Source organism: Muscardinus avellanarius (assembly GCF_963383645.1).
Source record: "Muscardinus avellanarius genome assembly, chromosome: 3".
Lineage (NCBI taxonomy): Eukaryota > Metazoa > Chordata > Mammalia > Rodentia > Gliridae > Muscardinus > Muscardinus avellanarius.
In genome coordinates this window covers 7,501,786-7,567,842 of record NC_137788.1, presented here as the reverse complement: position 1 = coordinate 7,567,842, position 66,057 = coordinate 7,501,786, and the positions used below count along the sequence as shown (strand labels likewise).

General features: G+C 48.1%; 2 protein-coding genes across 2 annotated transcripts; one reads left to right on the top strand and one right to left on the bottom strand.

Annotated features, from left to right (window-relative positions):
• Positions 1–5,224: 5,224 nt before the first annotated feature.
• NMNAT1 (nicotinamide nucleotide adenylyltransferase 1) lies at positions 5,225–11,425 on the bottom strand (the record flags this gene model as incomplete). The annotated part of the gene is made up of 4 exons (XM_080690469.1): positions 5,225–5,625; positions 8,734–8,876; positions 9,949–10,132; positions 11,311–11,425. 4 exons carry the CDS (start codon positions 11,423–11,425, stop codon positions 5,225–5,227), a joined length of 843 nt encoding a protein of 280 aa, XP_080546595.1.
• A 17,561-nt stretch (positions 11,426–28,986) lies between these two features.
• Positions 28,987–36,883, top strand: LZIC (leucine zipper and CTNNBIP1 domain containing; the record flags this gene model as incomplete). The annotated part of the gene is made up of 6 exons (XM_080692672.1): positions 28,987–29,087; positions 32,091–32,226; positions 32,498–32,596; positions 34,078–34,173; positions 34,328–34,409; positions 36,825–36,883. 6 exons carry the CDS (start codon positions 28,987–28,989, stop codon positions 36,881–36,883), a joined length of 573 nt encoding a protein of 190 aa, XP_080548798.1.
• Positions 36,884–66,057: the final 29,174 nt, after the last annotated feature.

The following is a 66,057-nucleotide window of genomic DNA, read 5'->3' as shown; positions in this document are numbered from 1 at the left end:
ACCTGCACACACACAAAATAAGGCTGGGGGTGTAGCTAAGAGGCAGAATGCCCCTGGGTTCCATCCCCAGTGCTGGGGGGGAAAATGAAAAAGAAGGTCTGGTTATATAGCTCAGTGGTAGAAGGCCTCTAAGTTCAATCCCCTGTAGAAAGAAAGATGGAAGGAAGGGAAGAAGAGAAGGAGGGAGGAGAGAGAGAGAGAGAGAGAGAGAGAGAGAGAGAGAGAGAGAGAGAGAGAGAGAGAGAAGGGAGGGGAAAAGACGAGAAGGAATAAACAATGGCATATTATCTTCTCTCTCTTTTCCTTTTCCTTGAGGTCCTAGGGATGGAGCCCAGGGCATTCTATCTCTGGGCTACATCCCAGCCCTATTTGATTTTTTTATTTGGAAACAAGGTCTCACTAAGTTGCTGAAGCTGGCCTCAAACCTGTGATCCTCCTATCTCAGCCTCAAGAGTCCTGGAATTTCCAGTTATGGGTCACCACCCCCGGTTCTATTTTCTTCTCTCGTAAAGGAAGTCCCAGCAGCTGATCATATTTATTTCCCCGTGAGGCTCGTTGTTGTAATTTCCAGCATCCTCAGAGGAAGCTCGGTCCCTGCAGCCACCCAGCTGTGCTATTTTGCTGAGCTATTTTGCTGAGCATTCTCAACCCTGGGACAGACAGCCAGGCAGCAGGCTCTGTGGACAAAGTTCCTGATCCATAAATAGTGTAAGGACAGGATTTGTTCCTAGACAATAGGTGTCCTGGGAATGTCCCCACTGCCCTGGGTGCTGAGATCAACATGGCCAAGCGGGCTGTGGGCAATTAAAACTCGGAAGGCCCCAAGGTCTGAGTGAATCTCCAGCACTGAGGTAAGTTTCTACAGTTCGCCGGGCGCGGTGGCGCACGCTTGTCATCCCCGCGCTTGGGAGGCGGAGACAGGAGGATCGTGCAGGTTCGAAGCCAGCTGCGCTGACTTAAGAGACCCTGTTTCCAAAAAATATATATAAAATAGGTCTGGGAGTGTAGCCCGGAAGTAGAATGGTTACCAGGAACCCCAGTACCACAAAAACAAACAAAAACAAACAAACAAAAAAACCCCAAACTACAGTTCACCCATTTATGAGAACTAGTGCTTTTCCTGAAGAACTGAGTTCATCCACCTCAGGTTCATTATTTTTCAGTCCTGCTTCCATCCTTCAAGCTTTTTTGTTTTTTGTTTTGTTTTGTTTTTGTTTTGTACTGAGAATTGAATCCAGAGGCATTCTACTTCCAAGCTACACCCCCAGCCTGATTTTATTTCTTATTTGGAAACAGAGTCTCACTAGGTTGCTGAGAGCATTAAGTAATTAAGGCTGGCTTTGAACGTGTGATCCTCCTGTTTCAGCCCCTCCAAGTACTAGGATTACAAACTTGCACCACCGCCAACACCACCCTGGATTTAAAATCAGAATTTCAATATAGGATGATCATGGTGGTGCATGATTGTAATTCCAGCATTTGGGAGACTGAGACAAGAGGATCCTGGTGGTTCGAGGACAGCCTCAGCTACTTTAGTGAGGCCCTTTGCAACTCAATAAGACCCTGTCTCAAAATAAAGAATAAAAAAAATAGGCCTGGTGTGTGGCTCAGAGGTAGAATGCCCCTGGGTTCCATCCTCAGTACCACAAACAAAACAAAACAAACAAAAAATCCCCCAAACTGTAAGGAGGTAGTAAGGAGGTAGGCAGATAGGGAAGCGGCCTCTAGAAAAAAAAACCCTTAATTTCCTGAGGGACAACAAATACTAATAACTTCCAAGGTTCAGAGATAAGAACTCTGGGAACCCTTTCCTGTTGGGGAGCTTCTCTCTCTCTTGAAGGTCACGTTAGCTTTGAGAGAAGGTGGAGTGCAATTGAAGGCACTTGGCCCGGGATACACCCCGGTAGTGACCTGAAGGCCTCTGCTGGACATCAAGGCCAACCAGGTTCCCTAGAGGTGACCTGCACTTCCTTTCTGGCAGATTGCGTGGACTCTGGGAGAAAGCAGCTTGCAACTGAAGGGACTTGGCCCGGGCTACACTCGGGTAGTGACCTGAAGGCAGCTGCTGGACACCAGAGCCCCGATAGCCCTTAGGGGTGTTCTGCCACTTCCCCTATTCTTTTTTTTTTGGTGGTACTGGGGTTCCTGGAAGCCCCCTTCTACCTCCAGGCTACACTCCCAGACCTATTATATATATATATATATATATATATATATATATATATATATATAATTTTTTTGGTGGCACAGGGGGTGGAACCCAGAGGCTTTCTACCTCTGGGCTATACTCTCAGACCTACTTTATATTTTATTAGAAACAGGGTCTAAGTTGCTGAGAGCCTCACTGAGTAGCTGAGGCTGGCTTTGAACCTGTGCGATCCTCCTGTCTCAGCCTCCCAAGCGCGGGGATTACAAGCGTGCGCCACCACGCCCAGCTCTATTTTATATTATTGAAACAGGGTCTCTTACGCCAGCGCGGCTGGCTTCGAACCTGCGCGATCCCTCTGTCTCTGCCTCCCAAGCGCGGGGATTACAAGCGTGCGCCACCACGCCCGGCGCCACTTCCCCTATTCTTTTCTGGCAGATCGCATGGACTTTGGGAAAAAGCAGCTTGCAACTGAAGGCACTTGGCCCGGGCTACATTCGGGTAGTGACCTGAAGGCAGCTGCTGGACTTCAGAGTTCCGACAGCCCCTGAGGGGTGTTCGGCCACTTTTCCCTATTCCCTGCTGCTTCCAACAAACCTTTTACTCCCCTTCCTGCGGTCTGCAGGTGTCATTCTTCGCTCACTACAGATGAGAATCCAGTAAGGAAACGCCAAGTCTCTTCTCAAGAAACTCCGTTTCCTCTTAAGGAAACGCCGGGTTTCTTCTCGAGAAACCCCGATCACAGGTTCTAGTTCCAAAATAAAACTTTAAAGCCAGGTGTGGTGGAGCACACATGTAATCCCAGCATTTTGGAGGCTGAGACAGGAGGATGGGGGTTCAAGGCCAGCCTTAGCTACTTAGTGAGGCCCTCTACAACTCAGTGAGACCCTGTTTCAAAATAAAGAACAAAAATTAGGGCTAAGGATATTGCTCAGAGGTAAAATGCCCCTGGGTTCCATCCCCAGTACCGCAAAAAAAACCCAAACCAAAACAAACAAACAAACAAACAAACAAACAGAGTTTTGAATGGACTATTGCTTTTCTTTTTTTTTTTAACTTTTGTTTTGAAACAGGGTATTAGTAGGTTGATGAAAGTCTCACTACTTTTTGAGGTTGTCCAGTGATCATTCTGTCTCAGTCTCCCAAGTACTGGAATTACAAGTGTGCAGCACCACACTGGGCGCTCTCTCTTTCTCTCTCTCTCTCTTTTTTTTTTTGAAGTACTAGGGATGGAACCCAGGGACATTCTACCTCCAAGCTACACCCCCAGCCCTATTTTTTATACTTTTTTTTTTTTTTGGTGGTAGAACCCAGAGGCTTTCTACCTCTGGGCTATACTCCCAGACCTTTTTTTAAAATATTTTATTTGGAAACAGGGTCTCACTAAGTTGCTGAAAGCCTCACTAAGTAGCTGAAGCTGGCTTCAAACCCCTGCGATCCTCCTGTCTCAGCCTCCCAAGCGTGGGGATTACAAGCGTGCGCCACCACGCCCGGATTTTTTTTATTCTTCATTTTGGTGGTACTGGGGTCCCTGGAAACCCTTCTACCTCCGGGCTACACTCCAAGACCTATTTTTTTTTTTATATTTTTATTTGGAAATAGGGTCTCTTAAACCAGCACAGCTGGCTTCGAACCTGCACAATCCTCCTCTCTCTGCTTTATTCTTTATTTTGAAACAGAGTCTCACTGACTTGCAAAGGGCCTCACTAAATAGCTGAGGCTGTCGGTGAACCTCCTGTCTCAGTCTCCCAAATGCTGGGATTACAAGTGTGCATCTTTTTTAAAGGTGAAGGGAAAGCTGGGTGTGGTGGCCCATGCTTGTATTCCCAGTACTTGGGAGGCTAAGACAGGAGGATTACAGGTTCGTGGCCAGCCTTAGCTGCTTAATTAGGTCCCTCGGCAACTTAGTACGACTCTGCTTCAAAATAAAGAACATAAAATAGGGCTGGGGACATACCTCAGAGGTAGAATGCCCCTGGGTTCAATCCCCAGTACTCAAAAAAAAAAAAAAAAAAAAAAAAAATGCGCCCGGCGTGGTGGCGCACGCTTGTAATCCCTGCGCTTGGGAGGTGGAGACAGGAGGATTGCACAGGTTTGAAGCCAGCCTCTCTGGCTTAAGAGACCCTGTTTCCAAATAAAAATATATAAAATAGGTCTGGGAGTATAGCCCAGAGGTAGAAGGGTTTCCAGGAACCCTAGTACCACCACGAAAATTAAAATAAATAAATAAATAAATAAATAATTTCAAGGGATTTGTACTTTTTTTGGTATTGATGACTGAACCTAGGGTTGTTCTACCTTTGAGCTCTATTTTTTTTAAATTTTGAAATAGAGTCTTCCTAAATTACTGGTAGTCTCACTAAGTTGCCAAGGCTCTCTCAAACCTGTGATCCTCCTGTGTCAGCCACCCATGTACTTTAATTGCAGGTGCGTGCCACCATACCTGGCTTGATTTTTACATTCTTAAAAAAATATAAGACTCAGCTGGGTGTGGTGGCACACGCTTGTAATCCCAGCATTTGGGAGGCGGAGCTGGGCTGGGGTGTAGCTTGGAAGTACAATGCCTCTGGGTTCCATCCCCAGTATCACAAAAATAAAATAAAATAAAATGAAATAAAAAACGGAGTCAGGTGTGATGGTACTTGAACTAGATATATTATTTCTTCTTTCTTTCTTTTTTTCTTTCTTTTTTTGGTGGTACTCGGGATGAAACCCAGCAGCCTTCTATTTCTGAGATAAACCTCTAGTTTGCGGTTAGCCTTAGCAACTCAGTGAAGCTCTCAGCAATCTAGTGAGACCCTGTTTCCAAATAAGAAATAAAAGCGGACTGGGAGTGGAGCTTAGAGGTAGAATGTCTCTGGGTTTAGTACCTATATCAAAGGAAAAGAAACCAAACTTACTAAAAACACCTATTTTTGGCAACTCCGATAAGAAGAAAATCGGTCTGACTTTAGTTACCGATTTTCTTCAGACTTGTAAGTTTTCATTCATGAAAAAGGATCCCAATTCCTTTCCAAGGTACTGACACCAGACCGTCTCCGAGTGCGAAGGCGCCGTCCACTCCCCGCCGTAGCTCCGCTAGGACTCGGCCTGCGCGCTGTTTCTCTGCAGAGGCGCCAGCACGGCGCCCGCGTGCCTGTCCTCGCTGTCGTCGCTGTACAGCCCGTGTTCCTCGATGTACTCGTGGACGAGGTCGGGCACCAGGTAGCGGACGCTCTGGCCCCGCCGGAGCGCCCTGCGGATCTTGGTGGACGAGATGTCGTTGGCGATCCACTCGTGCACCAGGTGGATGTTGCCCCGGTGCTTCCACAGCACGTCGGACTCATAGATGAACCTCTGGGCGTCGCTCCCAGCCCGGGCCACGCAGACGAGCCCGTAGTCGGCCACGATGCGCCTGATGTCTTCGCTCTTCCACAAATTGGGCACACCAAAGGACTCCAGCAGATCCGCCCCGCACAGCAGCTTCATCTGCGGCACTCCTGGGGGGAGAAGAGGGCTTCAGGGCGGCTGCTCACAGCCGCTGTGTGGACACGTTTTTCAGGAAGGAGGATTCAGGGTTTGTTTTTTTTTTTATCTTTGGGGTACTGAAGATCAAACCCAGTGGCATTTTACCTCTGAACTACGCCCCCAGCCCTATTTTATTCTTTTTTTTTTTTTTTTTTTGGTTATACTGGGGGTGGAACCCAGAGGCTTTCTACCTCCGGGCTATACTCCCAGACCTGTTTTCTATTTTATTTGGACAGGGTCTCACTAAGTTGCTGAGAGCCTCACTAAGTAGCTGAGGCTGGCTTCGAACCTGTGTGATCCTCCTGTCTCAGCCTCCCAAGTGCGGGGATTACAAGCGTGCGCCACCATGCCCGGCTCCTATTTTATTCTTTATTTTGAAATACGGTCTCGCTACCTTGTGGAGGGCCTCACTAAGTTGCTGAGGCTGGCCGCGAACCTGCAATCCTCCTGTCTCAGTCTCCCAAGTACTGAGATTACAGTGTGTGCCACTGGGCCCTGCAGGTTTTTTTTTTTTTTTTTTTTTTTTTTTCCGGTACTGGGGATTGAACCCAGAGGTGTTCTACCTTGAAGCTATATTTCCCGCCCTACGTACGTGTGTGTGTGTGTGTGTGTGTGTGTGTGTGTGTGTGTGTGTGTTTACTGGGGATTGAACTCAAAGGCTACACCCCCAGCCCTATTTTTTAAGTTTTATTTTGAAACAGGGTCCTGCTAGGTTGATGGGCGTCTCACTACTTGTTGAGGCTATCCTTGAACCTGCAAGCCTCCTGTCTCAGCCTCCCAAATACTAGGATTACAAGCGTGCACCATTATACCTGGTTCCCCTTCCTGTTTTTTGTTATTGTTTTTTGGTACTGAAGGTTAAACCCAGAGGCAGTCTACCTCGGAGCTACTGCCCAAGCTCTACTTTATTTATTTATTTTTGGTATTGGTTATTGAATCTAGAGGCATTCTATTTCTAAGTTCCACCCCATTTCTTTTTTTTTTTTTTTTTTTTTTTTGGTGGTACTGGGGTTCCTGGAAGCCCTTCTACCTCCGGGCTACACTCCCAGACCTATTTTTACATTTTTATTTGGAAACAGGGTCTCCTAAGCCAGCGCACGCGGCTGGCTTCGAACCTGCGCGATCCTCCTGTCTCTGCCTCCCAAGCGTGGGGATGACAAGCGTGTTCCACCACGCCCGGCTTCCACCCCATTTCTTTTATATTTTTAATTTATTTCTTTGTGTGGTGATGGGGATTGAACTCAGGGGCATTCTATCTCTGAGATACATCACCAGCCTATTTATTTATTTATTTATTTAGCAGAACTGGGGATGGAACCCAGGGGCATTCTACCTCTGAGTTACACCCCCAGCCCTATTTTTATTCTTTATTTTGAAACAGGGTCTCACTAGGTTGCAGAGGGCCCCACCAAGTAGCTGAGGCTGTCCCTGAACCCGTGATCCTCCTGTCTCAGATTCCTAAGTACTGGGATTACAGGCATGCACCACCATATTTGGTTTATTTCATTTTATTTTACTTTTTGGTACTGGGAATTGAGGGACATTCTACCTTCAAGATACATCCCTAGTCTATCTTATTTATTTATTTAGCAGTATTGGGACTAGAACCCAGGGCATTCTGCCTCCAAGTTACACCCCTAGCCCTATTTTTTATTCTTTATTTTGAAGCAGGGTCTCACTGAGTTGCAAAGGGCCTCACTAAGTAGCTGAGGTTGTCCTTGAACCGTGATCCTCCTGTCTCAGCCTCCCGAATGCTGGGATTACAGGCATGCACCAAGATGCCCAGCTTATTTTTATTTTGAAACAGAGTCTAGCTAGATTGATGAGAGTCTCATTACTTGCTCAGGCTGCCCTTGAATCCGGATCCTCCTGTCTTAATCACCAAATACTGGGATCATAAGTGTGCACCACCATGTCCATCTGAGGGGTCAGGTTTTTTTTTTTTTTTTTTTTTTTTTTGGTGGTACTGGGGGTAGAACCCAGGGGCTCTTACCTCTGGGCTATTGTCCCAGACCAATATTGTTCCATCCCAGTACCCCCCCTCCAACATACTCACACAGAAATAAACAACCACAAACCTATAAAGGGCATCTTCTGGGCTCCCAACTTGTATGGAGCATGACATGAAAGTACCAGGCAGGTGTGGTGGTGCACTCCCGTAATCCTAGCACTGCGGAGGCTTTGACAGGAGGGTCACGGGTTTTAGACCAGCCGTAGCAACTCAACAAGACCCTCGGCAATTTAGGGAGACTGTTAAAAAAAAGGCCAAGCATGGTAGCGCACACTTGTAATCTCAGTACTTGGGAGTCTGAGACAGGAGGATCACAGGTTCAAAGCCAGCCTCAGTGAGACTCTATTTCAAAATAAAGAATAAAATATAAGCCAGGCGTGGTGGCGCATGACTGTAATCCCAGTATTCAGGAGGCTGAGACCAAAGGATTCCGGTCTGCGGACAGCCTCAGCTACTTACTTAGGCCCTCCACAACTTAGTGAGATCCTACTTCAAAATAAAGAATAAAAAAATAGGGCAGGGGGTGTAACTCAGAGATCAAATGCCCCTGGGTTCTATCCCCAGACCAGCAAAAAAAAAAAAAAAAGAATAAAAAAATAGGGCCGGGAGCCACGCGTGGTAGCGCACACTTGTAATCCTGCATTTGGGGGGTGGGTACTGGGGGATCACGGTTTGCAGACAGCCTCAGCTACTTTGCAAATCAGTGAGACCCCATTTCAAAAAATAAAAAGACTAAAAAATAGGACTAGGGGTGTAGCCCGGAGGTGCAATGCCTTTGGGTTCGATCCCCCGTACCACACACACACAAAAAAAAAAGTAGCTTGGAGGTAGAATGCCCTTGGGTTTCATGCCCAGTATTACAAAACAAACAAACAAACAAACAAACAATGTTGGATGTGTGATGTGTGACTTGGAAATAAAATGCCTCTGGATTCAATCTGCAATACCAAAAGCAAAAACAACAAAACAAAACGAAACCAAAAACAAGAAAGGCCATCCCAAGGGGGTTAGTTGCTCAGTGCTGGAACCTGAGCGGCTCTAGCCTGTGAGTCCTGGGGAACACGGGAACCTTGTGCTCTGGGCTCGAGGGATTTCTTCTGATTGGCCTCCTGCCTTTGCTCCGTCCACTTCCTCTTCCGGCCAGGCCTCTCCAGCACAGGGGAGTTCCGAGGGTGACCACAGGTGCCAGCCTCCAGCTTCTCCTGATGGTGTCTATGAAAGAAACAATAACAGCACGTTCCTCTTCCTCACGGCGCTCTGCTGAGGTACAGTACTTTGGGAGATACTGTCTGACCCCGTGTTAAAGATGGAGAGAGATTAAAAATGCTTTACCCCTGGTACCCACGATGCCACGCAGTCAGAGTGGCCAGTCCGAGGATATGCTGGGAGTGTAACAGATGGTGGTGAGCACCATTTTTTGGTGTGTCTGTGTCACAGTAGCAAGCGTTAACTTTGGGCTGGGCGTGGTGTCGCACACTTGTAATCCCAGCATTTGGGAGGCGGAGACCGGAGGCTCAGGGTTTGTGGACAGCCTCAGCTACCTGGCGAGGCCCTTCACAACTCGGTGAGGCCCTGTTTCAAAAAATATAAAGACTAAAAAATAGGACTGGGGGTGTGTCTCGGTGGTAAAATGCCTCTGGGTTCCATCCCCAGTACCTCAAAAAAAATAAATAAATAAAAAAAAAAATAGTTAACATTGATTATTTATTTATTGGATTAGAGATTGAACTGGTTATTTCATTTTGTTTTATGTATATATGTATGTATGTATGTATGTATGTATGTATGTATGTATTTTGTGGTACTAGGGATTGAACCCAAGGGCATTCTACCCTTATGCTACACCCCCAGTCCTATTATTTATTTATTTAGTTTGTCAGTGGTACTGGGGATGGAACCCAGGGGCATTCTATCTCTGAGCTGCACCCCAAGCCCTATTTTTTTGTTCTTTATTTTGAAATAGGGTCTTGCTAAGATGCAGAGAGCCTCACTAAGTGTCTCAGCCTCCCAAGTACTGGGACTCCAGGCGTTTGCCCCAGTGCCTGGCTAGGTGTAAACATTTCAAGTCACAAAGAGAAGCGTGAGTGCTAAGGAACCCCCACCCTCTGGTGCTGTCTCTGCAGACAGTGGTAACCTTTCAGGGGGATGGCACGGCCTGTGTCTTTCCCGCTCCGGTGCCAGCTTTACAGGTCTGTGCTTTAAGAGGTGGGCAGTACTGAGAGGTGGTGAAAAGGACGGCCTCCCCCTTCCACAGAACTGACAAGGCTGGTTCTGCATCGCTGACCTCAGCACCTTAACGGTCTCCATCCACTCCTTCTGCAGACTCTCCCACGTGTCCACTTCCACCCAGCTTGAACTCTTGGTGGCCAGCTCTGCCATGATAATTCGGTGGTGGGCAGGGATGAGCCCTTTCTTCTTGTATGCATCGCCAACAGGAGAAATTATGCCTTTGATAACTTTATATTTGCCTGGATAAAGAGATAGTTAGGGCATTAGGTATAACAAATTAGTTTTGTTTTGTTTTGTTTTTTTTTGCAGTACTGGGGATGGAACCCAGGGGCATTCTACCTTCAAGCTATACCCCAGCCCTATTTTTTTTTTTTTTTAATTTTGAAACTGGGTCTCACTGAGTTAAAAAGAGCCTCACTAAGTAGCTGAAGCTTTCCATGAACCGTGATTCTTCTGTCTCAGTCTCCCACATGCTGGGATTGTAAGCGTGCATGAAGCAAATTATATTTTATGCACAGGAATTTTTTTTTTAGCCCTGGGGACTGAATTCATGGGCTTGCAATGCTAGGCAAGGGCTCCACCGCTGAACTACATCCCTAGCTCCTAGCCTTTTTTTTTTGGTAATAGGGATTGAACCAGGGGCTCTTTACCACTGAAGTTATATGTTCTTAGCCCTTTTGACTTTTTTTTTTTCCAGTATTGGGGATGAAACCCAGAGGTATTCTACCTCTGAGCTATACCCCCAGCCCGAGTTTTTTTTTGAAATAGGCTCTCACTGAGTTGCAAAGGCCTCTCTAAGTAGTTGAGGCTGTCCACGAACTGCAATCCTCCTGCCTCAGCCTCCTAAATAATAGGATTACAAGGGTGCGCCACCACGCCCAGCTGAACCCAGGGACTTTCTACCTCCAAGCCTCACCCCAACCCTAATTGTCATCTTTTATTTTGAAACAGGGTCTCACTAAGTTGCAGAAGGCCTCACCAAGTAGCTGAGGCTGGTTGATTCTCCTGTTTGAACCTCCCAGGCACTGGGAGTGGAGTACAGGCACACACCACCGTGCCTAGATCTTACCCTCTTTTGGCTAAGTCTCTGTGTGAAGAAATAGGGATCAAGCAGGACGTGGTGGCGCACGCTTGGAATCCCCGCGCTTGGGAGGCTGAGACAGGAGGATCGCACAGGTTCAAAGCCAGCCTCAGCTACTTAGTGAGGCTCTCAGCAACTTAGTGAGACCCTGTTTCCAAATAAAATATAAAAAAGGTCTGGGAGTATAGCCTGGAGGTAGACAGCCCCTGGGTTCCACCCCCAGTACCACCAAAAAAAAAAAAAGAAGAAGAAATAGGGATCGTGTTTGCCCACAGCTGACGTGTTCCTACTAAACGGTGGTTCTCTAGCCTGGGTTGATTTTGTTACTGTTCCTACCTGTTCCGTTCAGGTAGTCCTTGGCCAGCTCAAACAACCGCAGGTGCATGTTGGTGATGGGGTTAAAGGAGCCACAAGCCAGAAGAACCACTTCTGTCTTCTCTGAATTGTCCATGGTTAGAACTTGAAGTTGTTGATTGAAATGCAAAACTCTGCCGATTTCCTTGTCGTCTGCAAAGGAAAAAGAAAATGAATTCAGTTAGAGAACTTTCCAGATCCTTCTCATTCCAAAGAGACAAAGAGACGAGGAGGCTTGGGTGGTTTTGCTGGATGAACTGCAAAACTGACTTCATCTCTCCGCCTCCCGCTGCAGTGTGGATGCGCAGCTCCTCTCACGGAGCAGGACGGAGTCCCCTTCTATGCCGGGCGCGGTGGCGCACACTTGAATCCCCGCGCTTGGGAGGCTGACACAGGAGGATCGCACAGGTTCGAAGCCAGCCTCAGCTACTGAGTGAGGCTCTCAGCAACTTAGTGAGATCCTGGTTCCAAATAAAATATAAAATAGGCCCGGAGATAGGAAGCCTCTGGGTTCCACCCCCAGTACCACCAAAAAAAACCCCAAAACCGAATCCCCTTCTCTGCTCCTTGCGACTTTGCCAGAACGCCTTGGCAGAAGCGCCAGCATGGCAGTTCCAAGCTGAGGGGTTCCAAGGTTTCTTTTTTTAATTCTTTTTTTTGTGTGTGTGGTACTGGGGTTCCTGGCAGCCCTTCTACCTCCGGGCTATACTCCCAGACCTATTTTATATTTTTATTTGGAAACAGGGTCTCCTAAGCCAGCACAGCTGGCTTCGAACGATCCTCCTGTCTCAGCCTCCCAAGTACGGGGATTACAAGCGTGTGCCACCATGCCTGCTCTTTTTTTAATTTTTTTAGTTTGTGTGTGTGTGTGTGGTACTGGAGATTGAACACAAAGGCATTATACCTCTGAGCTATGCCCCACCCTTTTTGTGTGTGTGGTACTGGGGATGGAACTCAGGGGCATTCTACCTCGGAGCTATACCCCCAGCCCTATTTTTTATTCTCTCTCTATATATTTTTGTGTGTATGGCTCTGGGGTGGAACCCAGGGGCATTTGACCTCTAAGCTACACCCCCTGCCCTATTTTTGTATTTTTTATTTTGAAACAGGGTCTCACTAAATTGTGGAGGGCCTCACTATGTAGTTGAGGCTGTCTGCGAATGGTGATCCTCCTGTCTCAGCCTCCCGAATGCTGGGATTATTAGCGTGTGCCACCACGCCTGGCTTTTTATTCTGTTTTTTGAAACAGAGTCTCACTGAATTGCAAAGGGCCTCACTAAGTAGCTGAGGCTGTCTGCAAACCTGGATCCTCCTGTCTCAGCCTTCCAAATGCTGGGATTACAAGTGTGTGCCACCACACCCGGCTATTATTATTTTGAAACAGGGTCTCACTGAGTTGCAAAGGATGTCACTAAGTAGTTGAGGATGGCTGATCCCAGATCCTTCAGTCTCAGCCTCCAAATGCTGGGATTATAAATGGGCACCATGCCAGGCTTTGCCCCACCATTCTTATTTTTCATTTTGAAACAGGGTCTCACGAGGCTGCAGAAGACCTTGCTAAATTGCTAAGGCTGGCTGTGAACCTGCGATCCTCCCGTCTAAGTTTTCCAACTACTGGGATTACAAGTGTGGACCCATACCAGCTTGAGGCTATCTTATTTTTGCTTTTCATTTTTATAGGCTAACTAACTCCTTTTTAATTTTTTTTCTTTCTGTGGTACTGGGGATTGAATTCAGGGGTATTCTACCTCTGAGCTACACCCTGAGTTCTATATGTTATTTAAAAAATTTTTTTTAATGTTTTTTTTTTTTTTTTTTTTTTTCCCCAGTGGTACTGAGGATGAAACCTTTCTACCTCCAGGCTACATTCCCAGACCTATTTTTATGTTTTTTTATTTGGAAACAGGGTCTCTTAAGCCAGTGAGGCTGGCTTTGAACCTGCGTAATCCTACTATTTCTGCCTCCCAAGAGTGGGGATTACAAGCGTGCACCACCATGCCTGGCTATATTTTATCTTTATATTTATTTATTTATTTGGTACTGAAGGTTAAACCCAGGGGTATTTTACCTCTGAACTATATCCTTAAAGTCCTGTTTTTTATTTTTATTTTGAAACAAGGTCTCACTAGGTTGATGAGAATCTCACTACTTGCTGAGGTTGTCTTTGAACCTGTGATCCTCTTGTCCCAGCCTCCCAACTACTAGGATTACAAGCATGTGCTATCACACCCAGTTTATATTTTATTTTGAAATAGGGTCTCACTAGGTTGATGATGGTCTCACTACTTGCTTAGGATTTCCTCGAATCTGTGATCCTCCTGTCTCAGCCTCTCAAGTACTGGGATTGCAGGCATGCGCCACTATACCTGGCTCTTAATTTCCTCCATTTTCTACTGCTATAACAAAACAACAGAGATTGGGAATTTTCTAAATAAGCGTTTCTAGAGGTTCAAGAACATGGCATTAGCAACCTAGTAAGAACCCCCTTGGGTTGCATCACCACAAGGCAAAGAAGCAGAAAAGTACCAGCCATATGCAAAAAGGCCAGCACATGGGGTGGCTCCACTTAATCACAAACGTTTCTCTTGAGAACTAACTCACCCCAAGAGCTTTTATGACCTAATTACCTTCCACTAGGCCCCACCTCTTTTTTTTTTTAATTTCTTGCAGTACTGGGGATTAAACCCAAGGGCATTCTACCTCTGAGCTACACCCCGGTCCTGGGGGTGCAGCTCAGAGGTAGAATGCCCCTGGGTCCCATTCCCAGTACAAAAAGAAAAAAGAAAAAAAGCAGCTGGAAGCCAGTCATGGTGGCAAACACCTATAATCCTAGTACTTGGGAGTCTGAGATAGGAGGATCAAAGTTTTAGGACAGCCTCAGCAAGTAGTAACCTAGCAAGACCCTGCTGTAAAAATAAAAATAGGGCTGGGGGTGTAGCTTGGAGGTAGCATATCCCTGGGTTCAATCCCCAATACCACACACACACAAAAAAAATTATAAAAATCTGAGCATGGTGTTGCACACCTATAATCCCAGTATTTGAGAGGCTGAGACAAGAGGATCACAAGTTTGAAGCCAGCCTCAGCAACTTAGCAGGGCTCTCATAACTTATTGAGAGTCTATTTCAGAAATAAAATAGGGCTGGGGTGCAGCTCACAGGTAGAATGCCCCTGGGTTCAATCTTCAGTATTGAGAAAAAAAATAGTGCTGTATATAGCTTAGAGGTAGAATATCTCTGGATTGAATCCTCAGTACCAAAGAATAATGTGTCATACTCTAGGGTGTTGGTGAAGGCAGTATCTCCAGTACCCTGGGCCTACAGGGAGGTCAGGGTCTGTGCCAGCCCCCGCCTGGCCCAGGCCCACTGTGGAGGGGTTGTCATCTAGGGCCCCTACATGTCAGGCGTCAGGCACTATTCCCCAAGGGAGAGAGAGCAGAGGCTGAGCGCTGAGCGGCCTCCAGGGAGCTGCCTGTGGTCCTGAAACAGACTTCTGAAACACAGCAGAACAAAGAGCTTCAGCCCCTCCTGGTCCAGGGGAAGCGCTCAGGTTTCTGATCCTCTGAAGGGGCTGGGGGTGCACTGGGGGAAGCTGACCTTGAAGCAGAAAGGAAGCTGTCTCTGTCCCTTTTCAGTCATGACCTGTCTCAAATATCCCACTCAGTTGAATTAGTCCCCTGAGAAGGGAGCCAACCTGAGGTCAGGAGAGACTCCAGACCTTCAAAGCCACAGAAGACTGTAATCACAGTGAGTGCCAGCTGCCCTGGCCTGTCCAACCGCGGCAGGTAACGAGACGCAGTTCAGAAGCTCTGGCAGAACTGTCTAGACCCCTCTTGCCTGGCCAGGACCAGTGTCACCAAGAGTCACTTCTGTGTGGTCCATATGGCCATCAACCTGCAATGCTGGTGGCCCAGGATGCATCAGCTCGGGCTGGAAGTGTCCCTCCCCTGTGGTCCCTTCTCTCTGAATCACACAGAATCAAGGTCCTAAAGATCCCCCAGAGCCAAGCGCAGTGGCGCGTAATCCCTCTACTTAGGAGGTTGAGACAGGTGGATCACAGGTTTAAGACTACCCTCAGCAAGCTGGGCGTGGTGGTGCACACTTGTAATCCCAGCATTCGGGAGGCTGAGACCAGAGGACCGCGGTTTGCGGACAGCCTCAGGTACTTAGTGAGGCCCTCAGCAACTCAGTGAGGCCCTGTTTCAAAATATAGAATAAAAAGCTACACCCCGAGCCTATTTTTTATTCTTTTCTTTGAAACAGGGTCTCACTGAGTTTCAAAGGGCCTCACCAAGTAGTTGAGGCTGACCAAGAACCGCGATTTTCCCGTCTCAGCCTCCCAAAAATTGGAACTGCAAGTGTGCGCCACCACGCCTGGCTGGATTTGATTTCATAGTCATTTTCTCACGAGACGAGGGATGTAAAAACCTAACTCCCTGTGTGCCACGGAGCCAGGTGACAGCGTCCGAGCCTGGGATCACCTCTCTGCCCTCCAGGGCTGTGTTCTGCTAAGGTGAGTTCCCAGGCCCGCAGCACAGCTCAGCAGCTCTCCTGGGGAGCCGGCGGGGTGCTTCCTGTGATTCCTGGGCGGCCTCTAACTGCAGCCTGCCCCATGGCTGCCCCTCTTATCAGTGGCAGTCACCAGTTCACCTCTTTGAAAAGTTAAAACGCAATACAGGAAGGACGGCAGATGTGTAGGCAGATGGAGTGGAGCTTTTAATCAACACTCAATTCCAGTAGGAAGCCGTTAAGTGGGAAACGACGAGGGCACCGATGTCCCGATGCCTGGGTTCCCCACTGGTCCCCAGCGCTGAGCATGAGCTAATGTCTGCAGGGCTGAGAACCACATGGGCACAACCAGCCAGATGTGACTTAATATGCTATTTGAGATTCAGTGTTGGGAACTGATTAATCTCAGCCAGTCAGAGCTGGGCGTGGTGGCACACATTTGTAATCCCAGCATTTGGGAGGCTGAGACAGGAGGATCGCAGTTCTCGAACAGCCTTAGCTACTACTTAGTGAGGCCCTTTGCAACTCAGTGAAACCCTGTTTCAAAATAAAGAATAAAAACTAGAGCTGGGGGTGTAACTCAGATGTAGAATGCCCCTGGGTTCCATTCCCAGTATCATAAAAATAAATAATTACAGCTGAGCATGGTACATGTAATCCAAGCATTTGGGAGGTTGAAACAGGAGGATCGTGGTCTATGGACAGCCTCAGTTACTCAGTGAGTCCCTCTGCAACTCAGTGAGACCCTGTTTTAAAATAAAAAACAAGCCGGGCGTGGTGGTGCACGCTTGTAATCCCAGCATTAGGGAGGCTGAGACCGGAGAATCGGAGAATCGTGGTTCGCGGACAGCCTCGAGGGCCTCATACCCTCCGCAACTCAGTGAGACTCTGTTTCAAAATAAATAATAAAAAATTGGGCAGGGGGTATAGCTCAGAGGTCAAATGCCTCTGGGTTCCATCCCCAGACCTGCAAAAATAAATAAATAAATAAAGAATAAAAAATAGGACAGAGGGTGTAGCTTGGAGGTCAAATGCCCCTGGGTTCCATCCCCAGACCCACAATAATAAATAAATAAACAAAATAAAATAAAATAAAAAATAAAAAATAAGGCTGAGGATGTAGCTCGGAGGTTAGAATTCCCCTGGGTTCCATCCCCAGCACTACAAATACATACATACATACATACATATACACATACATAATTACATAAATAAAAATATTAAAAGAAGCCAGGCATGGTGGTGCAAACCTATAATCCCAGTACTTGGGAGGCTGAACCCAAGGATCTCAGGTTCACTGAGCCTCAGCAATATAGTAAGGCTCTTATCAACCTAGCAAGACCATGTTTCAAATCAATAAGCCTGCCGGGCGTGGTGGCGCACGCTTGTAATCCCCGCGCTTGGGAGGCAGAGACAGGAGGATCGCGCAGGTTCGAAGCCAGCCGCGTGCGCTGGCTTAGGAGACCCTGTTTCCAAACAAAAAAATGTAAAAGTAGGTCTGGGAGTGTAGCCCGGAGGTAGAAGGGCTTCCAGGAACCCCAGTACCACCAAAAAAATAAAAAATAAATAAAAAAAAAAACAAATCAATAAGCCTGGCTGGACATGGTGGCGCATGCTTATAATCCTAGCGCTTGGGAGGCTGAGACAGGAGGATCACAAGGTTCAAAGCCAGCCTCAGCTACTTAGTGAGACCCTGTTTCCAAATAAAGTATAAAATAGGTCTAGGAGTATAGCCCGGAGGTAGAAAAGCCCCTGGATTCCACCCCAGTACCACCAAAAATAAATAAATAAATTAATTAATTAATTAATTAAATTTTAAAAAAATTTAAAAAATAGGCCTGGTATGGTAATACCTGAATAGGATTCATGCCTGTAATCCTAGTACTTGGGAGGCAGAGATAGGAGGATCACAGATTGGAGGACAGCTTTTATTGGGAGTCATCTAGGCCTGCACACTGAGAGTACCATCTTGGACCAACTCAAGCCGAGTACACAGGACCAGCAAGGTAGCTGCAAGTAGACGAATCCCAAGGGACCTGATGGAACCGTAGAGTGTGGACTTTGATGATCTATTTTACCTGAAATGTTTAGCTTGCCTGTCCTTAAGCCTAACCTGTGATCCCCACTCCTTAAACCGACTGCCTCTCCCTACACCTGGCCTGTACCCCTCAACTTAACTCATGACCTCTTTGCTGTCTGCTTCGCTTAGACCCTCAATAAGAGAAAGATGCTGGCTGCAGGAGGGCAGGAGTGTGGCCTGGCTCCTCCTCGCTGAGCCCGTTATTAAAATAATTTTGGACTTAGAGTTGCTTTTGCGAGGGACTTCAGCAAGCAGCAGCCCGGCACCCTGGCCATCACAGGCCTCAGCATGTGCTGAGACTCTCATCAGTCTAGCGAGATCCTGTTTCAAAATAAAAGTAAAATACGGCTGGGGGTATGGCTCAGAGATAGAATGCCCTGAGGCTCAATCCCTAGTACCACCAAAAAAGGGGGTACAGGGCTGTAGCTTGGAGGCAGAATTCCCCTGGGCAAATGCAGTGAGATATGGCGGGCGGGGGGGCATTGCAATGTTTTCTACATGGACTACAACAATCTTCTGCACCAATGACAGCCAACTGTTTTCTAAGAGAAAATAGCCAACTGGCCCACGTCGCGTCTTGTCTGCTTACGTCCTGTGTGTATTCAGATTCTGGGGTATTTAAGCAGGGGTTAATTACTCAGGCATTCTTAGTGTCTTTAGGAACTAAAGACAACACCATTTCTCCAGGACGATAACACTACCTACTGGCAAAAAAGGCAAATTCAGTATAAACACGTCCCAACACATTATGACAGGCACAGAACCTTGACAGCTAGACATGACAGTCTTCATCTGCTTCTCTGTTCAGATGGCATCAGCTACAGGAGACGTCACTATACAGACACACTACAGGAGACGTCACTACACAAACACTATCTATCTACACCACAGTTTCTCAGCACCCTCCACGTCTCAACCTAGTGCTAAAAGTTAGGAACTAGAGCTGGGCATGGTGACACACGCCTGTAATCCCTGTACTTGGGAGGCTGAGACAAAAGGATCGTAGGTTCAAGGCCAGCCTTTACAACTTAGTGAGATCCTGTTTCAAAATAAAAAGGCCTGGGGTATATATTAGAGGTAGAATGCCCCTGGGTTCAATTGCCAGTACCCAAAACCAGAAATAAAAGCTAGATGCTGGGCATAGCGGACCCTGCCTATAATCCCAGTACTTGGTAGGCTGAGACAGGAAGATGGCAGGTTCAACTACAGCCTAGTAAGATCCTATTTCAAAATAAAAATAAGCCGGGCGTGGTGCTGCATGCTTGTACTCCCAGAATTCAGGAGGGTAAGAGAGAAGAATCACTGCCGACAGCTTAAGCTACATAGTGAGGACCTTTGCAACTCAGCGAGACCCTGTTTCAAAATAAAGAATAAAATATAGGGAGGCGGGTGTAGCTTGGAGGTAGAATGCCCCTGGGTTCTATCGCTAGTACTGCAAAAATAAAATAAAATAAAATAAAATAAAATAAAATAAAATAAAATAGCCGGGCGTGGTGGCGCACGCTTGTAATCCCAGCATTCGGGAGGCTGAGACCGGAGGATCACAGTTCGCGGACAGCCTCAGCTACTTAGTGAGGCCCTCTGCTTCTTAGTGAGACCTGGTTTCAAAATAAAGAATAAAAAATAGGGCAGGGGGTGTAGCTTGGAGGTCAAATGCCTCTGGGTTCCATCCCCAGACCTGCAAAAATAAATAAATAAATAAATAAATTAATTAATTAAGATAGGCTGGGGGTATAGCTCAGAGGTAGAATGCCTTGGGGTTCAATCTCCTCTCTCTCTCTCTCTCTCTCTCTCTCTCTCTCACACACACACACACACACACACACACACACACACACAGGAATTTGTGCTGAGTGTGGTGGCAGACACCTATAATCCTAGTACTTGGGAGGATGAGACAGGATGGTCACAGGTTAGACCTAGTAAGACTGTTTCCAAGATATACTCCTAGCCCTTTTTTATTTTTTGTTATTTGTTTGATGTTGGTTGAACCCAGGGGCATTTTCCCTCTGAGCTATACCCGCAGCCCTATTTTATTTTGAAACAGGGTCTCACTAAGTTGCAGAGGGCCTATGTTGCTGAGGCTGGCTGTGAACCTACTATCCTCCTGTCTCAGCCTCCCAAGTACTGGGATTACCGGCATGTACCATCACATCCATTTTACTTTTATTTTATTTATTTATTTTTCGATACTGGGGATGGAACCCAGGGGCATTCTACCTCTGAGTTACACTGTGGGGAGCCATTAAGGCTTTCCCCTAAAAGAATATTTCTGACTCAGCTGACTGTCCTTCGCCCAGAGTCAACAAGGTTTGGGGTCATGGAAAGTTCAGAGTAAAAGGTCTGGGAGAAGATCAGGTGGTGATGGCACGAGGGTGCTGATTAACCTACCTGTAATGTATGTGCTTTGGGTTGGTCTTTATTGTATTCTGGTGGTGGTAGCACAAGGATATTGATTGGCCTGTAACTATAAATACCTCTGGAAAAACAAACCCAGCATGGGCACAATAGACAATACTGACCCAGGAGTAGTCATCAGCCAGTAGAGATATCGACCCAGGAGCAGGGATCCGTCAGTAGAGACAGTAGGCTGGCGGCCTCCCCACGTTAGAATAAATTAAATATCCTGAGAATCAAATTCTAAGAGTTGAATTCTTCATCCTCACGCCTCTCTTCAGAACCCATACTTTTGCCGGCTGACTCTGGGATTACACCCCCAGTCCTATTTTTTATTTTGAAACAGGGTCTCACTGAGTTGCAAAGGGCCTAAGTACCTGAAGCTGGCCACGAACCATGATCCTCCTGTCTCAGCCTCCCAAATGCTGAGATTACAAGTGTGTGCCACCACGCCTGGCTCTTATTTTTTATTTTTGAAACGGGGTCATGCTAAATTGCTGAGGGCCTTGCTAAATTGCTGAAACTAGCCTCAAACCTCTAATCCTGTCTTAGCCTGCCAAGTACTGGGATTATAGGTATATGCCACTCACTTGGCTAAATGTTAATTTATTTCAAGACAGACAGGCTTTCTTCCTTTCTTCCATTCCTTCCTTCCAAGAGCCTTGTGCATGCTAGGCACAAGACCCTCTACCACTGAGTTATATTCCCAGCTTCAGCAACTTAATGAGGCCCTCAGCAACTTACTGAGACTGTTTCCAAATAAAAAAATAAAATAGCGCTGGGGCATATCTCAGAGGTAGAGTGTCCCTGAGTTTAATCTCTAGTACCCCCCCAAAAAAATACTGCCAATATGATTTTTGTTGTTTTGTTTTTTGTTTGTGTGTGGTACTGGGGGTTGAACTCAGGGGCTTTTCTACCTCTGGGCTACACTCCCAGACCTATTTTATACTCTATTTGGAAACAGGGTCTCACTAAGTTGCTGAGAGCCTCACTAAGTAGCTGAGGCTGGCTTCGAACCTGTTTGATCCTCCTGCCTCAGCCTCCCAAGCCACCACGCCCAGTTTCTGCCAATATGATTTGATGACAGATGTAGACTATGAAAGAACACAGTCAGCCGGGTGTGGTGGCACGTGCCTGTAATCACAGTATTTGGGAGGCTGAGACAGGAAGAGTACAGCAAATAGTGAGACTCTCATTAATCTAATGAAACCCTGTTTCAAAATAAAAATAAAGCTGGACGTGGTGACGATGGTAATCCCCGTGCTTGGGAGGCTGAGATAGGAGGATCACACAGTTTCGAAGCCAGCCTCAGCTACTTAGTGAGGCTCTCAGCAACATAGTGGACCCTGTTTCCAAATAAAGTATAAAATAGGTCTGGGAGTGTAGCCCTAAGGTAGAAAAGTCCCTGAGTTCCACCCCCAGTACCACAATAAATAAATAAATAAATAAATAAATAAATAAATAAAATAAGGCTGGGGGTATAGCTTGGAGGCAGAATGCCTCTGGGTTTAATCTCCAGTGCCACGTAAAAAAAGCAAGCAAGTAAAGCAGAGTCAAGAATAACTCCACGCTGGGCGCGGTGGCACACGCTTGTAATCCCAGTATTTGGGAGGCCGAGACTGGAGGATCGCAGTTCGCGGACAGCCTCAGCTACTTAGTGAGGCTCTCTGCAACTCAGTGAGACCTGGTTTCAAAATAAGGAATAAAAAATAGGGCTGGGGGTATAGCTCGGAGGTAGAAAGCACCTGGGTTCCATCTGCAGACCCGCCAAAAAAAAAAAAAAAAAAAAAGAATTCTGAAAACTTTTGACCTAAGTAACTAAGAGATTAGTACTCTTCCCAGTACTTGGGAGGGTGAGACGGGAGGATGGAAGCCTTTGGCTCCTGCTACTTCTTGTTACTGAAGTTTCGTTTGCCCCAGTATTTTCCTTCCTTGCATTCTCTGGGCTCTCACCCCAAGTCCAAGATGGGGTGTCCTAAACTCTGTCAGCTGCTAAGTAGCATTTATCTGGTTTCCCAGTTATGATCCCCAGTCCTGAGGTTACTTTCTTCAGTCCTCTGTGACAACCGACCTATCATTCCTCCTTCTCTGCCTCGCATCTGAAGCCTTGGGTTCTGTTTTTGTTTCACGCTTGGAACTCAAACCAATTCTCTTACTCCTGCACTAGGAACACGCTTTCATTATTCATGAACTCTAACAAGAACATCGCCTCTTTTATTTTGTGGTCCTGGGTTTGAACCCAGGGGCACACTACTTCCGAGCTACATCCCCAGCCCTGTTTTACTTATTTATTTTTGGAATCAGAGTCTTGCTGAGTTGCTGAGAACCTCCCCAAGTTGCTGAAGCTGACTTTGAACCTGCAATCCTCCCGTCTCACCCTCCCAAGTACTGGAATTACAGGTGCGCACCACCACACCCAGCTGTAAGAACACCCTTAGCGTGGAACTGCTGAATCAGATCAAGTCACAAAGAAAGAGCAGAAAAATAAAATGTCTATATGGTAAGGCCTTTCCTACACAGCTTCTAAGACTGCACATGCTCAAACTAGCATAAATCTCTGCATAGAATACCAGAAACCAGATGTGGTGGTGCAGGCCTGTAATCCCAGTACTTGGGAGGCAGAGACAGGAGAATTACAGGTTTCAGGAAAGCCTCAGCAAGTAGTGAGACTCTCATTAACCTAATGAGACCCTGTTTCCAAATAAAAAAAATAAACTCAGGCTGGGGTGTCGCTTGAAGGTCGAATGCCTCTGGGTTCAATCTCCAAGACCACAACAAAAGGAAGTTTAGTTTCCAGTTTTGTTTTGTTTGGTACTAACTCTATTTGTCTCTGTGAGTTACACCCAAAATGTTGGCCCTTCCACAACTATTCACCTGTCAAAATTAAAGATAATCATTAACACAAACAAGGACTTTCTTTGAATCTGAAGGTGGGCTAGGAAAATAGTTCCATATCCAAGCTGTAACAGTGAAAGCCGGAATTCTATGATGAGACAACGCTTATGGAAACAATTCATTCTGCAGAGTTGTATGGTAATCCAATTGGAAGTTTGGTCTGATAAGCTGAAATACAGACTTTTCCCGACTACAGCTCTGTGGCAGTATTACTGTAAACTTCGATATCTAGTGAACTGCCTCTTTATGAAGATGAGCTGGGAACACCAGAAAATGGTTTCCACCAATTTCTGGGTCACTTTTGCTTGTGTGTGTGTGTGTGATACTGGGGATGGAACCCAGAGGCACTCTACCTCTGGGCTACACCCTCCGGCCCTATTTTATTTTTTAGTTGGAAAAAGGGTCTCACTAAGTTGCTGACAGCCTCACTAGATTGCTGAGGCTGGGCTGGAACCTGCGATCCTCTTGTCTCAGCCTCCCAAATACTGGGATTACAGCCGTGTGCCACCAGTGCGGGTAATTTTTTTTGTTTTGTTTTGTTTTGGTTTTGGTGGTACTGGGGTTCCTGGAAGCCCTTCTACCTCCGGGCTACACTCCCAGACCTATTTTTACATTTTTTTAAAATTAGGAAACAGGGTCTCCTAAGCCAGCGCGCGCGACTGGCTTCGAACCTGCGCGATCCTCCTGTCTCCGCCTCCCAAGCGCGGGGATGACAAGCGTGCGCCACCACGCCCAGCATTCTGGGTAATTTTTAAACAGATTTGGAAAGAAGAACTTAGGAAGGAAAGAAAATCTTCACAGTGGAGGGCTTCCTCTTCTGTCCCACTCATCCCCGCCAAAGCCAAGGGTGCCTGCCCTCAACACGCCTTTAAAAAGGGAGCCACCCCCCCCCCCAGGGTAAATGCACCTGCACCGAAGATCAGAGGCAAATTTATGGAGTTCCTGTGGTTCCACAGAAAGAAGCTAAGGTCAAGGTCTGAACATGACAACCTTGCCTCAAGGATCGTGACATCGGATCCTGGCGGGCCCACTGTCTGCACTCCTCTTTGCGTGGGACGAGCAGGAGCCTCCTAAAACGCGAAAGCGTGGCTTACCTCGTCCTGGTGGGCACACGGAACCTAATGCTCCTGGGGACAGCAGCCGCCGCCCGGAAGCCAGAGAGAAGAACATCGCGGCCGTCCTCTCATTGGCTGCAGGAATACGGAAGTGCGCGCGCGAGCCGGAAGTGCTCCTCCCTAGCGGTCCGCGGGCCGGGGCCTTCAGGTAGGCGGGGCCCTTGTTGGCAAACTCGGCTCTACGGGCCGGGAGAGGGGCGGAGCAGGGCTCCGGGGCCTGAGGAGGTCGCCCCGGTTCTCATCAGGGGGGCTGAGCAGGGTTTCGGGGCGGCGGGCTCTCTGGCCTGGGCGAGCCCGGCCGCCGCGGGGTCCAGGTACCGGAGCTTCAAGTGTCCTGCGGGGATGAGAGCTGCCCCCCGACCCGGGCCTGAGGGCCGCGGCCCCTAAGCCTTCTCCGTGCGGCGGGCTCAGCACGTTCTCCCGGCTTCGGCAGGAGGCCAGGCACCCGGCCCGCGCCGTCCCCGGCCTCGAGGGCCGCCCGGCGGCGGCTGCTCCGGGGGAAGGTGCCCGGCCGGCCGCGGGCCGAGCGCCGGCGTCGCCAGTCCAACCCCTGGCCACAGCGCGTCCAGCCGACCACACCCGCAGGGGGCTTGGACTTTGAGCCTCTCGTGGTACCGATGAGCAGTCTCGAGTTCCTCAAGTTGTGGACGCTCGGATCTTCAAGCATCGGAGGTTTCATGCAGTTTGAGCCCGGCTCGGCACGGTGAAGAATTCAGTGTGTTAGGAGCTCGGTAAGCGGGAACGAGTATCTGCCACTCCTCCTGACGGCCTTTGAGAGCCTTTTCTGGAGTCTGGGTAGAAATGCACCACCATTACCGGATACTAGATGGTGCCAGCGAGTTAAACCCCTCTGGGATAAGCCTGTAGCGCCAAATTGAGGCTTTTCAAGTGCCCCTGCCTTCTCTGAAATTTATTAAAAAATAGATTTGGCCCTTTGAAATATGTGGAGAGTCTTCTTTACCTAGTGTGTGTTAAGCCCTGGGTTCAGTCCCCAGCACAGTATTAAATAAGTTGAGCCTTTTTATACTTGACCCAAATATCAAAGGTCCGCTCTTTATGAGATGCTGAGAAGGCTAAGAGATAGCAGACTCATTTCCTGCTCTCCGGAATTTTTGGTTTGTGTGTGTGTGTTTTGTTTTGATACTGGGTACTGAGGATTGAACCTACAGGCATTCTACCTCTGAGCTACACCTCCAGCCCTTTTTTATATTTTTAATTTTGAAACAGTGTCTCACCAAGTTGCCAAGGGTCTTGCTCCGTTGTTGATGCTGGGCCCCAACCTGTGATCCTCCTATCTCAGCTACTCAAGTACTGGGATTACAGGCGTGTACCACTTTACCTGGCTCTATTATTAATTATTATTATTATTTTATTGTTATTATTGCGGGTCTGGGGATGGAACCTAGGGGCATTCGACCTCCGAGCTACACTTCCTACCCTATTTTTTATTTATTTATCGTGTGTGTGTGTGGGGGGGTACTGGGGGTGGAACCCAGGGGCTTTCTACCTCCAGGCTATACTCCCAGACCTATTTTTATATTTTATTTGGAAACAGGGTCTCACTGAGTTGCAAACAGCCTCACTAAGTAACTGAGGCTGGTTTTGAACCTGCGCGATCCTCCTGTCTCAGCCTCCCAAGTGCTGGGATTACAAGCGTTGAGCCACCACGCCCGGCTAAATATACTTTTGTAAATAGGAAACTTAAATGCTATAGGTAGGGTAAATAGATATGATGTCAACACCCAAATCGCTATGTTTTCTCTGTACCATTAACAATCCGGAATTACATGGGGTTGGATGTATCTCAGTGGTAGTACTTGCATATAGCATGTGTAAGGGCCTGGGTGTGAACCCCAGCAACAATTTTGTTTTCTTTTTTCCGGTACTGGAGATGGAACCCAGGGGCATTCTATCTCCGAGCTACACCCCCAGTTCTATATATTATTATTATTATTATTATTTTTTGACACAGGGCCTCACTGAATAGCTGAGACTGTCTACGAACTGCAGTCCTCCTGTCTCAGCCTCCCAAATACTAGATGACAGGTGTGCGCCATCATGCCCAGCTCCCCAGCAACAGTTTAAAAAATTAGAATAAAATTTTATCCCACAGGGTATGGTGGTACAGACCTGTAATCCTAGTACTTGGGAGGCTGAGGCAGGAAGAGTACAGGTTAGAGGCCAGCCTCAGCAATCTAGTGACACCCTGTTTCACAATAAAAAATAAGCTGGAGACGTAGCTTAGAGTTAGAATGTCCCTAGGTTCTACTTCCAGGACCATAAAAGGAAAAAAGGAAAAGAAAAATAAAGCCAGGCATGGTGGCGCACGCTTGTAATCCCAGTCCTCAAGAGGTTGAGGCAGAGGGATCCAGGTTCCCGGACAGCCTCAGCTACCTAGTGAGGCCCTTCTCAACTCAGTGAGATCCTATTTCAAAAAAAAATTTTTAAGGCTAAAAATTAGGACCAGTGGTGTAGCTCCGAGGTAGAATGCCCCTGGGTTCCATCCCCAGTACCACAGAAAAAATAAAGAATAAAAACTAGAGGCCGGGCGTGGTGGCGCACGCTTGTAATCCCCGCGCTTGGGAGGCAGAGACAGGAGGATCACGCAGGTTCGAAGCCAGCCGCGGGCGCTGGCTTAGGAGACCCTGTTTCCAAATAAAAATGTAAAAATAGGTCTGGGAGTGTAGCCCGGAGGTAGAAGGGCTTCCAGGAACCCCAGTACCACCAAAAAAATAAATAAATAAATAAAAACTAGATTGGGGAAGTGCTAAAAGTGTGATGTGTGCATGTATTCCTCTGCCATTCTGTACCTCACAGTGATGTATGATTACAGTGCACCAAAAAGTAAAAGAAGAAGAAAAGAAGAAAAATAAGGCTGGGGGTGTAGAATGCTGCTGGGTTAAATCCTCAGTTCTGGGGGGAAAAAAAAGCCAGAACTTTGGGTACAGTGGCAAACACCTGTAATCCCGGTACGTGGGAGGCTAAGACAGTGTAGCTTGGCTTAAAGGTAGAATTATCCTAGATTCAACCCCAGGACCACACATTTATTTTCTGTGTGCGTGGTCCTAGGGGTGGAACCCAGGGGCCTTTTACTTTCAGGCTATACCTCCAGTTGTATTTTATTTTACTTATTTTAATTTTATTTTGTGTGGTACTGGGGATCGAACCCAGGGGCATTCTGAGCTGTGCCTCAGACCTATATTTTATTTATTTATTTTTATTATTTTATTTTTGGTACTGAGGATTGAACCCAGGGACATTCTACCTCTGAGCTACACCACCACCCCCGACTTGATTTTTATTTTGAAACAGGTTCTCACTATGTTGATGAGTCTCACTATTTGCTGAGGCTATCCTTGAACTTGCAATTCTCCTGTCTAGGATTGTACTAGGATTACAGGTTTGCACCACCACACCTAGCTGTTCTTTTTTTATTTTGAAGCAGTCTCTTAAGGTGTTGAGAACCTCACTAAGTGGCCGAGTCTGATTTTGAACCTGTGATCCTCCTTTTTCAGCCTCCTAAGTGCTGGGGTTTCAGGCAAGTGCCATGACAGCTGGCTACAAAAAACTCTGAGAACCCAGGAAGTCTTAAATTGCAAGGGGATAGATTTTTCACATTCATCTCTTTTTTTGGGATGGGTCTGGGGATGAAACCCAGGGACATTCGACCTGCGAGCTACACCTCCTGCCCTGTTTTTTATTCTTTATTTGAAACAGGGTCTCTCTCACTAAGTTTGCGAGGGCCTCACTAAGTAGATGAAGCTGTCCGCGAACCATGATCCTCCAGTCTCAGCCTCCCAAATGCTGGGATTACAAGTGTGCCCACCACGCCCGGCTTCATCTCTTATTTTAATGTAATCTCTGTCAAAATTTTAGGACGGGGGGCCTGCTATCACTGCATTATGCTTCCATCTTTCAGGTACTGTTAGTTACTTTTGTGTGTGTGGTACTGGGTATTGAACCCAGGGACATGCTTCCTCTGAGCTCAACCCCCCCGAGCCTTATTTTATTTTATTTTTTTGGTGGTACTGGGGTTCCTGGAAGCCCTTCTACCTCCGGGCTACACTCCCAGACCTATTTTTACATTTTTATTTGGAAACAGGGTCTCCTAAGCCAGCGCGCGTGGCTGGCTTCGAACCTGCGTGATCCTCCTGTCTCTGCCTCCCAAGCGCGGGGATTATAAGCGTGCGCCACCACGCCTGGCCTATTTTATTTTTTTTAAACTAGGTTGATGAAAGTCTGACTACTTGGCTGAGGCTGTCCTCAAACCTGTGATCCTTCTGTCTCAGTCTCCCAAGTCATGGGATTACAAGTGTGCACCACCATACCTAACTCTGTTCATTTTTTTTTTTTTTTAATTTACAGTACTGGGGATTTAACCCAGGAATATTCTACCTCCGAGCTCTACCCCAGCCCTATTTTCTTTCCTTTACTTTAGAACAGGATCTCACTAAGTTGTGGAGGGCCTAACCAGGTAGCTGAGGCTGGCTGCAAACCCGCGATCCTCCTGTCTCAGCCTCCCAAGTACTGGGATTACAAGCGTGTGCCACCACGCCCAGATAATAATTTTTAATTAAATAACTAATTTTAAACCGCACTGGCATGCGCCTTCACATAACCAAATATACTGAATGTGGATTTCTTGTTCTACATAGAAATGAACATGGCTTCCAGAGGAAAGACAGAAACAAGCAAATTAAAACAGAATCTAGAAGAACAGCTGGACAGACTAATGCAGCAGCTACAGGACCTGGAGGAGTGCAGGTACCATGCCTGTGGTCAGGCTGTGCAGTGGCTTCTCCCTGCAGTGGGAGCCGGCTCCGTGATGCAGGCCCGCGGGAGATCCCGTTTCTCCCATCGTGTTTCTCATGCTGCTTCGTCTGTTACAGCAGAAAACTCAGTGCAGGCTTTGCAGTCATGAAGCATTTGAAGTTATTACTATGTAAATGTGAACTTGGGCAAAATATTTAATCTCTTTGAAATGGAAATAATAACACTAGCCTTGTCTTTAGTATTTAAAATGGTTCTACCTGGAATCAGTTCCTGGTAGGTGTTCTGAGCCTTAGCTGCTCACAGGATCAAGACTGGGCTGGGGATGTATCTCTGTGGTAGGGCGGGTTCAATTCCCTGAGTTCAATTCTCAGTACCAAAAACAAACAAACAAACAAACAAAAAAAACAGAAGAATGTTCGTTTCAGATTTTATCAGCCTTGAAAGATTTTTATAGCCAGGTGTGGTGGTTCACGCTTTAATCCCAGTTCTTGGGAGGCTGAGACAGAAGGATGGTAGGTTCACGGCCAGCCTCAAGAATGTCATGAGACCCTGTTTCAAAATAAAGAATAAGCCGGGCATGGTGGCACATGTTTGTAATCCCAGCATTCAGGAGGTGGAGACAGGAGGATCACAGTTCATGAACAGCCTCAGCTACTACGTAAGTGAGGCCCTTTGCTACTCAGTGAAACCCTGTTTCAAAATAAAGAATTAAAAATAGGACTGGGGGTGTATCTCAGAGGTAGAATGTCCCTGGGTTCCATCCCCAGTACCGCCAGAAAAATAAATCAATAAAAAATAGGGCTTCAGGGCCAGGCGTGGTGGTGCACGCTTGTAATCCCCACGCTTGGGAGGCAGAGACAGGAGGATCGCGCAGGTTTGAAGCCAGCCGCGTGCGCTGGCTTAGGAGACCCTGTTTCCAAATAAAAATGTAAAAATAGGTCTGGGAGTGTAGCCCGGATGTAGAAGGGCTTCCAGGAACCCCAGTACCACCAAAAAAAAAAAAAAAAAATAGGGCTTCAAATGTAGGTTGGAAGGTAGAATGCCTGAGTTCCATCCCTAGTGCCACAGTAGGTGGTTGTTATAAATATCACAAATGAAGGAGAGGACACTAAGCTTGGCCCAGAGTAGGTGCTTAGTAAGTTGGAGCTGTTATTACTTGCAATAAGTATTTAACGAGTGGCTTCCTTGATGAATAAAATAACCTCTTGCTCAGGTGACAAGGACTGTATTCTGTATTGCTGTTGTTTTGCAGAATACAAAGTGTTTTACTACCATTAATAATGATAATAACAGCTTTTCTTATATGTGTGTGTGTCGGGGGTACTGAGGATTGAACCCAAGGACATTCTGCCTCCGAGCTACATACCCAGCACTTTTTTTTTCTTTTCTTTTTTTTTTTTTTTTTTGTGGTACTGGGAGTGGAACCGAGGGGCATTCTACCTCTGAGTGACACCCCCAGCCCTATTTTTTTATTCTTTATTTTGAAACAGGGTCTCACTGAGTTGCAAAGGGCCGAAGTAGCTGAGGCTGGCTTTGAACCTGTGCAATCCTCCTGTCTCAGCCTCCCAAATGCTGGGATTACAAGCATGTGCCACCACGCCCGGCTTCACCCAGCATTTTTAATTTATTTTATTTTACTATTTATTTATTTAATTATTTATTTATTTATTTTTGCAGAACTGGTGATTGAACCCAGGTGCATTCTACCTCCAAACTACACCCCCATCCCTATTTTTTATTTATTTGAAAACAGAGTCTCACTCAATTGTGGAGAGCCTCCCTAAGTAGCTGAGGCTGGCCACAAACCCGCAGTCCTCTTGTCTCAGACTCCTAAGTACTGATTACAAGCGTGCGCCACCACGCTCAGTTTATTTGTTTTGAAACAGTCTCACTAGGTTGCTTAGAGTCTTGCTAAATTGCTGAGGCAGTCCTCGAACCTGTGATCTTCCTGTCCCAGCCTCCTTGTACTGGAATGACTGGCATGAACCACCATACCCAGCAATAATAACAGCAATTCATGAGGTACCTGTTACTGTATATGCCAAGCCTTTCCTTATCTCATTTAATGCCCATCGCCCTCCTATTAGCTAAGTGCTATCATTACTCAAAGCTTTATAGATAAACCGGGCTTGGCTATTATCTTGCCCAAGGTTCTATCATTTACTGCTTAAAGGGAAGTTATTGTGTGGTTTGTTAAATGTGCCTCATTTTGGTAAAAGAAAAATGTTTAAGCCGGGCGTGGTGGTGCACGCTTGTAATCCCCGCGCTTGGGAGGCTGAGACAGGAGGATCGCACAGGTTCCAAGCCAGCCTCAGCTACTTAGTGAGGCTCTCAGCAATTTAGTGAGACCCTGTTTCCAAGTAAAATATAAAAAAGGTTTGGGAGTATAGCCCGGAGGTAGAAAGCCTCTGGGTTCCATCCCCAGTACCAAAAAAAAAAAAAAAAAATTAGAAAAATGTTTAGGGACCGAGGGCATAGCTCAGTGGTAGAATGTTTGCTCTTGGGCCCTGAGTTTGATCCCTAACACAAAAAACAACCCCAATACACACAAAACTAACTTCCAGGAAACTTTAATTACTAAAGTAATTAAATTCTACATGGATAGAAAATGGCCATAGTAAAACCATCTAGACATTTCCACCATTAGCAATTTGGAAATTAGCATTTTCATCTTAGCATTTTGATATTTTTCTTTAACCTTTCTCTAATGAACAAGTCAAAGATTGCTTTTCTTCCTGAGCTGAGCATAGTGCTGCATGCCTGTAATCCCAGTACTTAGGAGGCTGAGATAGGAGGATTGCAGGTTTGAGGACAGCCTCAGCAACTTAGTGGAATGCTGTCTCAAAATAAAAAATAAAAAGGGCTATGGTTATAGTCCAGAGGTAGAATGCTCTGGGTTCAATCCCCAGGAGCGCGCACACACACACACACACGCTTGCTTTTCTCACTTGGCACTCTATGTTTTTCTGCATTCTGGTGTTCACTGTACTCCAGAGAGGAACTCGATACAGATGAGTATGAGGAAACCAAGAAGGAGACTCTGGAGCAGCTCAGTGAATTTAACGACTCCCTAAAGAAGATCATGTCTGGAAACATGACCTTGGTGGATGAGCTGAGTGGAATGCGGCTGGTGAGTGTGACTTACACTTTCTCTTGTAACTTGTTTCAGATACAGAATGTGTGCTTACCGAGGTGGAGCTGCTCTTCCGTGCATAAAACAGCGCAGGCCTCCAGCTCTCCAGCTGGTTACGTATTGGGCTCCAATGACAAACACAGATAGCAAATGAAAACTGATTTGCAGCCGTGTTTGATAAGCAAAGGCCTGCTCATAAAGATCCGTCAGCTGTTGCAGCTCTCATTCACTGGACTGTTGTGCTCGGTTTCTCCTCCCCTGTTTCTAGGCTATTCAGGCAGCCATCAGCCAAGCTTTTAAAACTCCAGAAGTCATTAGATTGTTTGCAAAGAAGCAGCCAGGTCAGCTGCGGACAAGGCTAGCAGAGGTAAGGCTCTTTAAATCGACCCAGTCATTGTGCGCTTTTCTTCCTCGCCTTGTGATAACTTGCAGTTCAAAAATTGGAGGTGGAAGCTGGGCGTGGTGGCGCACGCTTGTAATCCCCGCGCTTGGGAGGCTGAGACGGGGATCGCACGGGTTCGAAGCCAGCCTCAGCTACTTAGTGAGGCTCTCAGCAACTTAGTGAGACCCTGTTTCCAAATAAAATATAAAATAGGTCTGGGAGGATAGCCCGGAGGTAGAAAGCCTCTGGGTTCCACCCCCAGTGCCACCAAAAAAAAAAAAAAAAAAAAAGCCGGGCGTGGTGGCGCACGCTTGTAATCCCCGCGCTTGGGAGGCAGAGACAGGAGGATCGCGCAGGTTCGAAGCCAGCCGCGCGCGCTGGCTTAGGAGACCCTGTTTCCAAATAAAAATATAAAATAGGTCTGGGAGTGTAGCCCGGAGGTAGAAGGGCTTCCAGGAACCCCAGTACCACCAAAAAAAATAAATAAAAAATAAAAATAAATAAAAATAAATAAAAAATAAAAATAAAAAAATTGGAGGTGGAAGCCAGGTGTGGTGGCGCACGCTTGTAATCCCCGCTCTTGGGAGGCTGAGGCAGGAGGATCGCACAGGTTCGAAGCCAGCCTCAGCTACTTAGTGAGGCTCTCAGCAACTTAGTGAGACTGTTTCCAAATAAATTATAGGTCTGGGAGTGTAGTCGAGGTAGAAAAGCCCTTAGGTTCCACCCCCAGTACCACACACACACAAAAATAAAATCGGGCTAAGTGTGTAGCTCAGAGGTAGAATGCCCCTGGGTTCCAACCCCAGTACCGCAGGGAGGGGGGGGATTAGACTGGACTGGGGCTTTTGTTCTGTTTTGTGGTACTAGGGGTGGAACCCGGGGCTTCCTACCTCTGGGCCACGCCCAGCCCTATTTATAACTTACTTGGAAACAGGGTCTCACTGAGCTGCAGAGGGCCTTCTCAGTAGCTGAGGCTGGCCTTGAGCTGCGATCCTTCTTTCTCAGCCTCCCAAACGCGGGGATTACAAACGCGCGCCACCACGCCTGGTTTGTGTGTGTGTGTTGTCCTAGGGACTGAGCGCAGGGGCATTCTCCCTTGAAGCTACACCCCAGCTCTGCTTTATTTTTTATTTGGCAACAGTGTCACTGAGTTACTGGTGCTGCCTTCAAACGTGATCCTCCTGTTTCAGCCTCCCAAGTACTGGGATTACAGGTGTGTACCACCGGGCACCACTTGGAGTTCTTTATAACATTAATCAACTAGAGTTTATTTCTTGTGGTGCTGGGAATGGAACCCAGGGGCATTCTGCTTTGAGCTCTGTCCCGGCCTTTGGAAAGAAGGGCCTCGCCAGTTGCTGAAGCTGGCCACAAACCTGTGTTTTCTTTAAGCAGGTCTGAAAAGCTGGATTTTATGCACGGAACATTTTTTACTTCTATGCCAAATGCTTTGCATTCATCTATTGTAGATGGATAGAGACCTGATGGTAGGAAAGCTGGAAAGAGACCTGTACACCCAGCAGAAAGTGGAGGTTCTCACAGCCCTCAGGAAGCTTGGGGAGAAGGTACTGGCATTTAATTTAATATTGTAGACAAAAGCGCCACACTTAACACATGTTACAGACTTCACCCGTGATCTAGCGTGTAGACCTGTTGACCGTGGTTCCTAGAACCTGCTTGTAACGTTTGAATCTACTCTGCTGGACTTTTTTTGTTTAGCTGACTGCAGATGATGAAGCCTTCTTGTCAGCAAACGCGGGCACCATACTCAGCCAATTTGAGAAGGTCTCTACAGACCTTGGTGAGTATCCTCACATTTTTTTTTTTTTATTATGTGTGTGATGTTAGGAGTTGAACACAAAGATGGTCTACCTCTGAACTAAACCGCCAGCCTAGTTTTGTTTCATTCATTGATTCATTCGTTCATTCGAGGTACTGGGGATTGACCCCAGGCGCATCTACCTCCGAGCTATACCCCCAGCCCTGTTTTTTATTCTTGTTTTGAAACAATCTCACTAAGTTGCAGAAGGCCTGGGTAAGTACCTTAGTCAGTCTGTGAAACTACGGTCCTCTGTCTCAGCCTTCCAAGTACTAGGATTACAAGCGTGTGCCACCATGCCCAGCCTCAGTCCTATTTTTATTTTTTATTTGGAAACACGGTCTTACTGAGTTGCAAAGGGCCTCACTAAGTAGCTGAGGCTGGCTGAGAACCCGGATCCTCCTGTCTCAGCCTCCCAAGTAATGAGATTACAAGTACGCACCACCACACCCAGCTTCTACTTTATTTTTTATTTAGAAACAGGATCTAAGTTGCTGACAATCTCACTAAGTAGCTGAGGCTGGCTTCAGACCTGTAATCCTCCTGTCTCAGCCTCTCAAGTACTGGGATTACAGGTACGTGCCACTATGCCCAGCTGTTAGTTTTTGTTTTAAAACAGGGTCTCACTGGGTTGCTAAGGGCTTCAGTAAGTTGCTGAGGCTGTTCCTGAACCTGTGATCCTCCTGTCTGCGGTTTTCAAATATTGGGATTACAGATATACAACACCATTCCTAGTTCCCGATAATTTTTTTCTATTTTTTGATACAGAGTATTGAACCTCCAAGCTTGGCTCCCAATACTTCTTAAATAGAAATATGTTAATGCACCCAATTTTTCTAAAAAAAAATATATATATATATTATATATTTATATATAAATAAAATATATATGTATAATAAATATATATTATGAAAAATATATAATATATATTTTTTTTAGCTGGGTGTGGTGGTGCACACTTGTAATATCAGCGCTTGGGAGGCTGAGACAGGAGGATCGCACAGGTTCACAGCCAGCCTCAGCTACTTAGTGAGGCTCTCAGCAACTTAATGATCCTGTTTACAAATAAAGGATACAATAGGTCTGGAAGTAAAGCCCGGAGGTAGAAAAGCCCTTGGGTTTCACTTCCAGTACCACCAAAAAAAAAAAAGAAGACCTGAGTGTGGTGACACACCCTTGTAATACTAGTACTTGGGAGGCTGAGACAGGAGGATTGCAGGTTTGTGGCCAGCCTCAGGTACTTAGTGAGACCCTTCGCAACTTTTTTTTTTAGTGAGACACTGTTTCAAAATAAAGAATAAAAAATAAGGCTGGGGTGTAGCTTAGAGTTAGAATGCCCCTCAGGTTAATCCCCAATACGGCAAAAAATAAATGAATTAATTAACAAAATAATTAATTAATTATGGCCGGGCATAGTGGCTCACACTTGTAATCCCAGCATTCAGGAAGCAGAGACCGGAGGATCGGAGTTTGTAGACAGCCTCAGCCACTTAGGCCCTTCACAACTCAGTTAGATCCTATATCAAAAATAAAAAATAAAAAGCTAAAGGCTAGGGGTATAGCTTGAAGGTACAATGCCCCTGGTTTCCATCCCTGGTACCTATAATAATAATAATAATAATATAATAATAATATAATAATAACAATAATAATAAAAGGATGAGGATGTAGTTCAGAGGTCGGGCATGGTGGCACACGCTTGTAATCTCAGCATTCGGAAGGCTGAGACCAGAGGACTGCGATTCACGTACAACCTCAACTACTTAGTGAGGCCCTCTGTAACTTAGTGAGACCTTGTTTCAAAATAAAGAATAAAAAATAGGGCAGGGGATGTAGCTTGGAGTTTGAATGCCCCTAGGTTTCATTCCCAGACCCGCAAAAAAAAAAAAACAAAAAAAAAAAACGTTAAAACAATAAGAAATATTTGTTAAGGCAGACGTGATGGTACATGCGTGTAATCCCAGTATCTGGGAGGCTGAGACAGGAGGATCGTGGTTCGCAGACAGCCTCAGCTACTTAGCGAGGCCCTTTGCAATTCAGTGAGACCCTGTTTCAAAATAAAGAATAAAAAATAGGAAGCCGGGTGTGGTGGCACATGCTTGTAATGCCCGCGCTTGGGAGGCGGAGACAGGAGGATAGCGCAGGTTCGAAGCCAGCCGCGCTGGCGTAAGAGACCCTGTTTCAAAAATATAAAAATAGGTCTGGGAGTGTAGCCCGGAGGTAGAAGGGCTTCCAGGAACTCCAGTACCACCAAAAAAAAAAAAAAAAAAAAAAAAAATAGGGCTGGGGGTATAGCTCGGAGGTAGAATGACCCAGGGTTCCATCTCCGGTACCACACACACATACACACACAAAAAAAAAAGAAATAACTTTTGTGTTATGTGTCTTTCTCTTCAGGCTCTGGAGACAAAGTCCTCGCTCTGGCAAGTTTTGAGGTTGAAAAAGCAAAAAAATGACACTGTGGAAGCTTGTGACATTTTTCATGTTCTTACTGTAAATGGTATTTTTTTCTGAGGATTTAAGTCATTGTAAAGAAATAAGAGATTTCCAAAATGTCTTAATACCTGAGAGCAGGTGACATGGAGCCACTGTGGCCTCTGCTGGTCTCCCCTGTCCGTGTGGCGTCCTGCGCTCCCTTCAGTGATCGGCCTCTCTGGACTCAAGTCAGGATGCGTGTGTTGGGGAGCGGGCAGTGGACTTCCTGTTTTTATTAAGCCTCCTTAGTGTTAAGTGCTCACAGTGCTAAAAAGAGGTGATCTTTCTACGCTTTGATCAAGCAGTTCAGCGGTGTCACTAGATCTCATAGAGTTTTAAGTAATCTTAGAAATCATTTTTGTTTTACAGACTAGGAAACTAACTCAGAAAGGGCCACATGCTTTGCTCAAAGTCACATTATAGAGAGCGGAGATAAAATTCAGCTGTCCTGACTCCCAGTTCATCCCCCGCGAGTCTTCCCTCTTTATTCAGTAGTGTTGTTTTGTTTTGTGGTGCTAGTGATTGAATTCAGAGGCATTACACCTCGGAGCTGTATCCCAGCCCTGTTTAATGTTTTTTGAGACAGAGTCTTGCTTTGTTGCTAAGGTTGGTCTTGAGCCTGTGATCCTGCAGACTCAGCCATCCAAGTACTGGGATTACAGGCGTGTGGTGCCACACCCAGCACTATATGGTACTGTTAAAAAAATAATAAATTGCTAGGTGTAGTGGTGTGTGCCTGCAATCCCAGTATTTGGGAGGCAAAAACAGGAGGATTGCAGGTTGGAGGCCACCCGCAGCAGCTTAGCCCTTAGCAATTTAGCAAAACCCTCTTTTAAAATAAAAATTAAAAAGGGCTGCCGGGCGTGGTGGCCACGCTTGTAATCCCTGCGCTTGGGAGGCGGAGACAGGAGGATCAAGCTGGTTCAGAGCCAGCCTCGCTTGCTTAAGAGACCCTGTTTCCAAATAAAAAAAATATATAAAAATAGGTCTGGGAGTGTAGCCCGGAGGTCGAAGGGCTTCCAGGAACCCCAGTACCACCAAAAAAAAAAAAAAAAAAAAAAAAAAAATTAAAAAGGGCTGGGGGTGTAGCTCAGAGGTAGACTGCCCCTGCTTTCAGTCCTCATTTCCATAAAAATACATAAATAAACTCAACTTGCATTTGTGCAGTTCAGTGTCTGAAAACTCCATGTCCAAACCCCAAGTTAACTGGGTACGGAGGAGCTCGTTGCCAGTCTGAGCACTCTCAGCGTGAATGGGCCCATTGTATCCCTGAATTTCAGACTGGGAACAATGGGAGCCCTGTTGTGTGTCTCCTGAAAACACTTGCCCTCCTGAGCAATAGGAAATGGCAGCCAGGCCCTCCAGGCCTGCGGCCTCTGGCCATGCTCACAGGGCGGGAGCCGGAAGCCACCAGCAGCTCTTCAGTGTTTGGAGACAAAATAAGTCAGGAGGAAGGGCGAGTGTCTCCGGAGCCTGTGTCTGCGTGACCGCGCGTCCACGTGGCCCTGCGCGTCCATGTGCTTATTCCCCAGGCTTCACGTGTTTCTCAGTATTCTCTTCCTTTGCTCTTTATACAAATTAAAAACTTTTTAAATACTTCTCGTATACTGTAACTCTACTAGGTGCTTTGCCAACTGGACAGATTAGGGAACCTCAGCCACACTGATGCCTTATTTGGAGCATTCAATGGTTTCTGTTGTTCTTTTTGAGCCAGGGTCTCTGTGTTTCCTAGGATGGCCTCGAACTCCTGGGCTCAAGTGATCCTGCCTCAGTTTCCCGAATAGCTGGGTCTGCAGGTGTGCACCACCATGCCTGGCTAGTGATATACTAGTTTTTTATATACTGGCTTAGAACCAACTACAGAAGCTGGGTGTGGTGGCACACGCCAGGAATACCAGTAGTTGTGAGGCTGAGACAAGAAGATCCCAGTTTGAGGCCAGCCTCAGCAACTTAGTGAGACCCTCATCAACTTAGCAAGACCCTGTTTAAAAAATAAGTCAAAAGGGCTGGAGGTGTCATTTGGAGGTAGAATGCCTCTGGGGTCAATCCCCAGTGTGTGTGTGGGGGAACTGACTGAAATGGTGATAAACCAAGAAAATAGCAAATTACCGGCTGTTCATCTAGAGCTTTGTGATCATTTACCATTATTCCAATTTTCTGTGTCTATTAAATGAGGTGAAAGTCATATAATCACTATTTTGTAGTGTACAGTTTAGCGGCAGTCAGTGTGTTCGCAGGATACACCCATCAGTACAATCCCAAAATATGTATCACCAAAGTAGACCTCGTAACATTAAGAAATGCGCCCCATTCCCTCCTTCTTCCAGCCTCTCATAACGACTAGCCCACTGTCTGTCTCTATGGATTTACCTATTCTGGATATTTTATATAAATAGAATCATACAACATGTGACCTTCTCGTGTGTCTGGTTTCTTTCACGTAGCATAGTATTTTTAAGGTTAAGCCGGGCGTGGTGGCCCACGCTTGTAATCCCAGCATTCGGGAGGCTGAGACAGGAGGATCGCCGTTCGCAGACAGCCTCAGCTACTTAGTGAGGCCCTCTGCAACTCAATGAGACCCTGTTTCAAAATAAAGAATACAAAATAGGGCATGGGGTGTAGCTTGGAGGTTGAATGCCCCTGGGTTCCATCCCCAGACCCGCAAAAAATAAATAAGAAAAAAAATAGGGCTGGGGTGTAGCTCAGAGGTAGAATGTCCCTGGGTTCCATTCCCAGTATCACAAAGAGAAAAAAAAAAAAAAAGAATAAAAAATTGGGCTGGGGGTGTAGTTTGAAGGTAGAATGCCCCTGGGTTCAACTCCTAGTACTACACACACAAAATAAATAAATAAAGGAAAACCACTGGGGGGGGGGCACTGCTGGGGATTGAACCCAGAGATGTGCTACCTCTGAGCTATACCCCTCACCCTCTGTATGTACATGCATGCATGTTGTACTGGCAATGAACCCAGCTCTTGCACTTCATGGTGGCACACGCCTGTAATACCAGTTCTTGGAGGCTGAGACAGGGGGGTCATCAGTTCAAGGACAGCCTCAGCAAGTAATAAGACTCTCAGCAACACAGTGAGGGCTGGGGGTGTTGCCCGCGGTAGAATGGCCCTGAGTTCCATCCCGGTATCACATACAAAAAAAAGATTGTGGGTGGAGCTCAGAAGGAGAATGTCCTTGGATTTAATCCCACAGTACCACAAAAACAAAAATAAATAAGATAGTTGTTACTAACTATTTTGGAGAGTTTTGTTTTTGTGGTACTGGGAATCGAACCCAGGGGCATTCTACCTCCAAATTACACTCCCGTCCCTATTTTTCTATTTTTTTTTTTTTGGTACTGGGGATGAAACTCAAGGGCATTCTACTTCCAAGCTACATCCTAGCCCTGTTTTTATTCTTTATTTTAAAACTGGGTCTCATTGAGTTGTAAAGGGCCTCTCTAAGTAGCTGAGGCTGTCCGTGAACCACGATCCTCCTGTCTTAGCCTGAGATTACAAGCGTGCGCCACCACGCCTGACTTACTCTTTTTTTGTATTGTTTGGTTTGACTAAGGGAAACCTGTGTGTTCACTGTCTAGATATGTGTTTTTTGTTTTGGTGGTACAGGGGTTCCTGGAAGCCCTTCTACCTCCGGGCAACACTCCCAGACCTATTTTATATTTTTATTTAGAAACAGGGTCTCCTAAGCCAGCGCACGCGGCTGGCTTCGAACCTGCGGGATCCTCCTGTCTCAGCCTCCCAAGCGCGGGGATTACAAGCGTGCGCCACCACGCCCGGCCTTAGATATTTGAAGTAATGGGAAATGAAGATCACGATAGTAAGCAGAAAGCTGGTCCAGGTGGTGCAAACTTGTAATCCCAGTACTTGAGAGGCTGAGACAGGAGGATCTCAGGTTCGTGCCCAGCCTCAGCTGCTTAGTGAGGCCCTCCACAACTTAGTGAGACCCTGTTTCCAAATAAAATATAAAATTGGTCTGGGGGTGTAGCCTGGAGGTAGAAAGCCCCTGGGTTCTGTCCCCACTACCCTCCCCCAAAAAATAAATAGTAGGGTTTTGGGTGTAGCAGCTTGGAGGTGGAGGTAGAATGTTCCTGGATTCCATTCTCGGTATCCAAAAAAAAAAAAAAAAAAAGTAAGTAGGAGTAACTTGGGTGGGAAAAACCCAAGATCTGTTAGTCCTGCCTTTACCTTTTCTATAGGTGAGGTGAATTTTTTTTTACTTTTTTTTTCTTCTTCTTTTTTTTGCCCATCTGGGGATGGAACCCAGGGGCATTCAACCTCTGAGCTACACCCCCAGGCCTATTTTTTATTCTTTATTTTGAAACAGGGTTGCACTAAGTTTCAAAGGGCCTCACTAAGTAGCTGAAGCTGTCCACAAACTGCAATCCTCCTGTCTCAGCCTCCTGAATGTTGGGATTACGAGCGTGCACCACCACGCCCGGTGAGGTGAATTACCTTTTCTGTAATATTTCTTTTTAATGCTGTAAATTGGGCTAGAGAGGTCTTATAATAGCCCAGGACATCTGGATGCAAGGAATGTTACTGGGTTTGTGGAAACTTGTGCGTTAGTTCTGCAGTCCGTCTCAGCAGGATATCGTGGGCAGCAGAAATAGAAGGCAAATTAAAACGAGCCCTTTAACTTTTCCAGTCCCTGCAGCCCCTTTCATTTGCTGCTTGTGTCTCCTGCTCTGAAAATAAATTAAATGGAAATGGCCCGCTCAGAGTTGTTTAAAAAGTCCTGAGTGTCACCTGTGTGCTTGCTTGAGGACTCCCTGCCTCCTCCTCTCTGTGAGCCGGTCCTCTTCCCTAAAAGAGCCTTTCTGCTTATTAGTGAAGTAAGCGTCCCTTTCTATTCTGTCTGATTTCGCTGCCAATTAGTCCCATGGGCAGAAATGCTCCCACACTGCGCAGAGCACGGGGCGTGAAGAGGCTGATGTGCCCGGTGCTGGCTCTGCAGGCCCCTTTTAGCTTCCAGGAGAGGCCGCAGCGGGCTCGCTCTACCCCCTGGAGCCTGCGGCGCTTTCCGTCGAGCTGCTCATTAAAGTCACCTTGAGATGTTGCTAAAGCAGCCGGGCGCAGTGCGCACGCGTGTGATCCCAGCATTCGGGAGGCCGAGACAGGAGGATCGCGATTTGCAGACAACCCCTCAGCTGCTAGTGAGGCCCTCCGCAACTCAGTGAGACCTTGTCTCAAAATAAAGAATAAAAAATAGGGCAGGGGGTGTAGCTCGGAGGTTGCCTCTGGGATCCATCCCCAGACCTGCAAAAAAAAAAAAAAAAAAGATATTGCTAAAGCTTTTGGATTAAGTCAATTGCCTTCAATTCAACTGAAAATAGTTCACTTTCAACCCCCAGGGAAGCTCCCAAGTAACACCCCCCAGCCTCACATCCCAGCAAAAATATTAATGTTCCCAGCAAAGTTAGCCTCTCTCCACAGTCTCCCTCTCCCTCCCTCCCTCCCTCTCACTGAGAGTTGAACCCAGGTGCATCCTAGCTCTGAGCTACACCCCCACCCTTTTTTGGGGGGTTACTAGGAATGGAACCCAGGCGCTTTTTACTTCTAGGGTACACTCCCAGATCTATTTTATATTTTATTTGGAAACAGGGTCTCACTATGTTGCTGGGAGCCTCATTAAGTAGCGGAGGCTGGCTTCAAAACTGTGCGATCCTCCTGTCTCAGCCTTCAAAGTACTGGGATTATAAGCATTTGCTACCATGCCCAGCCCCTCACCCCCTTTTTTTAAAAGTAATTTTTGTTGGTGCATTGTAGTCATACATCTCAACGGGGGAAAAAAAAACTTGTGGAGCTATACATGCGCACATCACCTAGTCAGCCCTACCCAGTCTCTAACTACATCTCTTCCCCTCCCTCCCCTCACCCCTTTTTATATTCTTTTTTTAAAAATTTTTGGTGGTTCTGGGGGTGGAACCCAGGAGCATTCTATGTCTGAGCTACACCCCCAGCCCTATTTTTATTCTTTGTTTTGAAAGAGGGTCTCACTAAGTAGCTGAGGCTGGCCATGAACCCGGATCCTCCTGTCTCAGCCTCCCATATGCTGGGATTACAAGTGTGGGCCACCATGCCCATCCTATTATTATTTATTAAATACTCTCCCAGCCCTATTTTTTTTTTTCGCTACTGAATATGGAACCAAGGGGCATTCTACCTCCAAGCTACATCCCCTGCCCTATTTTTTATTCTTTATTTTGAAATAGGGTCTCACTAAGTTGCAGACGGCCTCACTGAGTAGCTGAGGCTGTCCTCTAACAGCGATCCTTTGGTCTCAGCCTCCAGAATGCTGGGATTACAAGTGCCCAGCTCATTTTTTTATTCTTTATTTTGAAACAGGGTCTCAGCCAGGCGTGGTGGTGTACGCTTGTAATCCCAGCGCTTGGGAGGCTGAGACAGGAGGAATCACAAAGGTTAGAAGCCAGCTTCCACTACTTAGTGAGGCTCTCAGCAATTTAGTGAGACACTGTTTCCAAATAAAGTATAAAAATAGGTCTGGGAGTATAAAAAGCCCCTGGGTTCTACTCCCAGTACCACCAAATAAATAAAGAATAAAAATAGGGCTGGGGGCTGGGAGCTGGGAGCAGTGGCACATGCTTGTAATCCCAGCGCTTGGGAGGCTGAGACAGGAGGATCACACAGGTTCAAACCCAGCCTCAGCTACTTAGTGAGGCTTTCAGCAACTTAGTGAGACCCTGTTTCCAAATAAAGTATTAAAAAAAATAGGTCTGGGAGTATAGCCCAGAGGTAGAAAAGCCCCTGGGTTCCACCCCCAGTATCACACACACACACCAAAATATATAAATAAAACAAGTAATAGAAGGCCGGGTGTGGTGGTGTACACTTGTAATCCCAGTACTCGGGAGGCTGAGACAGGAGGATCCCAGGTTCGCAGCCAGTCTCTGCTATTTAGTGAGGCCCTCTGTAACGTGGTGATATCCTGTCTCAAAAATAAGAGTGGGACTGGGGGTGTAGCTCACAGGTAGAATGCCCAAGTGTTCATCTCCAGTACTGCAAAAAAAAAAAAAAAAAAAAAAAGTATTAGAAAAGAAAAATTCCTGCTAGTAAGTATCTTGGTATATTTCCCCTGGACCCATAGCTCGTGCTAATTAAAGAGATTTCAACAGAGGATCCTGATGTGTAGCTTCCTTTTTTTTAAAGCCGCCTGTGTTGGCTCTCAGGTGTCATGCTTAAATAATCAATCATCACTCCTGTGGGTGAGGAGCGGGCGCTTGCATCCCTGGGCCTCCACACCGGGCCTCCGTCCCCATCGCACACGCTCTCCACACGGCTGCTCGTTAGCTGGCACCGGGTGCAGATGTGCCGCCCTCAGTCTTTAGTGTTTATTAACTATGAAAAAGGGCCCCTCTGCTTCACCAGCTGGGGGCAAGTATTGCTGATGGGAAGTAATTTCCTGCAAGAATGGTAATGAAGAAGAAAGTGAGATAGAGGGGTGTGGAGAAATAAAACCACTGTGTGTGTGTGTGTGTGTGTGTGTGTGTGTGTGTGTGTGTTACTGAGAATTGAACCCAGGGGCATTTTTTTTTTTTTTTTTTTTGTGTGTGTGTGGTACTGGGGATTGAACCCAGGGCATCTTACCTCCAAGCTACACCCCAGCCCTATTTTTTTATTTTTTACTTTTATTTTATGATTTTTTTAAATTATTATTTTGAGGCACTGAGGATGGAACCCAGGGGCATTCAACCTCTGAGCTACACCTTCAGCTCTATTTTTTATTCTTTATTTTGAAACCGGGTCTCACTGAATTGCAAAGGGCCTCACTAAGTAGCTGAGGCTGTCCGTGAACTGTGATCCTCCCGTCTCAGCCTCCCGAATGCTGGGATTCCAAGCGTGCCCACCATTGGGCCTGGCTTTTATTCTTCATTTTGAAACAGGGTCTCATTAAGTTGCAGAGGGCCTCACTAAGAAGGCGAGGCTGTCTGCGAACCTTCAACTCTCCTGTCTCAGCCTCCCGAATGCTGGGATTCCAAGCATATGCCACCATGCTTGGCTGCAAAATTTATTTAGATTGAGCAACAGCTATTGGACCAGAATGCTGAATGTGTCAGTCACACCGTAGCAGAGTTAAACCTCAGTCTTACAAATAGCAAAGGGTTTCAGAAAAACCCTAGTGAAATAGGCGTGGGTAGCCAGGCACAGTGCTGCCTGTCTGTAATCCCAGTACACGTTCTAGGCCAGCCTCGGCTACTCAACAGGACCCTCAGCAATTTAGTGAGACCCTGTTTGAAAAAAAAAGTGTGTGTGTGTGTGTGTGTGTGTGTGCGCGTGCACGCACTTCCAAGTTATGTGGGTCTATCAAAACACTCAGCCAGAGCCAGGCGTGGTGGCGCACGCTTGTAATCTCCGCGCTTGGGAGGCTGAGACAGGAGGATCGCACAGGTTCGAAGCCAGCCTCAGCTACTTAGGCTCTCAGCAATTTAGTGAGACCCTGTTTCCTAATAAAATATAAAATGGGTCTGGGAGTATAGCCCAGAGGTAGAAAGCCTCTGGGTTCCACCCCAGTAACACACACACACACACACACACACACACACACACACAACACTCAGCACAGAAAGGTATCATTATTTCTTTATACTGTGCTCAGCACATAAAGCTGAGTTCTGTGATGGGGAGAGAATCCACTCGTCAAAAGCTTCACAGACCCACTCTGGGGGCGGGCTGGCAGACAGCCAGGTGTTCACAGCTGCACATATCCTGCTCAGGACATAAAGTATGTATATCCACTGATCTACAAAACGCCTTCATCGTTGCGTTTAATAATTCCTCATTAACTCCAAAGTAAAATTAGACGAGGAACATTTGCCAAGGCACAGCCGGGGCGCGTGGCCCGTGACTGCGCTCCGCACTGTGCCGTTGGCCTCCGGATCACGGTTTGTCCTCTGAGGACTCAGAGCCCGACCAGGTACAAACGGGAAGCCAGGCGTGCTGGTGCACACCTGTAATCCCAGCACCCGGGGGGCTGAGACAGGAGGATCGCAGAGTCGAGGATGCTCAGCAAAAAACGAGACCCTGTTTCAAAACAAAACAATACAAGACATAAAAAAGGTTGGGGTGGTGTTGGTATAAGTTCAGAGGAAGAATTCTTGCCTAGCATGTATAAGGCCCTGGATTTGATTTCCAGCACTGCTTTAAAAAAAAAAAGAAAGAAAGAAAGAAAGAGGGAGAGAGTCAGACATGGCACTACACGCTTGTCATCCCAGTACTTGGGAGGCTGAGACAGGAGGATCATGGGTTAGAAGTCAGCCTTGGCAACTTAGCAAGGCTCTCTGCAACTTAATGAGATCCTGTTTCCAAATAAGAGAAAAAATTGGGCTGGGGGGTAGCTCAGAGGTAGAATTCCCCTGGTTTCAATCCTCAGTGCCAAAAAGACAGAAAGAGAAAGAGAAATATATGGGCCAGGTACACTGCACATACCTATGGTCCCATCTACTGGAAGGTTAAGGCAGGAGGACTGCTTGCGTTCCAGGAGTTAGAGGCCTATTTTGTGCTATACAGTGAGAACCTCATATCAAAGAAACAACCTGGGAAGCTGGCGTTTCTCTAATCCTGAGCCCAGCACTTGGGATTCTGAGACAGGAAGATCACAGGTTCGAGGACAGCCTCAGGAAGTAGTGAGACTCTTATCAATCTAGTGAGTGGAGAAGGTAGAAAGTGGAAACATTATTTATTTTTGTGGAAATGGGGATGGAACCCAGGGGCATTCTACCTCTTAGCTATATATAATTTAAAAGCTGGGTGTAGTGGCCTATACATGTGATCCCAGTACTTGGGAGGCTGACATGGGGATTGGGGTTTACGGACAACCTCAGCTACTTAGTGAAACTCTGCATCTCAGTGAGACCCTGTTTCATAAAAAAGAATAAAAAATACGGCTGGCAACCAGGCATGGTGGCGCACGCTTGTAATCCCAGCGCTTGGGAGGCTGAAACAGTAGGATCGCATAGGTTCGAAGCAGCCTCAGCTACTTAGTGAGGCTCTCAGCAACTTAGTCAGACCCTGTTTCCAAATATAATATATAAAATATATAAAATGGGTCTGGGTATAGCCCAGAGGTAGAAAAGCCCCTGGGTTCCACTTCCAGTATCATAAAAAAAAAAAAAAGCTAAAAAAATAGGGCTGGGGATTTAGCTCAGAGGTAGAATGCCCCTGATATCCATCCCCAATAACACACACACACGAGATCCTGTTTCAAAATAGTAATTAAAAAGCTGGGGCCGGGCGTGGTGGCGCACGCTTGTAATCCCCGCGCTTGGGAGGCAGACAGGAGGATCGCGCAGATTCGAAGCCAGCCGCGCGCACTGGCTTAGGAAACCCTGTTTCCAAATAAAAAAGTATAAAAAATAGGTCTGGGAGTGTAGCCCAGAGGTAGAAGGGCTTCCAGGAACCCCAGTACCACCAAAAAAAAAAAAAAAAAAAAAAAAAAAAAGCTGGGAGTATAGCTCAAAGGTACACAAATGCTGGGATTACAAGTTTGTACCACCACACCTGGCTTTAATCACAGTATTTGGGAGGCTGAGACAGGAGGATTGCAGGTTCCTGGCCAGCTTCAGCAGTGTGTGTGTGTGTGTGTGTGTGTGTGTGTGTGTGGTACTGGGGCATTCTACCTCCGAGCTATACACCCATCCCAATATTTTATTCTTAATTTTGAAGCAGGGTTTCACTAAGTTGCAGAGGGCCCCACTAAGTAGTGGAGACTGGCCTCAAACCTGCGATCACCTGTCCCAGCCTCCCAAGAACTAGGATTACAAACATGCGCCACCATGCCCATCCCAGCCCTATTTTTTATTCTTTATTTTGAAACTGGGTCTCACTAAGTTACAGAGGCCTCACTGAGCAGATGAGGTTGGCTGTAAACCTGCTATCCTATCTCAGTCTCCCAAGTACTGGGATTACAAACGTGTGCCACCACACCTGGCTGTAAATGCTAAGTCTAAATGTTGAAAATGCTACGACTTTTAAATGGAAGATAGGTGGTAAAACGATCCCTATTTTGCTTAAAATGTGTTGCTTCTTTACTTTTTCGAGATAGACCTAGGCTTTTAATCATGGACCCTTGGCCTCAACCCCGACAAATGCCCAACCAGTACCCTCGATATTGTGAATTTAATCGACCCACTGAAGCCCATTCCTAGGCTTCCGAGGCTCCTTCTGCTTCGGATTAGGTCCCCATTTAAGAGTGGGCCTAACTGCTAAGGTAGCAAAGTACTCAGCCTAGATGCCGGAAGACCACGCCTCTAAATGGTCTGTAACCTCGTCTATTTCAGTGTTTTCTGGGGTTCTGGGTAAACTGTCCTCTTCGATCATTCCGCCCCGTCTGGCTTCTCCGGGTTTTAAACACAGACCGGCGCGTGGGAGAGGCCATTACCTTTCCAGGATCGCGGCGTTCCGGAACCACCGTGTGCTCCTGGAGCACTTCGGGACCCGCAGAGCCGCTCTGCCGCAGCGCCGGCGGCATCCTGACCTCGGCTCCTCCCTCAAGCCGCCTCCGCCTCTCGGAGCCTCCGTCCCGCCTCCCCGGCCCGCTCCGCCCCTTCGCTATCAGCGCGCACTCGGCCATTACCCGCGACCTTGCTCCGCCCGCCCACCGTGTGGCCACGCCCCCGGATAAGGCCACGCCCCCACACAGCGCGGAGGCCAATGCGCGTTCCCATTCGTCCCGCAGGTCCCGCCCACAGCCCCGCCTCGCCCGCGGAGTGAACCAATGCGCGGCGAGGCCACGCCCCTCCGCGGGCCACGCCCCTCGCCCGGCCTTCCGCCGCCTGCCTCGCCGCGGGGCGTTGCCGTAGCGCGCCCCGCCGCCCGCGCGGAGCCCGATGCCGCCCCCTCCATCGGTCCCTCCCCCGGCGGCCTGGCGCCGCCCTCCCTCCCCGGCGCGGTGACTCACGGAGCGGGAGGCGGAGGCTGAGGCGGCCGCTCCCGCTGCTGCCGCCGCCGCCGCCGCGGCTGCTAGGGCTGAGCGCGCCCCGGAACAGGCCGCCGCGGCCGCCCTCGGACCCGCAGCCCCGCCGGCCGGCCGGGTCGGGCGGCCCAGGTAAGCGCGAGGCCGGCCGCGCCGCGCCGGGGCTTGGGGGCGCCGGCCCTTTGTCTCCCGGGGAGGGGCCGCGAAGGGCGCCCCCGACCCCGCTCGGACCCGCCGGCTGGGCCCCGGCGGCGCGGCCTCCGGGCCTCGGTTTCCTGCCCCGCCGGCGTCGCTGCCTCCGGCCGGGACCACCTCCCGCCTCCCTCTCCTGCCGGGGGTCGCCTCCACAGGTGTCCGCCGCGCCCCCACCCCGCTGTGCCCGCGTGCTTGTCATCGCCTGTCAGCCCTCTGGGCCTCGGTGCCCCGGCTTCTCCCCGCACCTGCACCCCACTCACAGCATCCTGACGCTCCACGTCCCCCAACCAAATGCTGCCAGCGCCTGGCCGCCCGCCGCCCTTCCTTCCTCTCTCTCCTGTCTCCTCTCTCTCTCGTTCGAACTGTTTGTTGGCTTCTGATCCCCCACCCCTGGAAGACCCACATTGGACGCGCATGTCTCACCTGCGTGCAGGACTCGGGTACTCGAACCTGCAGAATCAACCACTTGGGACCGGAAACCGCGCTTCGCACCTTTTCGCCCCTCCCACCCCAAACACCTTCCCCTTCCAAGGGAACCCGGCCACGCGATCCTGAGACCCGGACACCTAGCGTGTTTAGGCCCTGTGGCCCTCTCTCCCTCTCAGGCGTGCTGAACTTGTCTGGGCAGTACCTGCTGTCAGGTTAGGCCATGGGAAGGCCCAGGGGCTCCTGTTGGCCACAAATCCAGAGTTGTATGAATAATGGGACGAGTGGCTTGCAGCTGTAGCTGTTAATTATTTTGTCTCCTGTCACTCGCAGATCATAGGAAGCGTGCCTTGCCAGCCACGTGGTAAACTGAGGCATGGGCACCTGTGTAGGCAAGGGACCTGGAGGCAAGTTAAGAGTTGCTCTTGAGGTTCTGTCCAAGTGCCTTGGCTCTTAGCAACCTGCTACAACCGCTGGGCTCTGGTTCCTGGCTCAGGACCGAAGTGATAACTGACCTCTTGTGTCATCACAGTGTCCAGGGATGCCAACACTGCCTGAGATTTAAAACAGGACTTTGAATCATAAACGAAGGTGGTGGCTGTTCATGGCTTCCTGGTGGAGGTAGTGACCCTTGTGAATTCAAGTTGCTTCCGTGGGATGGGGATTTATTCATCTGGTAGTGACGCTGACTGTGTGCCAGGCACCGCTGCACGTACTGGAGCTTCAGCAATGAAGACAGCCCTGCCTCCTGGAAGTGACAGCTATTTTCTTTTCTTTTTTTCCATTTTTTTTTGTGCTGGGGATTGAACCCAGGGTCAGTCTACCTCTAAGCTGCACCTTTGCCTTATTTTATTTTTATTTTGAAACCAGGTCTCACTAGGTTGATGAGAATTTCACTGTTTACTGTTGACTGAGGCTGTCCTCGAACCTGAGATCCTCCTGTCCCAGCCTCCCAAGTATGGGATTACAGGTATGCGCCACCACGCCCAACATAGAGAGGACATTCTAAGGAGGAAGGAAGGCAGATAAAAAGTGAGTAAACAAGTAAGCTGACAAAACTGTTTCACTAGCACAAAAGAAAAAAAAGATTTTGTAGGTTCTAATAAACAGTTTGGATTTTATCCCAAGAACAGTTAGAAGCTAGGACTGTTTTAAGCAGAGAGGTATTGAGATCTTATGTTAAGTTTTTAAAGATTGTTTTGGCTGCTGTATAGATCTGGGTTAGAAGGAGCAATGGTAGGGGCGGGGATACCGGTTAACTGACTACTGCAGCTGCCCAGCAAGGGATGATGGTGAGCCGGGCGTGGTGGCACACGCTTGTAACCCCAGCATTCGGGAGGCTGAGACCGGAGGATCGCGGTTCGCGGACAGCCTCAGCTACTCAGTGAGGCCCTCTGCAACTCAGTGAGACCCTGTTTCAAAATGAAGAATAAAAAATAAAGCAGGGGGGAAACCTCAGAGAGGTAGAATGCCCCTGGGTTCCATCCCCAGATCCACAAAAAAAAAAAAAAGAAAAGAGGTGATGGTGGCTTGAGGGACTGAGGTGGTGGCATTTGAAGAGAAAAGATGGGGTCAGTCAATTTCCCTGGGGAAGGCTGGAAGCTGGACAGCAAAGTTTCGGGGAAGTTGGGAGTGGTGGTATGTGGCTGTAACCCCGGAACTTGAAGGCTGAGATAGGAGGATCGCAGGTTTGAGGGCAGCCTCAGCCAGTAGTGAGATTCTCAGCAACTTAGTGAGATCCTGTTTCCATAAAAGTATAAAAAGTCAGATTGGGGGTGGAACTCAGAGATAGAATGCCTCTGGTTTCAATCTCCAGTACTACAAAAAAAGAAAGAAAAGAAAATTTTGTTCAGGATCCGCTGTGAGTCAGGTATTGTGCTGGACTCTAGGAACCAACCAGGAGTGAAGTAGGACACTTGTCCTTGAACTTCCAGTCTGGTGGACCTCATGGTTTAAGTCAGAGCAGTCTCCACTTTATTTATTTTTATTTATTTATTATTTTGGTGGTACTGGGGGTGGAACCAGAGGCTTTCTATTTCCAGGCTATTCTCCCAGACCCATTTTATATTTTATTTGGAAACAGGGTCTCACTAAGTTGCTGAGAGCCTCACTAAGTAGCTGAGGCTGGCTTCGAACCTGTGCGATCCTCCTGTCTCCGCCTCCCAAGCGCGGGGATTACAAGCGTGCACCACCACGCCTGGCCCAGTCTCCACTTTAAAAAAACACACTCACAGAACAGGCCAGCCTCTCTTCCAGGGAACAGGGTTTGTGGGCTTAAAAACCAGCTAGAAGCCGGGCGTGGTGACGCACCCTTGTAATCCCTGCGCTTGGGAGGTGGAGACAGGAGGATCACACAAGTTCGAAGCCAGCCGCGCTGGCTTTAGAGACCCTGTTTCCAAATAAAATATAAAATAGGTCTGGGAGTGTAGCCTGGAGGTAGAAAAGCCCTTGGGTTCCACCCCCAGTGCAAAACAACAACAAAATAAAACAACCAGCTAGAACAGGTTATGGGGTGCACACTTGTAATCCCAGTACTTGGGAGGCGGAGACGGGAGGATCGCAGGTTCGTGGACAGCCTCGGCTACTTAGTGAGGCTGCATCATTTAAGTAGGAGCGTTCTTCCTCTGCCTCTAGTAAGATTTTGCACAAAGAAACCAGAGGGGCACATGATGTGGCTCAATGGAGCTCAGTGGGAGAGCATGTGCTTAGCATGTTCAAAGCCCTGGAAAAAGAAAAGAAAAAAGAAACTGGGACTGTTCTCATGGTAGGTGGGAAAACACCTGGGTGGCCATGAACTTGTGCTATTAACTAAAATACATTTGTAAGCCGGGCGTGGTGGCGCACACTTGTAATGACAGCATTCGGGAGACTGAGACAGGAGGATCGTGGTTCGCGGACAGCCTCAGCTACTTAGTGAGACCCCTCGCAACTCAGTAAGACTCTGTTTCAAAATAAAGAATAAAAAATAGGCTTGGGGGTGTAGCTTGGAAGGAGAATGCTCCTGGGTTCCATCTCCAGTACTGTGAACAAGATAAAATTAAAAAATACATTTGTGTGTGTGTGTGTGACTAGAGATTGAATCTAGGGGTGTCCTACTTCCAAGCTATAACCCCAACAATATTTTATTTTGAAACAGGGCCTCACTAAGTTGCTGAGGCTGGAGTTGTCGCTGCGCTCCTAAACCTGCCATCCTCCTGTCTCAGGCTCCTAACTAGTGGGATCACAGGCGTTGTGCCACTGTGCCTGGCCAAAATAAAACGTGATCTGAAATACGCTGCTCCGTATTTGATCTCATAACTCTGCTGCCCCAGGCGTGTGCGGTCAGAATGAGAGGACCTTGGGGGTTTTGTAGGCTAGCCTCTTTGTGGTTGTGCAACTCCCTGGCCCGGGGCAGTGAGTATGTTTCCTTATGCTGCCCTTATTTCAGTCCCGTGTGTATATGCGTGACTGTAAGCCCTGAGCCAGGATGTCCACTGGCTTCATCTTATTCCCTTAGAATGACTAGATGGGTGCCCGGCGTGGCGCAAAGTCAACAGATACTAGTTGACCGGTCTGCGTGTCTCCCAGCGTCTAAAACTAGAATCTGGGTGTCCTGACGCCGTCTCTCGCCTCTCATCAGACCTGCTTCCTTGCAGAATCCTCTCCAGGTGCAACAGAGTGGGACCCCAGCGGCCCGCCCCATGGAGCTCACTGCACCCAGCAAGCCTTCCTAGATGGTCTCTCCTTCGGCCCTGCCCCCAGGGAACAGCTGCTGGGGGTGCTGACTAAGTCGTTATTCGACACTCAGCAAATATGAGGTGTAGCTCTCCGCCGGAGCATGGACTTTGTGCCGAGACTCTCGGGGTTTCGTTCTTGGTTCTGCCGTCACGCGCTACGTGATCTTCGGCACGTAATTTAATCACTCGTCCCCGCGTGTCTGTATCGGGAAAGTGAGGACACTTCCTCCATGCGGTGGTTGAGGGGTTAAATGAAATATTAACTACCAGATGCTCAGAATAGCATCTCGCATCTAGCGTGTGCGTAGCTGAGGTGTTGGTTTCTTTTTGGTTGTGGGACTGAGGAGTGAACCCAGGAGTGCTTTACCTCTGATGCGCAGCCCCATTTCTTTTCATTTATTTTGAGACAGAGTCTTGCTAAGTTGGCCGGGCTGGCCTCGAAAGTGTAATCCTCCTGCCTCGGCTTCCTCGGTTGCTGGGTTACAGGCATGTGCTGCTGCGCCCGGCTAGTATTACCTGTTATTTTGCCCTTACTTATTTATTAGTTTCTTGCCTCCCACCAGAATTTAAGCTCCTTGACAGCAGAAATTTTTGTCTTTTTCTATCTGTCATTATAATCCAGTGCCTAAACTTAGTAGGTACTCGGTAAATATTTGTTTAATTGACTGACAACACTGACTATGTACCAGTCCTTGCTGTAGGGGTTAGGGTTGGAGCCAAGAGCAAGGTAGCCAGAAACCATGGTCTAAGGAAGTTTATTTTATGTTATTTTGGTACTGGAGGTTGAACCCAGAGGCATTCCACCTCCAAGCCACACCCAGCCCTATTTTATTTTGATATAGGGTCTCACTAAATTGCTGAGAGACCTTGCTAAATTCTTGAGGCTGGCCACAAATCTGTGATCCTCCTCTCTCAGCCTCCCAAGTACTGGTATTACAGGGCTGTACCATCATGGCTAGCAGGAATTGTGTGTGTGTGTGTGTGTGTGTGTGTGTGTGTGTGTGTGTTGCTGGGGATTGAATTCGGAATCTCATGCAGGCTAAGCAAGTCCTGATTACCGAGCTGCACTCCATCTCCTAGTGGGGATAGTCAGCAAACAGATAACAAGTGAACAAAGAGCTCGGGTGCTGGGGAGAGACCCATGAGCCAGCGAGCCAGCGAGGCGGGCGCGGCTGGCTGCGTGAGCGTTCTGGGCGTAACTTTCTTTTTCTTTCTCTTTTCTTTGTGGTACCGGGGATTGAACCCAGGGGCACTCCACCACTGAACTACACTTCTCCCCTTTGTATTTTTTGTTTTGAGCCAGAGTCTTGCTACATTGCCCAGACTGGCTTCAAACCTGCGATCCATCCTCCTGCCTCCGCCTCCCTAGTTGTTCAGTTGTTGCTGAGGTTGCAGGCCTGTGCCCTGCACCTGGCAACTTTTAGCTACTTCTGAGGGGTGGCTTTTTTGGGGGATGCGAAGGATTGAACCTAGCAGTGCTCTCCCTCTGAACCATATCCCTGGCCTTATTCATTCATTTATTTATTTATTTATTTATTTATTTATTTGCAGTACTGGGGGTGGAACCCAGGGGCATTTGACCCCTGAGCTACACCCCCAGCCCTATTTTTTATTCTTTATTTTGGAACAGGGTCTCACTGAGTTGCAGAGGGCCTCGCTAAGTAGCTAAGGCTGTCCACGAACAGTGATCCTCCAGCCTCAGCCTCCCGAATGCTGGGATTACAAGTGTGTGCCACCATGTCTGGCTCTTTTTTATTTTTGAGACACACCTGGCTGAGGTGTGACATTTATTTATTTGTTTGTTTGTTTATTTATTTATTTTTATTTAATTCCAGGGCCATTCTTTCTCTGAACTATACCCCCAGCCCTATTTTTTTTTTTTTTTTGAGATAGGATCTCACTGAATTGTGGAGTGCCTTACTAAGTTGCAGAGGCTGACTGTGAACCTGCACTCCTCCTGTCTCAGCCTCCCAGACTCCCAGATACTGGGATTACACACATGTTCCAACACGCCAAACTAAGGGTGACTTTTTTTTTTTTGTAGTACTGGGGATGGAACCCAGGGGCATTCTACCTCTGAGCGACACCCCAGCCCTATTTTTTATTCTTTATTTTGAAACAGGGTCTCACTGAGTTGCAGAGGACCTCACTAAGTAGCTGAGGCTGTTTGTGAACCGTGATCCTCCTGTCTCAGCCTCCCGAATGCTGGGATTACGAGTGTGCGCACCACGCCCCGCGGAGGGCGACTTCTGAGTGCAGGCCTGGATGATGACCCACAGGCACAGCCGTGGGCAGAAGGACAGCGAAAGCAATCAGCGCATCGGCCTGGAGTGTGGGAGCGGGGAGCCGACGGGTCCCCAGTCCCTGGCCATGCTAAGAAGTGTGGATTTTGCCAGGCTTGGTGGCGCACGCTTGTAATCCCCACGTTTGGGAGGCGGAGACAGGAGGATCGCGCAGGTTCGAAGCCAGCCGTGCTGGCGTAAGAGACCCTGTTTCAAAAATATAAAATAGGTCTGGGAGTGTAGCCCGGAGGAAGAAGGGCTTCCAGGAACCCCAGTACCACCAAAAATAAAAAAAAAAATAGAAGTGTGGATTTTACTTTTAAGTTCTCAACAGCGGGAAATCATTACCTAGAAATTTTTTTTCTGGGAATCTTAGAGAAGATTTGAATCCATACTAGGAGAAAGGGTAGGACAGAAGAAGGAAGAGCGGAGTGGGATGCCCTTGCCTGGGGAAGGCCTGCGGCGGACGGCAGCCGTGGCCAGCGGGGCTGACTCGCTCCCTTCAGGTCCTCGTTTCTCTCGCTTGGGTCCTCAGAGGACCTGGCAGTCATCGGCTAAGTTGACCAAGGGACTACGCCTCCCCTGAGCAGTCCGTAAGTCACCAGCAAACTCTTTCCTTTTCCACCTCTGAGCTTACATCCAGCCCTTTTTAAATTTTTGGTTTGGAAACAGGATCTTACTCGGTGGCTACAAGTCTCACTAAATCGCTGAGGCCGGTCTGGAGCCTACAGTCCCGTCTCAGCCTCCCAAGTACTGGGAGCGCCGCCACACCCAGCGCTGATGTCTCTGAAGCGCAGGAAATGAAGGTGGCCAGCCCTCGGCACGCTGTCCTTCAGAGTGGATGTCCCCCGTTCTCTGGTCTGTCTCATCAAGGATGCTTTTGCAGCGCTGGGATCCGGCCCAGGGTCTTGTGCCCCAAGGCAACTGCTCTAGCGCTTCCTTGGGCTCCACCCCGACCCAGAGCTTCGCGTCCTCGCAGGGTCTTCAGCAACCGTGGAGTTTGGCTCCTGTGCTTCATAGGTACATCCTGGCTGCACCATCATATATGTATAGTGTGTGTGTGTGTGTGTGTGTGTGTGTGTGTGTGTGTGTGGTGCTGGGGTTTGAACCCAAGGGCATGCTGCCTCTGAGCTACACCCCCAGCCCTGTTTTATTTTTCATTTTGAAACAAGGCCTCACTAAGTTGCTGATGGCCTTGCTAAGTTGTGGAGGTTGGCCTCGGACATGCAATCCCCCTGTCTCAGCCTCCCAAGTACCGGGATTACAGGTGTGCACCACCTTGCCCGACTCTGGCTGAGAGTTCAGTCAAAGTTGAACAACCGGGTATGGTGGCGTAAGCCCAGTACTTGGGAGGCTGACAGGAGGTCACAGGTTCAAAGCCAGACTCAGCAACTTAAACCCTTGGTCACTTAATGAGACCCTGTCTTCAGATAAAAAATAAAATACAGCTGGGGGTATAGCTGAGTGGTAGAGTGCCCCTCAGTTTAGTCCCCAGTACCCCCCCCATAAAAGATTGAACAGGCAGCTCTCTTCCTCCCTTCTCCTTCAGTCTCCTGCTAATACCGCCTGGCTCCCATTGGAGGGCCAGCCCACCGTGTCACCTCTGAGCACCTCCTGGTCTCTTGATAGGAATGTGGGGTTTCTAGAAAGCATGGCTCTCTTTGGAAGCTCAGCAGAAAGGGCACAGTCAGAGAAAGGGCATTTCAGACTGGGGCTCAGCTTGCCGGCACCCCTGTCTTTTCTTCTCTGGCCTAGTGCTTGCTTTCTGGACGCCCCCTCAGGCATGCCCGCCCCGTCAGTTAGAGTGCTCGCCGCCCTGAGCTCGGCCGACAGGAGTGGGTGGGAGTCAAATGGGACTTGTGTTCTGTGAGTCACATTTCATTGGCAGAATTTGGAGCGCGGTTGGTCACGTGTCACGTGTGGTCTGGAAAACGAAACACAGTGGACACACATTTTGCCCATGTGACCAGTTTTCTTATTATGAGATGATGTGGGCTCATTTAAGAAACGAGAAGATGAGCGGTAAGGCGTTTCAAGAGCACTGTCTCATTGAGTCTCAGCGTGCTCTGAGATTCGTGCCATTGTTACTGTTTGGCATCTGGGCAGGTTAAGTCACTCCATTCGGGGTGAGCTCCCCGGCAGCAGAGGCAGCACTTGGGCCCAGGCCGCAGGCTCCCAGGCAGAGGTTGCATACTGTTTCTCACAGAAACTCCAGAAGGAAGGAGAACAAACCTGCGCGGCCTGGGCGGGGGCTCACGACGGCTGCAGGGGCCGCAGTCACAGGCCCGCCGCCTGTCCCGTCTGGCCTGGGGCAGGCCCATTAACCGCCTGTGCCTCACTTTCTCAGACTGTAAGTGGGATAATGATACTTGTACCTTCCTATTCCCAGGGGGCATCCTAGTTTGAGCCTAAGTGCTTTTGAACTTCTTTTATGAAAGAGAACTGGGCACCAACTGCTGTTATACTCAGTTATTAAAGACCTATTATGGCCTGGTCCTCCATGAAGCCTTGTTACAAAGGAGAAAGCAGCAGTCCCAGAGGGAGGGGTCCTTCTCTGGTGGGCACAGCTGGACCAAAATGTTGCTTCTTTCCTTCCGGGGTTTCTGAAGGAGTGCAGATCACGGGTCGGTCTCCACTTTTCACGGCTCTGTTGTTGGGATGCGCTTTGCGGGCAGGCGTGTGCACCGTACCTCGTGACGTGACGAGGACCACTCAGGGCCCCGAGGGCTGAGGGCGGCTTCCTCCGCTGGTTCTGAGGCTTGTTTCATGTAAACCAAGGGCAGAGATCCTGTGCAGTGGTGGCCCTCGTCCCTTCATCTCCCTTCCTGCCCTAACTACTGGAGGGATTGAACCCAGGGGCGGTCTCCCTCCCAGCCGCTAGGTCGCTGAGTCTCACTGTCCTCCCAGGCTGCCCTTGATCTTTCGATCTTCCTCCTGTTTCAGCCTTCCCTTCCCTCCTGTGTGTGTGTGTGTGTGTGTGTGTGTGTGTGTGTGTGTGTGTGTGTTACTGGAGATTGAACCCAGGAGCATTCTACCACTGAGCTATACACCCGAAGCATCCTTTATTTTGTGGTACTGGGGATTTTTTGGTACCAGGGTTATTCTACCTCTGAGCCACACCCCCAGCCCTATTTAATATTTATTTACTTACTTATTTATGGTGGTACTGGGGATTGAACCCGGAGAAGCATTCTACCTTTGAGCTATACCACCAGCCCAGTTTTTTTTTTTTTTTTTTTTTTTGGTGCTGGGGATGGAACCCAAGGGCATTTTACCTCTGACCTACACCCCCAGCCTGATTTTTCATTTTTTACTTTGAAACAGGGTTTTACTAAGTTGCAGAGGGCCTCACTAATTAGCCAAGGCTGGCCACAAACCCAGATCCTCTGTCTCAGCCTCCCAAGTACTGGGATTGCAGGTGTGCACCACCACGCCCAGCTCCAATTTTATTTCTTATTTGGAAAAAGAATCTCACTAGGTTGATGAGAGTCTCACTACCTGCTGAGTCTGTTCTTGAACCTGTGATCCTCCTGTCTCAACCTCTCAAGTACAGGGGTCACAGGCATGGACCACCACACCCAGCTTACTTTTTATTTTGAAACAGAGTCTCGTTAAGTTGCTGAGATTGGCCTCCATCCTGCCATCCTCCTGTCTCAGCCTCCCAGGTATTGGGATTAGAGGTGTGTGCCAAGGTGCCAGTCTCCTCTTTTTTTTCTTTTTCTAATGACTCATTGATTCAGTTAACAAATAGCTAGGAGCTGGTTGTACAGCGAGTGATAGAGGGCTTGCCTAGCGCGTGCAAGGCCCTGCATTTGAGCCCAGGACTGCCAAAAGAGACAAAAGTGAGCTCTTATTATAATCTGGAACTTGGGCGCCATTGTAGGTACTGGGAACACTGTGGTAGATGAGGTAAAAATAGTTCTCCATACAAAGCTCTCAGTCGAGGGCTGAGAGCTTATTATCTACTTGGTTCGTGTGAATGAAGACAGAATGTGCTGGCGAGAGCCTTCGAGTCCTCGGGAGGACAATCAGCAGAGAGTTTCTCGATTTATACATTTGTCTCGGAGGTTACCCGCCCGAGGGCGCCGTGAGGGTGGGGGCCGCCCTGGCTTACCAGCCGGCAGGGGAAGTGCTCGCACATCAGGCCCTCTGTGTCACAGAAGCCTTACTGGGCCTCCTTAGCCGCACGGAGCACCGGGACGGCCTCCGCTAGCAAGAGCCCTGCTCCCGCCTGAGCCTTAGCCCTTTGTTACTAAGGACTGGTCACCTTAAGGCTCTCTTCCCAAAGGTCTTGTTTGGAAAACTAGCTTTTTTATATTTTTTAAAACTTTTTTTTTTTTTTTGATATGGGATGGAACCAGGGGCATTCTACCTCCGAGACATACCCCCCCAGCCCTATTTTTTTATTCTTTATTTTGAAACAGGGTCTCACTGAGTTGCAAAGGGCCTCACTAAGTAGCTGAGGTTGCCCACAAACTGCAATCCTCCTGTCTCAGCCTCCCGATTGCTGGGATTACAAGCGTGCGCCACCACGCCCGGCTAGCTTTTTTATATGTATGTATGTATGTATGTATGTATGCATGTATTTTAGTGGCACTGGGGATTGAATGCAGAGGCATTCTACTTTTGAGCTACACTCCCAGCCCAATTTTATTTCATATTTGGAAACAGGGTCTAGCTAGGTAGCTGAGAGTACTTGCTGAGGCTGTCCTCAAACCTGCGATCCTCCTGTTTCAGCCTCCCAGGTACTAAGATTAGAGGCATGTGCCACTGCGCCAGGAAGGCCTGGCTTTTGAAGTTTTGTCACCATACTGGTGCTTTTCTGTGTAACTCTCCTACCTGATTCTCCAGAGTTCTCCTTCTGCCAGACAGGTGCCCCCTGCCAACTTTGGAAAACAGGCACGTAGCAGTAGGTGGGCTGCGAGGCTGTGGTGTGCCCAGAGTTCCTGAAGGAATGGAGGGACTTGGAAACCTGTGCCCTCAAGCCCCTACTTTGGATTAGCACGTGCAGAGCAGGGTGAGGCAGGTTCTTCTCCCCAAGTCTGCCCAATACCAAGCCTTCATGTTCTTCAAAGACTAAGGCCAAGCCAGGCGTGGTGGCCCACACTTGTAATCCCCGCACTTGGGAGGCTGAGACAGGAGGATTGCACAGTTTCGAAGCCAGCCTCAGCTACTTAGTGAGGCCCTCAGCATCTTAGTGAGACCCTGTTTCCAAATAAAATAGAAAATAGGTCTGGGGAGTGTAGCCCAGAGGTAGAAAGCCCCTGGGTTTCATCCCCAGTACCACCAAAAGAAAAAAAAAAAAAATAGACCCAGGCCAGCCAGGCATTGTGGGAGGCTGAGACAGGAGGATTGGTGTAGTTTGGAGGTAGAATGTCCTGGGTTCCATCCCCAGTACCACAAAAATAAAAATAAACAAATAAATAAAATAGGGCTGGGGGTGTAGCTTAGAGGTCGAATGCCCCTGAGTTCAATCCCCAGTCCCACACATGCACAAAAAAAAAAAAAAAGAAAAAAAAAAAGACCAAGGCCAGAGCTGGGCTTGGTGAAAAACACCTGTAATATAATCTCAGTTCTTGGGAGGCTGAGACAGTAGGATCACAGGTTCGAGGACAGCCTCAGCAAGTAGTAAGATTCTAATAAACCGAGTGAGACCCTGTTTCAAAATAAAAATAAAATAAGGTTGGGGTGTAGCTCAGAGGTAGAGTGCCCCTGGGTTCAATCCTCAGTACCCCTCCAATACACACACAAAAGAAAGACGGAGGTCAGGGAGGCCCAGCGGCTCACAGGAAAGCACACTGCGTTCTTCTCTAGCTGCAGCCAGGGCCGGGTGGAGAGGGCAAAGGCCTGGCAGAGACAGCCACCCACATCTGGAGAGAGACGAAGGTGCCAGGACAGCAGGGCATATCTCTGGGCGACGCTTTTTTCAGCCAGCCCCTGTGGCACTGTGTATAGCGCTTCTGGTGCGGCTCAGCTGCCCCCCTGGTGTGGGGGCTAGGGCAGAGTCTCACAGCGTCAGATCAGGAGGAAATGGCCGGCACCGCGAGGAGCCCGGCTCGCCCGGCACCTGGACCTCCTCGAGGGTGGTTGCAGCCCACGGTGCTGCTGCGGTGCTGCTGTTGCAGCTGGCAGAAGGTGACCCACTTCCAGCGCTCTCCCATGTGGAGAGCCGGTAGAGGCCGTGAAACCAGCGCCAGTTAAGCTTTTCTCGGGCCTGTCTTTTGCCCAAGGATCCAGCCACATGTTTCCTGCCCCTGGAATCCAGGGTCGGTGTCCCGGATCTGAATGGCAATCCCAGGGCAAATGAAGTGGCTGTCTGGCAACCTTGAATCCTTGCAGTGGGGCTTCGTGCAGAGGACCCTGATCCCACCCCCCTCCCCGCTGTTCTTGTAGCTAATCACCAGGCAAATCAGAGACCCCTTTCCTGGCCAAGAGAAGGTGAGCCTGGGCCTCCCTGCCCAGGCTCACAGCCTCTAGCCCCTAGAAGCCCAGCTTCCCAGGAGACCCATGCTGACTCTCACTGTTCCCCAGATATTCTGCTGCAGGACTACAAAATAAGACCTGTTTGGAACTCTCTCCATTTCTTCCAGGTAGAGGACATTTTACGATTTTACATTTGTAATTTTATGTTTCTCTTTTGGGTGCATATGAGGCGTGCTGATTTACAGACAGGGAGCTGTGAGTGTGACTAGGGTAATTTGGGAACAGAGCTGGTAAAGTGGTAGTTCTGAGCTCTGGAATGGTCCCATTTTATTTACACAGTTGGGAGCAAAAGGTGGGAACTGCCCTGGATGTGGTGGCACATGCTTGGAATCGCAGTGCTTCGGAGGCTGAGACCGGAGGATCATAGGTTCGTGGACAGCCTCAACCAGTAGTGAGACTCTCATCAACCTAGTGAGATAGTGAGACCCTGTTTCAAAATAAAAATAAAAGCCAGGCGTGGTGGCGCACGCTTGTAATCCCCGCGCTTGGAAGGCAGAGACAGGAGGATCGCGCAGGTTCGAAGCCAGCCTCAGCTACTGAGTGAGGCTCTCAGCAACTTAGTGAGACCCTGTTTCCAAATAAAATATAAAATAGGTCTGGGGGTATAGCCCGGAGGTAGAAAAGCCCCTGGGTTCCACCCTCAGTACCACGAAAAAATAATTAAATAAATAAAAATAAAACAGGGCCGGGGGTGTATGTACCTGGGCAGTAGAATGCCCCTGGGCTCAATTCACAGTACCACAAAAAAAAAAAAAAAGAAAGGAAGGAAGGAAAGTAGGTAGGTAGGTAGGTGGATGGTAACTGCTGAGGGCTGGCAGGACACGTGAGGGTTTCTGACCTTGTGTCCCTTGCTGGTCTTCCAGGCCCAGGAAGAGACTCCTCCCTCCCCGTCAGAGCTGTTGGCACTGCCCACAGCCTCACAGGATGCCTCCTTCCTCTCCTGATCACTGGGGTTACAGAAAGATGGGTGTCTGTGATTCTTAGGAGGGCAGGTGGGTTTTCAGGCAAGTGAACTGGCCGTAGGAGCACCCGTCCATCGCCCCCCAGGCCTACCATTCTGCTCCCGCGCTGAGCAGCCTTCTGGAGCCGAGGCAGCAGGCTGCGCCCCCCTGGGTGGCAGGACCGCTCTGCGGGGTGGTCACCCTCCATCCCTGGCTCTCTGCGGGGAGGGCCTCGAGGCCAGAGCAGTGGCTGCAGAGCCTGAGCGCTCCAGGCTCCACGGCAGACAGCCCGGCCACCCAGGCCAATGAAGAGCTCCTCACTCTGATCTCTGACCCGCCGCTTCCTTTAAAGAAACCCTCATTCTTTTTTAATAGCTAATAGATACAGGGCAGAATTCAAATGGTTCTATGGGGAAAACGCAATCTTCCTTCCTCCTGGACGCAGAGCCGCTCGGTTTTCTCCCAGAGCGAGCACTGCTAACCCACAGCCCGGGTCACGCTGATCTGCCGCGGGGCTACGTCTTCAGCCCAGAGTTCTGATTTTTATATAACTAGATCTTTTTTTTTTTTTTTTTTTTTTTTTTTGGTACTAGGTATTGGACCCCAGGGACATTCTACCTCCAAGCTACACCCCCAGCCCAATTTTTTTCCCTCTACTTTGAAACAGGGTCTCACTTAATTGTGAAGGCTGGCCGCAAACCTGTGTGTGATTTTCCTATCTCAGCCTCCCAAGAGCTGGGATTGTAAGTGTGCGCTAACCACGCCTGGCTCATAGCTGGATCTTGAAATCTTCTATGACTTGCAGGTTTAATTTCATATTGTTTTTTCTCCTACTGTTTTCCTCTTACTCTCTATACACTTGAAGCATTGATCTGTAACCAAGATATCAAACCCCGTTTCACCAATGGGACAATCTGGCTTTATGCACCTCTAGTAGAAATTGATAATGTCAGCTTTAGTAGTTTCTGGCTAAAGTGTTCAAAATTCACCTGACTCTAAGGAATAACTGCGTTGAGCATGGTAGCACATGCCTGCAATCCTAGAATATGGGAGGCTAAGACAGGAGGATCACAGGTTTGAGGCCAGCCTCCTGGTGCGATTCTCAACAACTTAGCAAGACCTTGTTTCAAAATAAAAAATAAAAAAGGCTGGAGGTGCTGGGCATGGTGGTGCCCGCCTGTAATCCCAGTATTTAGGTGGCTGAGACTAGAGAATTTCAGGTTCAAAGTCAACCTCAGCAGTTTATCAAGGCTTTCAGCAATCTGGCGAAAGACTGTTTCCAAATAAAAAATAGGATTAGAAGCCGGGTGTGGTGGCACACGCTTGTAATCCCAGCATTTGGGAGGCTCAGATAGGAGGGTCACAGTTCGCAGACAGCCTCGGCTACTTAGTGAGGCCCTTTGCAACTCAGTGAGACCCTGTTTCGAAATAAGAATAAAAAAATAGGGCTGGGGGTGTAACTTGGAGGTAGAATGCCCCTGGGTTCCATCCTCAGTACCACAGAACAAAATTAATTTACTTTCAGGAAGTGTAGTTTTCTGGCATCTAAACAAAATCTTGCCTGCCAGAACCACTGCCAGACTTGTGTGTGGTGTAATTAGCCTCCTCTCGGTGGGGCTGGTGCAAGCTTTTCCTCTCAGCTGAGAAGTGTGGCAAGAGGGCAGGTTCTGTGGATCCAGGCTCAGGAAGACTTCTGGCCGTTTGTAAAATATGACAGTCGGGGGCGAGTCCTTGGTCTGAAACCAGGAGTCTTTTTGCCGGGAGAGCTCTTCCCAGACCAGTTTTGCCAGAAGCTTCTGTGCCCTTTCTGTGGTTAGGTGGCTTTGGGAATGAGCGATGTCATTACTAGTGGTGGGGATGTGGCTGCCGAGATACCAGGGTGTGCCTGGTTCTGGGTGTTTGCACCTGCACGCATTAGGAATGGGGACGGTTTCTGGGATCCCACGCGTCAGCTCCCGTGGGCTCGAAGCCCTTCTTCTGTCCTTTCCTGATCTTTCCCACGGTGGCCTGGCCTTGACCACGCTGGTGGGGGCTGCGGGCTCCTGCTGCATCAGGTGCCGTGTCTTCCCGTCTGCTCTGGAGCACGTGCGAGCTGGCCGCCCTTGACCCTCACCTCGGCTGTGCTCCCACCTTCCAGGCCTTCTGCCGGATGAGGCCTTGACTCCTACTAGGAACGCTCCCCTTTATTTTTTTGCTGTACTGAGGCTTGGACCTGGGGTGCTCTACAGCTGAGCTATATCCCTAGTCCATTTTATTTATTATTTTTGCTACTGGGGATTGAACCCAGAAGCATTCTACTTCTTAGCTATACCATTTTTATTTTTATTTTTATTTTGAAACAAGTTCTCACTAAGTTGCTGAGAGCCTTGCTAAATTGCTGAGGCCGCTCTGTAATCTGGAACCTCCTGTCTCAGATTGCCAAGTGTTGAGATTATTGGCAGGTACTACAACTAAGTACTACCGTGCACACCCAGCCCTAGCCCTAACCCTAGCCCGCCTTCCTTTCTTTTTTCTTTCTTTCTTTCTTTCTTTCTTTCTGTACTGGAGAGTGAACCTAGGAGCATTCTACCTAAGCTACACTCTAGATTCTTTTAAAAAATTTTTATTTTGAAGCTGGGAGTGGTGGTGTATACTTGTAATTCCAGAATTTGGGAGGCTGAGACAGGAGGGTCACAGGTTCACAGCCAGCCAGCCTCAGCTACTTAGTGAGGCCCTTCACAACTTTAGTGAGACCCTGTTTCAAAAATAAAGAATAAAAAATAGGGATAAGGAGTGTAGCTCAGAGGTGGAATGCCCATGGGTTCAACCCCAGTACCACAAAAACATTTTTGATTTTGAAATAGGGTCTCACAGCCAGGCACGCCAAAAAAAAAAAAAAAAAAAAAAAAAAGGAAAAGAAAGTCTCATTAACTTTCTGAGGTTGGCCTCAAACCTGTGATCTTCGTTTATTTTTTGGTATTAGGGCATTCTACCTAGAACCTAGTGGCATTCTACCTCCTAGCCATACCCGCAGCCATTTTGGTATTGTTTTTATTATTATTATCATCATCATCATCAATACTGGGGATGGAACCCAGGGGCATTCATTTTTTATTCTTTATTTTGAAACCGGGTCTCGCTGAGTTGCAAAGGGCCTCACTCTAAGTAGCTGAGGCTGGCCTCGAACCGCTGC